Raw genomic sequence first — 72,089 nt, forward strand, 5'->3', positions numbered from 1 at the left:
TTTATTGCATCTTTTATCAATTTGTTTTTTCTCCATTATTTTTTCCCCACTGTAGTCAGGATCATAGTAAATGGGATGGTATTTGAAATCCAAAACTCTAAAAATAACTCTTGGGATTGTATTTAATTTATTACTGTACCAAATAAAAAAGTACAGGAACATCCAGTGCCTTTTAAACTATACTTTTTAAACCTGTCTTCTCCTTGTCCCGTATGGAGAAAGTCAATCTATGTGGTCACTAGCAGTCGAAGACAACTTGATAGCACATTATTAATCAATCAATCGATCAATCGATCGATTGATCGATCTTCTTGTCCCAGAACTGCTGAAGATAATCTGAGATTCTAGCTATCTCAAAATAGGTTTCGGAGCCATACATCCCATCTTAAAGAGACCAGTTGTTTTTTTCAGGGTTGTCAGAGTGTGGATCTGTAAGGATTGCCTATTCTAATGTACATCAGACTCAGGAGCAGGGTTTCAAAGATATCTGATTTATTAAAGAATAGTATGCAGGATCACAAAGAAAGCTGAGAATGATGAAAGTGCAGCAAATCCAAACTAAAAAACCCTCGGTGCAAACGAAATCCCTCCCCCCTTAGAATCTCAAGTCCACAATCCCAGGTGCTCCTTACGGTTTCTGATGGTCTGAGGGAAAAGTCCTTGAACAGAGAAAATAACCCAAACACATTCCATTGTCTTGATTTCACATACAGAGCTTGGTACAAGGTCTCACAGCAGCTCCCTCCCAAACAGAAACGCACATCAGCACCATGGCATGTGAAACGTTACGATGTATGAACTACATTGAAACAGTGAACATGACAGGATCTCTATTCCAAGAAAGGATCAATTTAAAGGACTGCTCTTCCTAAAGGGTCATCCATATATCCTGCTTGCCCTGGGATGAAGGCACTCATTAACCCTTTGTTGAGATGGGAATGCAGGATGACTTTTTTGAGCTGCCTCTGTCCCACCACAAAGGCAATCTCAACTTCTCTTAAAAATGGAGTTTCTGAGCTTGTGGCAGCACAAGCAATGCTCAACAGTCAGTTTTCAGGGAATCATTTCACGGTAAGCTTAGGGGCAGGGGCTTGTGGGCAGGACACCTTGGTCCCTGGCCACTGATTTTCAGGTCATTCCCTTTTTGGCAACAGGTGAGTCATTGTTCTCTCACTGTGCCACAAAGCCCTTTCTCCCACTTACCTCACCAATTCCTGGGTGTAAGGAGAAGTTAGTAGAAAAGAAAGGATAGTGGGCCTTTTGGGTGACTTCTTCTGGCTAGAAAGACACACTTTCTCCCTTAGAGAAAGAAAGACCATTATAGGCACCCTTCTACATCTTTGTGCCGCTGTACCCAACATGTTTCTGTGAAACCACTGGGAATGTGTCACAAATAACCTCCCAGCACTACAGCACTGAAGCCACAGGGGATGCTATAGGTAGTCCTTGAGTTACGATGGCAATAGGGACTGGAATTTCCTTTGCTAAGCAATGTCATAAAATGAAACATTACATGACTGCATTGATTAGCGATGGCAATCCCTGCAGTCCCCATTGCCCTTGTTAAGCGAGGATCATGGTTTGTTAAGTGAGCACCTCCTGCTGGCTTCCAACAACAAAAGTAAGTGGGGAAGCTGGTAGCTGGGAAGTTGCAAGTCCCAAGCAGGTTGCAAGCAGGCTGGCAGACAGGTAAGTGGCTGCTGCTGGGTGGGAGAGAGAGCGAGGAGGTGCACAGGTGGCCTTGAAGGTGTGGCATGAGGCTGGCTGCTGATGGGTGGGAGACGGTGGGGGAAGGGGCATGAGTGGCCAGGGAGGCACATTGTAAGGCAATGAGGCTCAGGGGGGGTGCACAGGTGGCAGGGGAGGCATGGTGCAAGCGCAGCAGGGCTTGGGGTAGCTGCTGCTGAGTGGGACAGTGTGTGCAAGGGTGTGCAAGTGGCTGGGGAGGCATGGTGCAAGTTTAGCGAGGCTCAGGGAGGGTGTACGAGAGTATATGAATGGCCGGTGAGGCATGGCACAAGAGCGGAGGGGCTGGGGTAGGGTGCATGGGTGGGGGAGACTTACCCAAGCAACTTGTGACCTTCCCTGCTGTCTTCCCCATTGACTTTGCTTGTAGAAGCCAGCAGGGAAGGTCACAAATTGTGATCACATGACTGTGGGGATGCTGGGATGGCCAGAACTTCAAGGACCGGTCATAACCAGCACTCGTTTAGTGCCCTCATAACTTCAAATGGTCACTGAACAAGTGACCGTTAACCAAAGACTACCTGTATAAGCAGATGTCTAGTGGTCTACCAAAGAACTGCTGGACCCGGGGATTTGTGGTTTTGTTGCTGTTCCTGCTGTGCTGAAACTTGGAGGGGGGCGTACAGTTGTACCTGTATTGCAAAGGTGCTCTCTGTGGTATGGCACTCCCATGGGGTTTGGGCAACGCAAGCAGAACAAAAACCATGAAACTTCAGTAACTACAGTGTTGGTAAAGGTTGGTAAAGGTCATATCCATGATAAAAATTATGTTGGGAGGAGATGGAAAACCCAATTTTAAATCTGTAAAGCTAAAGATGTTGTTAAGTTTCCTCAGCTGCAGATTGGAGATGAGACCGAGGCAACCTCATGAGGACATGTCATATCAAAAGGTGGAAACAGTGAAAAGAATTATGCTGCTGTTATGCCTCTGTAAGAAAGGTAAAGAGAGAGATGGATATTATTTGCAGTGCTGAGTGTCTCAGATATCATGAATAGCACCTTGTATTAGAAGCTGTGTTTACTTTAGATTTTGCTTTCTTTATATTTCTAGACATTCAGAATGATCATTCAATGACCCAAGAAATTGAGAAAGCAAAATAATAGATGTTAGTGCATTTCAGGAAGCCAAACCATAGATGCCCCTTATGCGCATCTCCCATAGTGTGTGAGTATACAGATACTTAGATTTCAGCTCCACTTGTACTGAATTTGAATGATATCAGCCTCTTTTCCCATAACAATTACTTATGCCAACAAAAGCATTGTTTGTGACAATGGTTGCATTTTGTTTTGTTTTTTTACCTGATTATTAACATCCCTTTCCCTTGGAATACATTCCAACAGAGTCATTATGTTCAGGTAACACAACATTTATCAACTCAGAAATGCTTTTTTTATTGTTTAATTGTGCCAGTCAAGCAGTAGAATAGACGACTCTGAGCAGTTATTTATGCGTAAATAAAATAAAAAATAAAATGTATTTTATTCATGGCAGAGATCCATAAAACAAGTATGCTTTTTTTAAGCTGTACGCTCCACATAATGCATTGTATGGCCCCTCGTACTTTAGAGCTCATCACCTCACTATGTTTTGCCATGATTGTTCTGTGTTGTTTATTTCTTCCTGCATTATGTTTACCTCCTGCTTCCTTCCCTGAAGGAATTTAAGACACTATTCAGAACTTACTTAAGATCTCTCCATCTCTCCAGTCACTGGATATTCCTATATTATAAACAGTAGCATGGTTGCTCCTAGTAATGTCTGAAGAAATTAAATCAAGTGGATGGAACTGACAAAATCCATTACCCAATGGTAAGTTTGGATCTACTTCCTTCAAGCATTGTTTACAGCATGTTGAAGTAGCAAGCACAGGAGGTTTTAAAAAGCCCTTTATTGACATACCACTGAATACTTATCACCTATTCATAGAACTGGAATGTACTTAAAGATCACCTAGTCTAACCCACAGTTCAGTGCAGGCTCAGCAAAAGCATTTTCAACAGATAGCTATCTATCCTCTGCTTGAAGATCTGCAGTGAACGGTAATGTATCTGTTAATGAGGCATCCTATTCTACTGGTTGTTAGCTTTCACCATCAGGAAATGCCTCCTAATATCCAATATGAATCTACTTCTCTGTAGCCTCAGTCCATTGATCCTGGTCCTGATCTCTGAGTCCATTTTCTCCTCTCTGACAACTTTTTAGATATTTGAAGACTCCTCTCATATTTCGAGGGACGCGGTGGCGCTGCGGGTTAAACCGCTGAGCTGTCGATCGGAAGGTCGGCGGTTCGAAACCGCGTGGCGGGGTGAGCTCCCGTTGCTCGTCCCAGCTCCTGCACACCAAGCAGTTCGAAAACATGCAAATGTGAGTAGATTAATTGGTACCGCTTCGGCGGGAAGGTAACGGCGTTCCGTGAGTCATGCTGGCCACATGACCACGGAACTGTCTATGGACAAACGCCGGCTCTTCGGCTTTGAAACGGAGATGAGCACCGCCCCCTAGAGTCGGACACGACTGGACTTTACGTCAAGGGAAACCTTTACCTTTACCTCATATTTCACCTCAAACTTTTTTTTTTCCCTACAAGTTAAACATACCTAGCTTCCTTAGTTATTCTTATGGGACTGTTCCAGTCACTTCACCATCTTGTCTCCCAGGGGTATCCATAAAGGGGAGAGCAAAAAAGTCAAGATGTTGGCTACAATCATGCAATCAAAGTCCCCCACCCTTTTTTATATCACAACACATGCAAAGAAGAGGTTAGGCTTTGATCACATAGTTGTGGCTTCCATCTTGAATTATTTTAACACCTCCCCACCCCTCTGTGGACACCACTACCTCTTCTTAATTTATTCTAGAACAGGAGTGCATAACCTGAAAGAGTCACATTTAGCTTTTGAGTAGACTACTAGGGTGTTTATGGCCAGGATTTAAACAAACATGGTTTAATTTAATACAATTTAATTCATTGGTTAGATTTAATCAGTTTAATTAACAAACTAAGAGAAATATTCCCCATTTTGACACATTAAAGTTACAGTTCAACAGTGACTTTCAGAGGGACTTTGAGGTCACCCTATCCCTTGGAAGATGTATGGGAACTGAGGCTGCAAGCAAAAGTAAATAAATATATAAATCAGAAGGTACTTACATAGTAAGTACCTTATGCAGATTATTCTTAAAACTCATCATAATTCAGCAAGAATTCTTTCAGGAACTAATATAGGATTGGCTATGCCTACTTAGTGACCTTAGTGACAATCTTACTTAATAACATTGTAAGGAACTAGGCCCAGGGATCTATTTATGGTGTCACACTAAATGTGATGATAACTAACTGTTCCAGGTCTCATAATTTGCAGTCTGAGGCTTCTCACGCTGGGCTGGAACTGTAGCAGGCAATCCAAATCTGTCAGCCTTACCAGGTAGACCAGACAGGAAACACGATCAGATTAACAATTCTATTTTATTGTAAAGCTACATTCACAGAATTTTGCAAGTCAGAAAATACAATTCTACCACCATCTCCTTTACAGTCTGAGAAAGTAGGGAGGGTCCCTTCTGAGTTTATTGCTCTGCCCACTATCCAGCTGGGGGCTTTGCTTTCTCTTAACTGATCATTTCCTAGGCAGCGTTTCTTGGTCCAGTCTCCCAAGGTCTTTCCCACTTACCATTACAGCACCCAAGACACTACTGCTGTCCCTTGCCATGGGGAAAAAAAAGCTGCCCCAGGAAAGCTTTTCTCCGAAGAGCAGCTGGTGGGAAGTCTAAACAAGGAGCAAAAATTTAAATCACCTTCGGCCTTTAATCTGAAACACTGTTTTATTTTGATTTGTTTTAGAACACACATATACATAAAACATTACTAGTTGTGGGTTTATGATTACATCTGTTACAGCCCATGGTTGCCACTCATTCACCTGCATTGGGATCTGCATCTTTTTGGAAGATTGTTCATTAGGGAAGGAAATCAAAACTAATCTCATGGTGTGAAGGATAACCTTTCCTTGAAAAAAATTTGAAAGATTTCAAGATTCTTTTTCTGCCTCTGTGCACACAAGCTCAGGCATATCACATGCCCTTCCTTTTCTTGAGGAAAATGACATTCATTTTGGGCTGCCTTCTGAAGCTGTTCATTTTGATGAGGCAAAGTGTAAGAAATGATACAATATGGAGAATGTTATTAATCAGAACTATTCACCAAGGCTTTAACTGTGACCGTTGTTGAAAAGTGGAAAAGTTCAGTCTCAATCTGATTGGTTATTCCTGTCAACCTGGGCTCTGAATATGGACAAGGACTCTTCATTCTGCTATGACAGATAGAATACATACAGGAAAAAATTATTCATGGCTTTTTTTCCCAAAAAAATCCAAGCTATTTATATATTTTTCCCTGCAGCTGTGGTTGTGACAGACCACGTTTATGACTTGAGAAGGCTTTTGGATAGGAGCAAACTGAGTTCTATGGGGGGGGGGATTAATAAATAAACCCTCTACAAAATATTCAATACATCCAATGCTTGTTTGTATTTTAATTCAAGACGACCATGTTCACTGCAAGCTGGATCAGACTAAGAGAAGAACTGTAGCATAGTATTTATCAGAAATGAGAATGCTTGAAAATAAGCCTCTCTAATCTCCCCCTGGGTCCTTCCTTCCTCTCCATCTCTGCTGCCTGGGGTCTCCATTATGTTCCTTCATTGGTTGGCTCCTTGTGAGCTGCAGCATTTGTCATGATTTAATCTTGTATTTTTAAGATCTTTAAAGTGCTTCATAATCTACTCAGGGTACTTCTATAATGGAGCGTGAAATTGTTAATACATTTACAAATTGATTGATAGAGAAGTTAATATGAACTTGGCTAAGTTTGTTTGCGGGCTAATAGGAAAAAAAAAAGTGTCCATCCTCTGTCAGAAAGATGAATATGTATATTGCAAGGACCAATGGCAGCTGTGGAATTTCCTGGTAGCATTGCAAGGCAGATTTTGTCTTCAGGGCACTGGGGTCTCAGGGCAGTGTTCTACTTCCTTCACTGGATGCACCCTTGCCTTGTGAGATACTCTCAATAATGTAAAGTATTCCTATGGCATTTTGCAAGGTATCAATTTATTAATTGAAATTAAGCACAGGTTAGTAACCGAAGGGCGCAGAACACATGTAACCCCTAGTATACTGTGTCATTTGCCCCCCAAATTTAGCAGTGTTTGGACAGCAGACTACTCAGAAGCAGTCTCTGGTTATTTGAAAAGGTTAGGGATAAAAACAGAAGGCTGAGAAATGAAAAAATAATGTCCAAGTTGTTTCAATTTTATGGGTGAATTATATATAAAGATAATTTTATCTTACCCCTTTGCCAAAATGTATTGAGAATATGTGGTCCAGAACAGTAATTTTTATTTTAAAGAAGAAAGTGGGCAATGATGGCAAAAGTGTATAGGAGAATATGTCATTCTGTCTGCTAAAGCTTTTCTATTTTTTTCCCAAACCTTCTAGAAGCATGTTACTAGATGTTGTCAGAGGCTGATGTTTATTTTACACATGCATCTATTTAATGTATCAAATATTAACTTATATTCTTTGTTTCTGAGCTACCCATTTTCTTCTTTTTTTTCTGTCCATTTTTTTAAATGCAATTTTGGATTTGCTACCCAAGACAAAATATGACCTGGGCACCCTTAAAAAAGTTGCCCAGTCTTTTAATGGGGGTGGCAACTACTTTGTTGTTCATTTTGTATAAATTGGGCGCACTTTGCACTGGAAACACAGTCAAGAACAATATTCAATTATTCTGAAATGAACTTGGCTGCCTTTCCAGGGAATGTGCCTCAAGTCTGCAAATCAGTAAGAAAGATATGCAAAAATAATGAAATAAAACAGCAAGCAGGTGGTCTCAAAGTAGCAAAGCGCAAGAATAACATTTTAATTTGTAGCAGGAAAGCTGACATTCGAAGGGTTTTTACTTGTCTCCTGAAATGTTCAGCAGCTCTGGGAAGATTCCATCTGGCCTCCTCCCCCTCACAATTGCACTGGTACTTAAGCTAATTCACACAAACTATTCAACATGGATCATTAAAGATCTAACATTTTATAGAAGTTTGGCACTATCTCAAGGTTTTTCACTGAAATCATGTAGTGGCAATGCAGAAGTCCATTGTATTTTGAGGAGTTTAAGTGACATATTTTGATTTCTCCTTCATATTGAGAAAATGCTACGAGTTCAGAGTTCATTCTGAGCTATGCTTAACCTGTTTGTTTTTCACTTCTGCTTGAAAAGTGGGGAGAAGAGAAAACCCCAAGAGCATTTACGTTAGCACTGGCTTATCTGTATAGCTTCCCAGGCTCATAGATTATGTCATAAACAGGTACCCTAGACCCTGGGAACTATCCAGGCAAGTCCGGATCCTGCAGCCTCGGTACCATGGAAAAAAAGTCATGAGGTTTTAGCCCCAGGCTTTGATAAAAACCTTAGGATTGCCTCTTGAGTTTGGAGCTTGGTCACAGACCCTGGTACAGGGTGCCATGTGCAAAATTAGCTAGGGGACTCTCCACTGTCATTCACTGGATCTCCTGACAGCTGAAGTGAGATTTCTTATCATCTGGCTTGGTATGCTTTCTTGTGTTTCTGTTTAATTTGCCTGCTACAGTTTAAAAAATAAAACTTAAATTTTCCTTACTTACTGGTGTTATCATTGTCTCTGGATCTAAAAGAACCAATTGTCTGGGCACCTGATCACTGTCTGGACACTAGGCAAAACAAATCAATTCATATGTAAGCTGCTGAGCTAATCTGGTGTAGTGGTTAAGGCATCAGGATAGAAACTGGGATATTGTGAGTTCTAGTACAGCTTTAGGCACAAAGCCAGCTGGGTACCCTTGGGCCAGTCACTCTCTCTCGGCCCTAGGAAGGAGGCAGTGGCAAACCACTTCCGAAAAAACCTTGCCAAGAAAACTGCAGGGACATGGCCAGGCAGTCTCTGAGAATCACAGCTATTTAAAAAAAAAAATACTATAGAGCAGGAAGCTCTTGAGGAAGTATGTGTTCCACAAGTAGGTCTGAAATGTATGAACAACAATTCCTGAACCCATTTTTCCCCATAGTATGCTGAAGTCTTAGAATAGTCAGTAATTATTGACTTGGTGATATAATAATGTGATTAATGATGTACCTATTCTTACTAAAATAGCCCGACATATATTGGCCAGTCCAGTTAGAGGCAAAGTGAAGCTATACTTTTTTTTTTTTTTTAAATGTTATGAGATGGCCTTGGCTGTTTGCATTTTCAGGAAAAAAAAAAAAAAAATCCAAGAGTATCTATAGGGGCACTGGGCTGTCTTTAGAGGCTGCTGCTTTTTGTTTGCAGCCCTTCTTGGAATTATCATGTGACTATATGATAATGCGGTATCACATCGTCTTTCTAGGGAGTGGTCAAAGGAGAAATAACCTCTGTAAGACAATTTGTGCTGCTGTGATCACAGAAGGAATGGTTGGGAGGCAACCACTGCTACCTTGTACATTTTCCAAAGTGAATCAGATTCTGCCCCACCACAAAATAATAATAATAATAATAATAATAATAATAATAATAATAATAATAATAATTTCTGGCTAATATTCAACATCGGTCCACTAGAAACAAAATGCTAAATCTTCTCCTGGTATGAACCATATTGAACATTATTTTGCATTTGTATTTATTATGGTAGTCGCCTACATTCTGAACAGATTAAGCAAAGCCCTTATGAAGAAAAAGGCAAAACTACGGAACTAAAGTAAGAAGCTGTAGGCTTGCAGTAGTACCAAGAAATAATTGTTGCTGTGTTAATGCACTTCTTTCAAATATGTGAATTCACTTAGCTTTTTTTCCTTTTGTTGTTGTTGTTGTTTTTTTTCCTAAGTGACTATTTTATTCCCCCTAATAGGTAATAAACCCCCAATAGGAGGGGTTTGCTTTGGGGGGGGGGGGGTTGGTGGGTGGACAGTTATGAAACCAATATATAAAAACCAACAATAGTTGCAGATGAATGGAGAGAGACCATATCCAGAAATGAGTAGGAGGATTCACTTTGACACCTAATATGTTCATGGGAAATCATCACTCGCAGGACCAGATCTATTCTTTCTTTGAGTCAGAGGTATTCTCAGATCCGCTCTGAATTAACCTGTTTCCCTTCTGTGCCCAACCAATCCTCTTCATGGGCAACCAGTTCAAACTCTATATATCTTCTTTGTAGAACACATTGTAATGGTTGCCTACTCCAATATACTCAGTCTCACAAGCCCGGGCTTTAAGATAACTGATTTATTAAAGGAATAGTGTGCAGATACAGACAAAGCTGAGAATAAAGCAAAAGCGCGCGAAATACAAATCAAATACTGTTGCTTCAGTCCAACTCCGCCCCGCGCCCCATCGTAGCAATCACCCCATGCCAGATGCCACCCAGCGTCATAAACCGGCCTGGGAAAGTAACCTTGAAGAAAGACACCAACCCAAACATACATTCCAAAGATTACAGCCTCGCAGGGCTGGAAATTTCCAACAAGGAAACACGGAGCAAGAGAGTGACATGTGAAACATTACGATGTATGCAGAACATAGAAATGGAGAACATGACACACATTTCTGTGCCTTTGCAAACTGTTCAGGAAAGTAAGTAGCCTTCATTTACCCTGCAAATGTTGGGGAATATCATTGTGCAAATACTTCAATGTGCCTGGACACAGTATGATGTCTACATGTTCTGTCTTTCACAATACGCACAAATGAAAGGTCTCTACATTTTTTTCTCTTCAAATGAAATTAGATCTGTTCTTCAGTGGAACTCTGTAATAATCCCACACAATGCACTAGAACAGGGTTTCTCAGGCAGGATTCCATGGAACTCTAGGGTTCAATGAGAGGTCACGAGGGGTTCCCTGGGAGATCACGATTTATTTTAAAAAATATTTCAAATGTGGGCAACCTCACATTAAGGAGGTAAGTTTCATTCTTTGTTTTTAGTTTAACAACTAAACACTGTTTAAAATTTAACACTGTTAATGTATATATACAGGCCTACACATGAAACAAATATAATAATTTTGTACCTGCTGGCCTATATTTGAGCCTGAATCTGCAGGGGTTCCTTGAGGCCTGAAAAAATATTTCAAGGGTTCCTCCAGAGTCAAAAGGTTGAGAAAGGCTGCACTAGAGCAGGGTTCCTCAACCTTGGGAACTCTAAGCTGTGTGGATTTCAACTCCCAGAATTACCCAGCCAGCAAAGGGTTGAGGAACCCTGCACTAGAGGAATAATTCTATTCTTAAAAAAAAAAAGGAAACAAGCTATTTTCTCCTTTTACTTCTCCTTCTGCATCTCTGTCTTTTCTCATACAACATGTAAGCTTGCTGTACAACTTGTAAGGCCAATTTTGATGATGTTGAATAATGTAATTTTAGCTTTTTTAAAAAAAACCTTTTGCTACCACTGGACACATTTCTATACATACACAGGGCCATAGCAGATGCAGAAAATTTTGGCAATATGTTGGCATCAGTTAGAATGCCTTTTCTGGCTTGGCAAAGAGATTGGGGAAAAAAATTCACATCCCATTACCTTTTGTGGAACCAGGAGCTCTATCTATCTATATTCACAAGTAGATCTCATCTTTTTGTGTCATTTCATCCTGTCTGTTTTTGTTTACATAAGCTTATACTATGGTTCACACATATAAAGAGTACTTTGAATATATGTTACATCAAAGTTGAAGACTGACCTTAACCAAGTTCCTGGTGGTATATATACTATCTGTATAATTATTAGTAGACTCTCTTCAGCTCTTTCTTCCCCATCCTAGTGCATTCCAGATTTACTTGGACTACAACTTGTAGAATTCACAGCAGTGCTGTCAACAGACAAATTGTGCCAGATGTTTGAGAATGGGAGACCTATCACATCACATCTGGGTATATCACAATAGATAACGCTGCTTTAGAATATGCTGTAATAATGTGTAGGAGATATAAGAGTTATTCGTATTTAGTGGAAGGCAAATCTATTGCTTTCACATGTGAAGAGTCAGTCTGCAGCCTCTTTGTATGTTTTCAACACTAGGAAAAAAATGTTCCTGTCCAAGACATGGTTCTTCAAACTAAAAATCCTGAGGTTCTTCTTTCAAGCAGACCTCATTCAGGTAACACACTCATTTTGTTCAATGGATAATACTGTTTTGAATGGTTCCACAGAGCTTTATGTAGAGTTGTTAATTTAACAACCATGAAAAACTGATGATTTTTAAATACTTTTAACTGGAAAAGCTGTCTCACTGCAATTTGGCCAGTAAACAGATGTTCCTCAAGTTAATGGGGGCAGCTGTTTTGTCTTCCATAGCATAATCTGCAGAAAAGGTATAAAGAGATGGAAGAAACTGAAGGTTGTCATAGAGACAGAAACTCTGAGGAAAAAAAGAGATAGAATCTGGAAAGACTGAAAGCTGTATTGTTTTGGTGACTGCAGAAGATTGAATGAGCTGTATATGCTTTAAGCAAATAGAATTTATCAAGCAAATTCACGTATTGCCAACCATTGCCACAGAACTTCTAAAAAGTATTGTATGGAGATCAAATTTATTATCACAACTTCTTATTTACATAACACATGTGTGTGCGTGTGTGTGTGTGTGTGTGTGTTTAATCACAAACAAACCCAAAGAGTGAGAGAATCTGCCAATCTTTCCAGTTTTCAAATGGGGAGTGCAGTAAAACATGTAATGTAACTTGATCAGAACATGACCACCAAATGCTATATCGCATCTGAACTTTCACAAACAAATGACAAGACTCCAGTTTTTCAGGAGTTTCAATGAACAGCAACTTTAGTTTAACATGAATATCCAATATAGATAGAATCTTTCTATATATTAATCTCCACTGCCTTACATCATCTCATAAATGTCCCACAAGCATTTTGTTCTCATTTTCAAAGCCTCTCTCAGCCTTCTGCAGGACTACCTGTCACATTTTCTTAGTTGTTGAAGACTTTTAAAAACAAAGCAAGGATTTTTTTAAAATAAACTCTCAGCCACCAATCACCACCTTCTTGATCTTTGGGAAGGTTTTCTTAATTTAAACCCCCAAACCTGTAAAGCTTATCTGCACCAAAAGATTATCACAGTCCTAATGGACAGGTCTACAGTTTCATTATACCAATTTGTGCAAATAAATTATAAGAAATACTTCCAGTACCATATTGGAAATATTAGAGATGGATAAGCATTTCTTTTATTGAAAACTTGCACATATATTTGCTATTTTTGTAAATCCTAAACTCATACTTTTCTGCAGTTGAAAACTTAGATGGAGTGCCACCTCCAGGATCAATGATGAAGATCCCTGGCACCAAACACCCAAAGCCTCGGTTGAGCCCAAGCCTATTGTGCCCCATCCAGGCCCCATCCAGGCCTCTGCAGCCTTCAGACACTGGGACAGGACATCCACAGCATCTCTCAGATGGCCTGGGCTGGAGATGTAAAGTTGGGTATCATCAGCATAGTGGTGATACCTCACCCCAAACCACCAGATGATCTCATCCAGTGGCTTCATGTAGATTTAACAAAACAGGAGGGGTCCTTTGAAGCTGCAGCATGGCCACTTCTCTACAATCTTCCTTAAAAGGGGAAGGTTAGAAACTGGATGAAAATTGTCCAGGCTCATTGGGTTGAATGATGGCCCCTTGAGGAGGGGGAATACCACAACCTTCTCAAAAGCTGGCAGGACCATCCCCTCCCTCAAGGAAGAATTAACCAATGCTCAAACCCAATCACACATCCACTCCTGGTCAGCCTAGTAAGCTCTGCAGGCTTACTAGGAATGACCATGACGGGAAAAACAAATATCTCCCCCAATTCCAGAACACCATGCCACTGTTGTGACAGAAAAACCAGGTCAGGTGTATGACCACTATTATGCCTGGACCTGGGACAGGCCCATGGGTATCATGGTGGCCATGAACTCTTGAGCTACCTCAGACCCCACTCCCAGAGAAGGCAAGATTAAGCCTGTCCTGTCCCAGGCCAGTAACACATAATACACCAGGGAGGTAATCACAAACTTTATTACAGAACTTGTGAAGCAAGCAAATAGAGGGCAAGGGAAATGTGAGTGCAAATACACATGCACACACACTACAAGAAACAAGCCCCCCAAAGTCCAGCAAGCTTGCCCTAAGAGAGTTCCAAGTCCAAAACAAGAATAGTCAAGCAAATTCCAAGGGTCCAGGTTGTAGGTTTGTTACCCAGTGCAGAGTCAAGTCACAAGGTTTCCAGTCATGAGTCAAGGCACATGGAGTCTGGGTAAATGGATGGTTGTTCCCAATGACCAGTCTGGGCTTGAGGCTGCCTTTAAGACTCAGGTGGAGCCTATTTAGGAGGGTGGGGCTGCTTTTTTTGCACCTAACCTTGCTGAACTCCGCTGTTCCTCTCTCCTTTCCACTCTCCTTGATCTCGGGCTGGGAGGGGGTGGCAACTCCGAGCCCTCATCGTCACTGAGCATTGCCACCTGACCCTGCTGCTTATTGGCCAGCCCTGCCTCCTCTGCCTGCCCAGGCGGCCATTTGTCCAGCGGCCCTGTTGCTGCCTGCTCACCCTCCAAGGCTTCCCAGGGCCCAGCTGCCCTTCCTCATCCTCCAACGTGGACTCTGAGCCCCCCATGACAAAGTCCCCCAAAACCTGGGGAATTCCACTGCCCATCTGTCCATGGCTTCAGCAAAGGATTGTTACCTTGTCGTGGTGCTGGAGCTTGAGCACCTCAATGATGCCATGAGCTAAACCGTGAAGGGCCACCCAAGACGGGAAGGTCATGACAGAGAGGTCAGACTAAATGCAATCCCTGGGGAAGGTAATGGCAACCCACCCCAGTATTCTTGCCGTGAAAACTAAATGGATCACTACAACCAGAGATATGTCGGTATACCATCGGAAGATGAGACCCCCAGGTCGGAAGATGGTCAAAATGCTACTGGGGAGGAACAGAGGATGAGCTCAACTAGCCCCAGACGTGATGACGCAGCTAGCTCAAAGCCGAAAGGACGGCTAGCGGCCGACGGTGCTGGTGGTGAACAGCGAATCCAATGTTCTAAGGATCAACACACCATTGGAACCTGGAATGTAAGATCTATGAGCCAGGGCAAATTGGATGTGGTTATTGGTGAGATGTCAAGATTAAAGATAGACATTCCGCGTGTCAGTGAACTGAAATGGACTGGAATGGGCCACTTCACATCAAATGACCAACAGATCTACTACTGTGGACAAGAGGACCACAGAAGAAATGGAGTAGCCTTCATAATTAATAGTAAACTGGCTAAAGCAGTACTTGGATACAACCCAAAAAACGACAGAATGATCTCAATTCGAATTCAGGGCAAGCCATCTAACATCACAGTGATCCAAATATACGCCCCAACCACAAATGCTGAAGAAGCTGAAGTAGAGCAGTTCTATGAGGATCTGCAGCACCTACTGGACAACACGCCTAAAAGAGATGTTATTTTCATCACAGGAGACTGGAATGCTAAGGTGGGCAGTCAAATGACACCTCGAATTACAGGTAAGTATGGCCTGGGAGAACAAAATGAAGCAGGACATAGGCTGATAGAATTTTGCCAAGACAATTCACTCTGCATAACAAACACTCTCTTCCAACAACCTAAGAGACGGCTTTATACATGGACTTCACCAGATGGACAACACCAAAATCAGATTGATTAAATCCTTTGCAGCCAAAGGTGGCGGACATCTGTACAGTCAGTAAAAACAAGGCCTGGAGCTGACTGTGGTTCAGATCACAAACTTCTTCTTGCACAATTTAGGATCAGACTCAAGAGATTAGGGAAGACCCACAGATCAGCTATGAGCTCACTAATATTCCTAAGGAATATGCAGTGGAGGTGAAGAATAGATTTAAGGGACTGGACTTAGTAGATAGGGTCCCGGAAGAACTATGGACAGAAGTTGGCAGCACTGTTCAGGAGGCGGCAACAAAATACATCCCAAGGAAGGCAAAATGGCTGTCTGCTGAGACACTAGAAGTAGCCCAAGAAAGAAGGAAAGCAAAAGGCAACAGTGATAGGGGGAGATATGCCCAATTAAATGCAAAATTCCAGAGGTTAGCCAGAAGAGATAAGGAATTATTTTTAAACAAGCAATGCGCAGAAGTGGAAGAAGACAATAGAATAGGAAGGACAAGAGACATCTTCCAGAAAATTAGAAACATTGGAGGTAAATTCCAGGCAAAAAAGGGTATGATCAAAAACAAAGATGGCAAGGACCTAACAGAAGAAGAAGAGATCAAGAAAAGGTGGCGAGAATATACAGAAGACCTGTATAGGAAGGATAACAATATCAGGGATAGCTTTCACGGTGTGGTCAGTGAGCTAGAGCCAGACATCCTGAAGAGTGAGGTTGAGTGGGCCTTAAGAAGCATTGCTAATAACAAGGCAGCAGGAGACGACGGCATCCCAGCTGAACTGTTCAAAATCTTGCAAGATGATGTTGTCAAGGTAATGCATGCTATATGCCAGCAAATTTGGAAAACACAAGAATGGCCATCAGATTGATTAAAATCAACTTATATCCCCATACCAAAAAAGGGGAACACTAAAGGATGTTCAAACTATCGAACAGTGGCACTCATTTCACATGCCAGTAAGGTAATGCTCAAGATCCTGCAAGGTAGACTTCAGCAGTTCATGGAGCGCGAATTGCCAGATGTACAAGCTGGGTTTAGAAAAGGCAGAGGAACTAGAGACCAAATTGCCAATATCCGCTGGATAATGGAAAAAGCCAGGGAGTTTCAGAAAAACATCTATTTCTGTTTTATTGACTATTCTAAAGCCTTTGACTGTGTGCACCATAACAAATTGTGGCAAGTTCTTAGTGGTATGGGGATACCAAGTCATCTTGTATGCCTCCTGAAGAATCTGTATAACGACCAAGTAGCAACAGTAAGAACAGACCACGGAACAACGGACTGGTTTAAGATTGGGAAAGGAGTACGGCAGGGCTGTATACTCTCACCCTACCTATTCAACTTGTATGCAGAACACATCATGCGACAAGCTGGGCTTGAGGAATCCAAGGCTGGAGTTAAAATCTCTGGAAGAAACATTAACAATCTCAGATATGCAGATGATACCACTTTGATGGCTGAAAGTGAAGAGGAACTGAGGAGCCTTATGATGAAGGTGAAAGAAGAAAGTGCAAAAGCTGGCTTGCAGCTAAACCTCAAAAAAACCAAGATTATGGCAACCAGCTTGATTGATAACTGGCAAATAGAGGGAGAAAATGTAGAAGCAGTGAAAGACTTTGTATTCCTAGGTGCAAAGATTACTGCAGATGCTGACTGCAGTCAGGAAATCAGAAGATGCTTAATCCTTGGGAGAAGAGCAATGATAAATCTCGATAAAATAGTTAAGAGCAGAGACATCACACTGACAACAAAGGTCCGCATAGTTAAAGCAATGGTGTTCCCTGTAGTAACATATGGCTGCGAGAGCTGGACCATAAGGAAGGCTGAGCGAAGGAAGATCGATGCTTTTGAACTGTGGTGTTGGAGGAAAATTCTGAGAGTGCCTTGGACTGCAAGAAGATCCAACCAGTCCATCCTCCAGGAAATAAAGCCAGACTGCTCACTTGAGGGAATGATATTAAAGGCCAAACTGAAATACTTTGGCCACATAATGAGAAGACAGGACACCCTGGAGAAGATGCTGATGCCTGGGAGAGTGGAAGGCAAAAGGAAGAGGGGCCGACCAAGGGCAAGATGGATGGATGATATTCTAGAGGTGACGGACTCGTCCCTGGGGGAGCTGGGGGTGTTGACGACCAACAGGAAGCTCTGGCGTGGGCTGGTCCATGAAGTCACGAAGAGTCGGAAGCGACTAAACGAATAAACAACAATCTGTCCATGGAGGCAAGGAGCTCAGGCAAGGAGGCTGCTATGTAGCAGGGAGGCTGGTACACTAACTACATTCTCAACTGATCTCTAGAGCCCAACCTAATAAATAGGGTCTGACACTCAGCAATCTGTGAGGCAGCACTCTGGATGCCTCCCACATATCTTAGATGACCACTGCCACCCTACTACCCCTAACCTGGGGTCTTGGCTAATGCCACACCTGAAACCTGGCTGGGCACATCTCAGAAAGGGGACCCCTGTCCTTTGGTCCCAGCCAGGTTTCAGTAATACATGCCAGATCAACCCTTTTATTCACAATCAAGTCAGGGATGAGGGTGGCCTTTTAACAGACTGACCTGGCATTCAGCAGCAGCAGTTGACAGTCCAGGGCCTTAATTGTTTGCCATTGTTTGGTGCCCGGGAATGAAATTGGGAGGCTGGAATACTATACAGGAACAATATACCTGTGGTGTGGTCCCCGAAAGTGGCCCACCCAGTCTCCCTTCAAATAACCCCTTACCCATCACCACCAGAATATTATACCCCACCCTCATCCCTTCAGAAACTTTCCCCCTCCCCTGTCCAATTTGGTCCATGCTGAAGCCCATACAAATACCACCTTACTCATATAACCAACAATCAACCACAAGGCCCCCTAAGACCTGAAGTACTCCTGCCAAAGCACTCAGTGCCTCCAGCTGGCCAGGAACACACAAACACACACACACATAGACACACAAACCACCTTTAACTTAATTCCTCACACAGTGCCTTCAGCCAGCCCCCTCTCACCGGACTGGTAGAAATCCAAGTGTCCACAGTCCTGGTGACTTAAAGCCTCTTTCCCTCAGCTCTCAACCAAGAAGAAGGTAGGCAGAATTACCCTCCACAATATCCTTCTTGATAACAAGTCCAATTCTCAAACAAAGTCCTCCCAGGTCATGATGATTCCCAATTTAAAGCAGCACATCCTAAGATGGCTCCTTCAAGGTCCTTTCTGGTTCTCAGCCAGGAAGAAGGCAAGATGCCCTTGCCATTTTTATATGATTGTTCCCTCTCTCCCTTTCCATAGATACCTTCCAGTTTTGTGAGATATATAATTTCCCTAACTCCTTCAGCCCTGCCTCTTTCAGTTCAGATTCATCTTTGTATCCCAGTTGAAACTAAGACTTTCATATTTTTTTCCCAGTATATTTCACTCAGCATTACCAAGATGTCTGAGCCATGCTGTTTTGTTTATTAAAATGGCTACGTTATCCTTTGCTGTATCTATCTTTGGCCTCTTCAACATTTGGGTTCTCACTCTAATGCTCTCTTTGCTTGAGAATGACTACATTGTTCTCTTATACAGTACAATGAGTTTTCTGGGGGTGGCAGCTCTACTGTCCCTTGGCAACCCTGTAAGCAAGAAACCCACAGGATATCTGCTAATTAACAGAAGAAAGATAGATGCTTAGGGGCCATATTCAAATTGCATGCAAGCGTACACACAAACCTCTTTCCTGCTGCAGATACACCCACTTATCATGGAATAAAGAAATTAAAATAGTATTTAAAAAAAAAAATGATGCATACAAAAAATTAAAGTCTTTTATTTCTTCACTGATTAACAGGCAGTGGGATCATAGAGTCGTCCCTTTGAACCCTAGGTATAACCTGAAAACAAGAAATTAATTCCAAAACCTTTGGAATGTATCAACCTTCTCTACCCTGATGTCTGCCATATATGAGAAGCTATAGTTCTAAAATATTCCAGGGGATGTCACAGTGGATATTTTAATTTCCTGCTTCCCACAACATACAACTTGACTTCTCCAGTTGTTTTTCTGTTAGAGAACAAATAACACAGGACATGAAGATCTTTCTCAAGTACCAACTTCTAAACTGTACTCCCCAGGAATCATGGCTTAAAGGCTCAAGTTTCACTTTAGGCTCAGAGTTATAGCACAGATCAGATGGTTCTGTGAGTGAAGCTTCCTCCATATTTTTTTGGAGAAGTTGACTACAGTATATGATAATTCATGACTGGTGCCAACATGAGCATCAAAGGATACAACTTTGCTTCTATCACACATACGAACATATCCCTACACCCATAAAAGATAATCTGAGGAGAGCTAGGTAGACCCTGTTTTGTATTATATACACATCTGCTTAGTGTGTTAAGCACACTTAGTGTATATGCAATAATCTTACTCAAACCAAGTGGTCAATTCATCTTTGGGAGACTACTTATTGGCTGAACTAAGCAGGATGTACATTAGGATTTACAGTATGTGTGCATGCTTGTATATCCATTGTTATTAATAGAAAGTAGGAGGGCTACTTTATTTGTTCATTCTGTTTTTTTTTGTTTATGTCTTTTTAAATATATATTTTATTAAGAATGTTAATTACAATTGTAAAAACTAACACAGACTAAATTTAGAGAAAGAGAAGATAATGGAAAGAAAGAATAAAACATGCAAGGAAAGAGAAAAAGAAAGAAGGGAGAATATAATAAAAAAAGAAAAGAAATATATAAAAAAGTGACTTCCAACCTTCATCACAACAACATTATAAACAAATGTAATAACTTCACACCCTAGTAAGGCTAAACAGATATCGCTTCATCCCATATCCCATCCCTTATCTATAAGCAAATCCATAAAACAACTTTTCAATCCTGGTGTGAGAAAAAGTCCTTAAAGGGTTGTGAGAACATTGCAGAAAAAAGTCTTATTTTAACCTTAATAAGAAAAAAAAAAAAGAACTTTATATTCCTTCCTTTTACTTCTAACAGTCTTAATCATTAATTCAAATATTGTCATAGGATTGATTTCTCTTCAATTCTTCTTTATCCCATTGCACAGATTTCTTCAAGACGTTAACAAGTCTCTTTTGTAGATCCAATAAGAAAACATTTCCAAGTCATTCTCTTGGTTTATCATTTATATTTCCCTTTTAATTTTTAAAACTTCAGCCAGTTTCTTTTGTGTATCCAACAAAGCATCCTTTCCCAAATCATTCTCTTGCCTTATCATTTGTAGTTCCACATTCTGTACTTTCGCTATCATAAGAGATAAAATTTGTTCCACATCCAGGCCCGCAACTAGGGTCTGTGTCACCCGGGGCAAACATAGATGCAACACCCATTTTGGTGCACCCCCAGCACTTATTTTGGCACCTCCCCAGCGTGGTGACCCAGGGCACATGCCCTGCTTGCCCCCCCCCCCCAGTTGCAGCCCTGTCCACATCTGTCATTTTTTTTCATTAACATCGTTTATACATAGTCTATCCATAGAAGCAGACATCATTACTGACAGTGTTAATATTGTAGTTACTAACTTCTGGCTCCATTCTTCAAAGTTCTCCTTTAATATTTCTGATCTTATAATCTTTTGTATTGTTCTGTAAGTCCCAGTATTAATTGACATCAGGCTTTGTATTTTTTTTTTCTTCTGCTTAAAATCTTTAGTCCCCTCTAGTGTCCAGTTTCTAAAATCATCAGTTATCTTTTGTTATGACCTGTAATTGCTAGGATAACCAAAATAAGTCTGTTTCCCATGAGGTTGTTTACTTTTTTTATAGTTAATTCCAAAATTTTATTGTAAAAGTCAATATTCCAAATTTATCTGGGCCCTTAATCCATTGATAACTTTCTTAGATCAAAATCTTATTTAGCTTTTTGCTGTTTATTTCAAATTCTTTAAGTTCTTAAGCCTGTAATTATTTTTTCTTTTGTTCAGAGTTGAAGATTATCTCACCCGATTAAGACTTTCAAACCTGTCATTCTGAAGGTCTCCAATAATTTTAAAATAGTTAATAGGCAATTTCCAAAAGTGATTAGAAAGTGAGGTTTGTGAACTTAGGATCCTTTAAAAGTCTCTGTCATGGCTACAAGCAAGATGGCTGATGCCTTCATCTCCCAGCACTCAACCCTGTAGAAAATTGCTGCCTGAGATCTTGTCATGAGAAGCAAACAACTGGAGCACATGTGGGCAATCTCCTGTCCTCTCCTTATCCAGAGAAGTTCCAAGGAACCAGCCTACTCACTGTTTCCTTGGTCTTTGGTGCGGTCATCAGCTCTGCTTTTGAGCAGCCATCTTCAGCTCACCATACTTCCCCAGAAGTCGCCATATTTTTGTTTATGTCTGAGTAACTGTTGCCTGTGTTATTTATTGGGTATATTAGCAGTGTTTCAGAGTATGAATTCTCAAATAGCATTTTGCTTCTACTTTCCCAAATGGGGGAAAACTCTAAAAAAAAAAATTGCTGAGACCAGAGCATTGGAGCTTTAGGAATGTAACTTTAATACAGTTCAGATGCCAGCAACACTGTTACCAACACTTTGTTATTCAGCATAGCAGCTAAAAGTACTAGCAGGCTTTGGTGCCTGTGAGATACAGTAGTTCATGCCCTATTACTTTCAATGTTAGGGAATACTTCATATGTTCACATCCCATCATATGTATGTTGGAGAACATTGCAAATTAGTAGTATGTTCTTATTTTCCTCTTCTTCTGAAGATTATTATTTCAATGCTATTCAGTTGTTCAGAACCCATGTCATTCTCACAGCCATTCTTCCTTGTTTAATTAGCTTCTCCAGAATGGCTTATCATCACATAGCCACCACAATGGACTATATAATTATGATAACATAAAGTTTTCTCAAGGGCTCTCTTTCTCATGATATAATCATCATGCCTGTTGGATATCATGGCTGGAGAATTTACTACCATAGAGGAATGAGCAACTGGATGAAATATTTCCAATATGATTCAGAATAGTTCACAGTCTCCCATGGCATGTGAACATTGTCTCCATAAGCCAGAGCAGTTTGTGACCAAGTCTGAAAATAGTACAATTTCCAGTGCCAACAAGGAGATTTGTTGTTATTAATGCTACTCATTCATTTCTTACCTCAAACAGAAACAAAGCTCAATTTGCTTTAGATAATGCTCATAATGCAAGACTTATATAGAGAGTGCAAATAATTGTTTTATTCTGAGTCAGACCATTGTCCTCCCTCCTTTCCTACTTTGGACCTTGATTCCCTCAAGTCCTTTTATCAAAGCTGCTGTAACTGGAGCTGCCAACAGCTGAAACTTGGACATAAGTCAGCCTTCTCCAATGTGATGCCATCCAGATGTGATGGACAACAAGTATCTGAATTCCTAGCCATTATGACAATAGTTGCAATGAAGCAGCAAATGGGAGTAAATGAACTTCTGTTGAAAAGAAAAAAAAGTTGAAGTTGAGGAAAGCAGAACAGATTCATCCATTCCTAAATGAGACTATGAAGAAATTCTTGGATTTATTAGCACAATTTTTACATTATCTGAGTCCCTTTTACTAGGTTTCCATTAATCTAACTGCTTGCTTTTTAAAATTTATTCCTAAATAATAATTAGGAACATTTGGGGGCAGCACTCTTTAGCGTACATTATGAAACATCAACCTGCACATAAGTCAACAAAATAAAATTATAGCTCTTATACAGGACTCACTAAAACATACAATTATCCAATGGGAGGAAAAGAATGATCTGAGGATGAAAAGTGTTCATGGCATCAGATTGTGCATCAACCAACAAATAATTCAGTAACAGATCTTGGCATACAAAGTAGCCTATACAGGTGCTTAAGAAATATTCACATATTTAGAATATGTGAGATATCCTAAAAAGCCCTGCCCTTCCTCAAATCACTAACCTCAGCACAGTCCATGGGTTTCTTCATGAGAGAAGCTTTACACATTAGATACATATTAGTTTCCAAACAAACAAGGACTATTATAGTGCAAAATTACCCAGGTGAAGGCTTCTCCCTGTGCACAACTGCCCTAGATGATGGGATATGTTGTGGAGGTCATTTTTTTTTTAGCAGTATTGGCAAGAGGTGGAGCTTATAACAAAGAATGTACTAGTTTCTGAATATCTAAACAGAGAAAATGTTTCATGCACACAAACACAAAAAAACTTTTGGGTCTATTTAATAACTCAGTGCTAACTATTGCAATTTATGAGCAACAACTTGGATTATCTTTGCAGAACTGCACTTCTTCAGATGTATCCCTTATCTTACTTTTATATTCCAACTCAGCAACATCTGAGAGACTTAGAACCTTATTTGGTTAACAACTTGGTTCATTATTATTATTATTATTATTATTATTATTATTATTATTATTATTATTATTATTATTCAGGTTGCCTTTGTTTCCTTTCTGATAAATCAGAATAATAGTTTTTGTGTTCATGGAGGATCAGGGGAACCCAGCTGATAGTACGTTCTATAATACGTTTATCTGCCTTTATCTTCTGTATAGAAAAAAAACTTTGGACATGTTATGTGAAGACCCAGCTCTCTGGAAAAGGCTTTAATGCTGGGAAAGGTGGAAGGAAAGAGAAGAAGAGGATGACCAGCAGCAAGGTGGATGGACTCAGTTACAGTGGTGATCAGTGGGAGACTTGAAAGAACAGGTTAGGGATAGATCATCATGGAGAAAATCTATGTGGTCACTAGGAGTAAAAAATGGCCTGAAGGTAAATATTAATGATGATGATGATGATGAAAAACAGTTGTACACACGCATGTAGGTATATGCACAGAACTTTTAGGAATTTGCATAGTATGGCTTGTAGTCTTAGCCAGAGTGTTTAGTACCTTAGAGTTGATGATGATGATGATGGGGATGATGATGATGATGATGAGTGGATCAGAGCTATTAATTGAAAAGTTAATTTTGCATCATTCCTGAAATTTCATTGGTACCTTCTAGTAACATTCACTTTAAAACAATGCTTCTTCAGGCTCAGCTATCATTATTTGACAGGGCTTGAGCACTGTATGCATAATCAGCCACTCTGCCTATGCTGAAAGCTTGTTCTATACACATTTATATTGCTTGCATTTGGCCTGTTAAAACCTAATTTACAGTTTCTTCCCCAAGAGGATAAGAAGTTATACCTATGTGCTCCACAACATGTCCCTAAGAAACAATTCTCTCTGTAACTGTGATTTTTTTTTTTTTTTAATGGCAAATTGGTTCTGTGATGGGAAAAATAAACACATTTGTTTTCATGAAATGCTGTAGGGAAAGAAAAGTTGTCAATTTCTTTTGCTTTTTTTAAAAAATGTGCCAGAATAAAATTAGTGTCCATAGACTATATTCAAAGTTGTAGATTTTGTTGTTGGTTTTGTTGTATTTTGCACTAGAAATAGGATTTTAACTGAGATGATTGCTTTTCAATTCATGGAATAAACCTCCTGAATTGAAAAAATAAGAAGAGATAACCAGTATTTTATCTTTAATTGATTGTTGTAAACTGCCCAGAGTCCTCCGATGGGAGGAGATGGGTGGGGATAAATTAGATAAATAGATAGATAGATAGATAGATAGATAGATAGATAGATAGATAGATAGATAGATAGATAGATAGATAAATTTTGGAAAAAAGAAAGAAACCTTATAATTAACACAGCAATAGTAACCATGTATGCAGAGTGGGCATGCTACAGACCCCATCGACAAGAGAATTCCATCTGGTGGGGCCCAGGAGGTGGGCCTTCTCTGCAGTAGCACCCACCCTCTGGAACATCTTGGCCCCAGAGGTGAGATTAGCCTCATCACTCCTAGCCTTCTGGAGGAAGTTGAAGACCTGGCTCTGCCACCGGGCTTGGGACAGGGAGGAGAATAGTCATACTTGGGGTTGGCTAGTGCCTTGAAGTACCCTACCTGTGCAATGACTGAATGAGACCACGGCCATCTGGATTTTATTTTATTTGGTAGCTCTGTGAAATTGTTTTATAGTGTGTTTTATATTGAGATTTTATTATATATTTATTGTTTTATATTGTAAACTGCCCAGAGTTCCTCCATTCGGAGGAGATGGGCGGTGACAAATTTGATAAATAAATAAATAAAAACCAACGGGTCAAACAAAAGTTTCAGTCACAAACTTTGGAGCTCTATGGAGACATTATTTTATTTTGTAAGGGTAAGGAAATTGAAAACTAGAAGGCTGCTGATTTACTTCAGTGTCTTAAGTTTTTATTTGTCATCCTAGTCATACCAATTAGAAAAATGTTCAGGCTGTTCTCGTTTATTAAAAAAAAAATGATTTGGTTGATTCCCACCCTGATGATGTTCTGGGAGTCCTTACAAACCTAGCTGTTCTTCCAGGCCTTGAGGTAGGATGCTGTAGAGCCCCATTGGTTCTGTTTTATGTTACAGGGACTGTGGGGTGTCCAGAAGCATTAGATTTTCTTTTTATTGCTTTCTTCTCTGTAGTGTAAGTTGCCCAAAGTTTTTCTGAAGGCAGGAAGCCTCTAAATCTCATAAATGAAACAATCAAACAAACAAACAAATAAATAAATGCAACCTATTCTGTTTTTAGCAAAGCACTAATCAGTACTTCAGCAGGCAAGCAGGGAACATGTAATGTGTCCCCACTGCTGCTCCTCTATGGATGGGCTCAACAAGGCATTTTATGGCTGAAAGGTGCTATGATGTACCTTGTAAATAGAAAGAGCTGAAGAAAAGTGTCCCATTGGGGCCCTTATTATCTCCTGACCAAATCTACTAGCATTCATGATAACTATGGAATGGATTTAAATAGGTGCAGGAAAGTGCAGAAAAAAAGGGCAGAATTCAATTTTATCTATAGCAGTCTATTTACAAGATCTTGGGTTTCATTCAAAATTCAGTATGCAGATCCAAGAAATAAAAATACAGTCTGAAGTGGAGAGTCCAGCTTGGGGAAAATTCAAGAAAATATAGTGCTACTTATTAATATGGACAAAACAACACAACCTAATTTGCATTTGTGCTGCAAAAAAGCAGAGGAAATGGAAATACTGAGAAGATACTCAGAAGCTTTGCACTGATTAAATATGTATACCTTGGTCACCAATATAGTAATCAGTGAAAGTTTTAGTTGATTTATCAAGGGAGACATTTAATTAAGTGAAGCTATCTTTGAATCAACTGAGGCTGAAAATTGAGGGTTGTTGTTGTTGTTGTTGTTATTATTATTTGCTGATTCTGTTCATTTAATAGGAAATGAAAACAGACATTCAAAATAGTGTTTCCCTTTGTTTATTGGTTTTTGTTCATCATGGAAGTTACCTTATACTTCCTTCCCTATTTCAGATTGTTTATACCACAGTTGTGGCAAAATACAAATATATTAATTTAAATGTATTAATAATTTAAAAGAGACAACTTAAATGTATTTCTTTTAATTATTAAGCAGGACTAATATGTATTTCACTCAAAGTACTTCTTTTCTGATTTGTACTAGCAAGAATGTTTTCAGGGCAATATATGCAATGATGATGGCAACAAACCATCATTGGTTGAGATATTTTAGGCAGCTGTAGTCATTTCTTATCTTCTTGGGGAAAAAAGGGAATTACCAGATTTATTTTACATGAAATAAAACAAACAAAAACGGGCAAAGGCCTTTGTTGTTTCTAATCTAAAAATAGATTTGCTGGCTGTTTTACTTGCAGAATTATGGTTCTTAAATATTAAATCCAATAATAAAATTTATTTATAATTTTTATTAAAATATATTTATACAATAAAAAATTCATACTGAAACATCACATACTTTTTACCATACACCTTAGCTAAATAAACAAACTTGTTTTTTTTAAAAAAATAAATAAATTCAACTTGCCTTTATATGATTCTTCATTATTTGAAGAATGAAGCACCCAAGAACTCCCAGGTGGGTTGCATTTTGAATTTTCACATCTGCGATTGGAACACAGATACAGTGTCTTCTGAATTTTAGATCCTAATCCCTCTTAGTCTGCTAATATTCATACCTCACCACATAAAAATCTCTGTTTTGCTCCATTAATTCCTTCTATATTCCACAGCCAACCACGGGGACATTCCAGTGGTTTTATAATCTTACATAATACTTACATATTACTAAAGTATCTGCTGAAAGCATTTAATCTTTGTGAATTCTGATATAAGTTGATCTGATCAGCATCTTCTTAGTAAAATATACTTATTTTGAGCTACAGTGATCAAGTCAACTTTCCCACAACAAAAACAGCTTTCAGAATATAATCAAGAGATGCCTGTATAATATATGGTGTTGAGAAGTATGTCATTGAGATAAAATGCATTTTAAAGGCAACTTTTGTGAGAAAATACTGTACATTAAAATACAAGTACTTAACACATTTAGTTTTCACAGCAAGAATACTGGGGTGGGTTGCCATTGGGAGAAGAGCAATGACAAATCTCGATAAAATAGTTAAGAGCAGAGACATCACACTGACAACAAAGGCCTGCATAGTTAAAGCAATGGTGTACCCCGTAGTAACATATGGCTGTGAGAGCTGGACCATAAGGAAGGCTGAGAGAAGGAAGATCGATGCTTTTGAACTGTGGTGTTGGAGGAAAATTCTGACAGTGCCTCGGACTGCAAGAAGATCAAACCAGTCCATCCTCCTGGAAATAAAGCCAGACTGCTCACTTGAGGGAATGATAGTAAAGGCAAAACTGAAATACTTTGGCCACATAATGAGAAGTCAGGACAGCCTGGAGAAGATGCTGATGCTAGGGAGAGTGGAAGGCAAAAGGATGAGGGGCCGACCAAGGGCAAGGTGGATGGATGATATTCTAGAGGTGATGGACTCGTCCCTGGGGGAGCTGGGGGTGTTGACGACTGACAGGAAGCTCTGGCGTGGGCTGATCCATGAAGTCACAAAGAGTCGGAAGCGACTAAATGAATAAACAACAAGTTAACACATGGAAAACTGACTTAGACAAATAATTGTTTGTCTATCCTTATACTGATTAAGAGTATATACTTATACTCTTGCCAGCTATTCTATAGCAGTTTTATGCTAGACTTAATGGCTGTACAGCATGTGTAGGAATTTGCCTAAATAAAGTCTATCTGAGATCCAATTCTCTGACAATAACTACTAGAGGGCAGTGAAGAAATACAGAAAATGAATTATCTGCTGTGTCAGAGCGTGCTGGAAAGTGTTTGGGCCGAGAGATCAGAAAAATCACACACCAGGCATTTCTATAAAAATAAATGTATTTACAGAAAGCACAAAAAAATATTTTCAAGCTGTGCATTCACAGGCACTCAGAGAGGACTGGCAAGAGAGGCTGGGTAGAAAGGAAACTGAAACTAGTAACAAGCCCAGGCAAGCTGCCCTCCAGGCAAATCAGGAGCTTTTACCTTATATGGTAATGCCTAATCACACCCAAAACTAAGGATACTTAAGTTTGACATTCTGACTCCGCCAGCGTGATTTGTTACCATAGTAACTTAATGGCTTACTCCTTACAAAAAACTAAGAAATGCCAACACTCCCCTTTGTTTTGCTAAGGAGTAAGACACAAACCAAGTTTCTTTGTCAACTCTCTTGTACAGCAAGAGTTTGCTTTCTAGAATACCAGCCTAAGGTTGACCCAGAAAGTTGAATTAAAATCCCAGAAGAGGATTTCCTGTCACTGACATCTGCTCCCCAGTCAGAATCACCAAAAGCCTGCAATTTCTCTATTCCACAAGCATTTAGCTTCAGGCAATAATTCTTTGTTCCTTGCAAATAGCTCATTAACCTCTTCAATAATGCTTTTCCAGTAGATGTAGGCTTCTCTACCTGTCTACTTAAAATGGCTACAGAATTTGAGATATCTGGGCAAGAGTGATTTGCAATGTACAGTAACTTCCAATTGCAGATCTATATTTCTCTGCCTCAGTTAACTGAGTTTCTCCTATTTCTTTCTGAAAATCTGCTATCATAGGAGTAGAGACTGGTTTACAGTCTTGCATGTTAAAATCCTCTAGGAGCTTTTGAATTTTACTACATAGGCTTAACAGAAAGCTACCATACTTCTCTCTCTTTATTTTCAAGCCTAGGAAATTTGTTAGTGTTCCAAGGCTTTTTAATGTGAAATGGTTTTTCATGCAGGCTTCAGAATCAAGCCTTTGTTTTTCTGTTGATGTGAACAGCAGCAAATCATCAACATAAATGCACAGATACATAAAGACTTATTTGTCTTTCTTCACATATACACATGGATCTGCTTTTCCTTTTTCAAAATCAAAATTCTGCAGTTTTTCATTTAACTTTTGGTTCCAGGATCTAGCAGCTTGTTTTAACCCACAGATTGACTTCTGCAGTTCACAGACCAGATTCCCCCCTTTTTCAAAGCCAGGGGGTTGCTGCATGTATAATTTGTGGTCTAAATCACCATAGAGAAATGTCATAGTGGTGAACTGACATTCCTTTGAGTGCAGCAATTTTTAAAAGTAATCTAATTGATTCACCTTTAGTAACTGGTGCAAAAGTCTTGTCAAAGTCTAAATCTTTCCTTTCAGTGAACCCTTTTGCAACTAACCTTGCTTTATATTTTTGGATTTTGCCATCAGCATCTCTTTTCAGTTTGAAAACACACCTACAACCTAGACAGCGTTCATTTGGAGGTAAATTTACTAGTTTCCATGTTTTATTTTCTTTCAAGGATGCTAACTCCTGTTGCATGGCAGAATGCCAATTTTGTGCAATCCCAGGTGGTAAAGCATTCACTTGTTCTAAGGACTCAGGTTCTGTGAATATGTGAAAAGCCTTTACTGTTTCAGCCTGAAAATGTGATGGAGGAATGCCTTTATTACTCCTCTGAGATCTGCGAGGTAATACAGGGCTTAAATTTTGACTCCTATCACTTTCCTGAGAAGCATCTGTCTCATCAGACAGATCTTCAGTTTGCTTTTCTGGCTTAATGTCCTCACTAGGCAAAAGATAACTATCCACAAGTCCTTGCTGTTCTGTTGTGGTTAGATCAACTGGAGAGCTAGAATTTAATCTCCCCCAGTTTTGCTCAGCAAAAGAAGTGCTTTTACTAATTATTAATGTCTCTCCCACTATGAACCTGTAACTCCTTTGGCTTTGTTCATATCCAACAAATGGCTTTCTTTGTTGTGGGGCCTCCTTTCCTTTTCTGCTGTTTTGGTATATGAACCCTGCAGTAGTACCAAACGCTCTAAGATGGTTTACCTTTGGTTTCACACCATAAAACAAATGGAATGGAGTGTCCTGGATTACAGAGTTATACAATCTGTTTTGTACATAACAAGCAGTGGACATTGCCTCTGCCAATATTTAAAAGATAAATTCTGATCTTTAAGCATGCATTCCATTGCATTTTGCAAAGTTCTGCCCTTTCTTTCAGCAACACCATTTTGCTGAGGGGTGTAAGGGTTAGAAAGGATTTGTTCTATCCCTTTTTCTGCTAGGAACCTTTTGAATTTGTGAGAAAGGTACTCTCCTCCTCTATCACATTGGAGTGCAGATACAGGCCTAGGGAATTTTCCATTTGCCCATGTCACAAAACCTTTAAATTTCTCAAATGCCTCATCATGTTGTTTTAAGATGTAGATAAATGTGTATCTTGAGAAATCATCAATGATGGTCATTGCATACCTTGCTTGTCCAAGACTTGGAGCAAAAGGACCAATAATGTCAGAGTGTACAATTTATAAAGGTATAGTTGTAACTCTGTCACTGTGCTTACTCACAGGAGCTGTTTGTGTTTTGTACTCTTTGCAAACTACACAGTCTAAGTATTTGTCACAGGGTTTTATTTTTAGGTCAGCATACAGCTGTGGCATTTGTGCTATATACCTGAAATTAGCATGACCAAATCTTCTGTGCATCAGGTATACACACTGGTCACAATATGGAGTGTTGCCAACTGCAGCCTTGCAGCTTGGCTTCCTAGCATTTTGCACAATGTACACAGAGTCTTTTAACATACCAGTAGCACACAATTTCCCATTTTTATTTATCTCACAACCATCTTTCTTAAATGTTATGACATACCCTGTTGCAGCCAATTGTGCCACAGATAAAATGTCTGACTGTAGATTTGGAACATACAACACACCTTTCACAGTTTCTCCCAAGCAGGATAAATTCAAGTCACCTTGTCCCATAATTTTGGTCACAGACCCATCAGCCAAAGATACACTTTGTCTGTCTGTTTTACATGGTGACACAAAAGAGCTTTTACAATTACACAAATGACAATTGGCCCCAGAATCTAACACCCATACATCAGAATTACCTGTCATGATCGCCGTTGCGATGTTTGCGACATTGTAACGGCTCGCATGACAAAGCATGGATGTGTGTCAATGACTGGAGAGGTGTGGGCGATAAACCGGACAAAGAAGGTAATGGGTTTGGGAGATCTATTGAACAACAAGGTCTCATCGCCCGGTAATCCACCATTGACACCATTGTCAAAGAAATGATCAGGGCGAGGTTTGGAAGGGCGCGTCCAGGCTTTTGAGGAATATCAAGGTCTAATCACCTGGTAATGGACCATTACCTCGCAGGAAGATAAACAGGGCGATGCCCGAGTCTAATGGGGCTGGACGACCTCTCACCTATCAAGTCTTGATGACCTGTCACTCCGTGGAACTCGTGTGGCACACCCGGGGAGTGTGGGGATGGAGCACTGTTTGGCGCGAGACTATTTAATTCAACTTTTGGCGCTCTTCCCTCACTCTCAGCTTTTTACTGGTGTGCATTCTATTCTAAGTAAAAGCCAGAGCTTAAACTTGATTTAGACTCTGAGTCTTTTATTTGGCCTGAGGCATTCCTTACATAAAGCTGAGAGTCTTTTAAGAATGAACCTCGCTAGCCTCTACCAGGATTTTTTTTTTTGTGAGAGAAGCAACTAGCGATGACTGAACCGGGGACAATCCTAGAGTCAGTGCTTCAGAGCGGAGACGCGAAGGACTCAACGCGAGTGGGGGAGGCGACCAGACAGCTTCTGTAATCGGCGCTCCCGAGATGGGACACGAGCCCCCTCCCTACTCACACCGCACCCCAGTTTGGAGCCTGGAGCCCAAGCCCGGAGTGGAGGGCCCCAATGGAAGAGGGAGGTGTGAGTCAACAACACTTCAGGTGGGATGGCGTAGCGGACCCCTGGCCGGGGACATCCCACACCACTTGGAGACTCCAATGCCCCCAGATGACCGAGAGGGAATTCGCAGGATTGCCGATCGGGCAACAACTGGCAGCACCGAGTATGGACGATCCCATCACACCGGACAGGATCAGGGCTCTGGAGTCCAAGGTGCAATCATTAGAACACATGCTGCAATCCATGTCAACTGTGGTGAGTGAGCTCACAAAGAGTGCTGCTGTGCAGGGCGCAGGGAGGGGTCTCAGTATCCCACCCACCCTATCGCCAGCCCCAAGAGGAAGGGGCCAGGTGCGGGACTTTTTCCCAGGGCCCCGTGGATTTATTCTGGTGGGGATTACCCCTACTCACTCACAGGTTGGGGTTTCTCCAGTTGGTGGGATCGCTAAAGACTTTCCAGTAAAATTTGATGGTGACCCCACAAACCTGTCATTCTTTTTAACTAATGCAACAAACTACATCCAGCTATACGGACATTGTTTTGCATCAGAAGGGGCTAAAATCTTGGCTATTGCCACAAAACTTAAGGGCAGAGCCACGGACTGGTACGTACAAATGTCAGAGTCCGGAACCCCAGCCCTGGCTACCTTTCACACCTTCCTGACCACCTTGAAGCAGTACTTTGAAGACCCCCTGGCAAAGGAGAGGGCTAAAGGCACTCTGAAAGAACTTAATCAGGGGCAGAAATCAGTCGCAGATTACGCCCTAGAATTTAAGGTCTTGGCAGGGAAGGTCCTGAATGGTCGGAGGCCACCCTGATTGATATGTTTAAGGATGGCCTCAATCAAGAGGTGTTGCAATGGGTTCTGTACAGAGACGATCCGGGCTCACTGCATGACTGGATCTGTCTTGCCGGGAAGGCTGAACATGCCCAGCACACCTTCATGCTGGCGGCTAAGAGAGACAGGCTTCCTCCCAGTGGGAAAGGGCCAGTGCCACAGTCGGGCCCAACATGGGATGCCGAAAGACAACGTCACTTTGCCCGTGGGCAATGCATCAAGTGCAGTAATGCAGGTCACCGTGCGGCAGAATGCCACAAGGCTAGGATGGCAGATCGCCCACATAGACTGATGCAGAAGGCTCTACAGAAACCATCCAACCCTCCCCGATGGCTGACAGGGGCACTAGCGACCCCAGACGAACAAGAGGATGTCTACCTCATGGGGGATGGGTTGGCCGCCCCGGAGCAGCCGGCGGAAAACACCTTCCACCTGTCCTAAACAGCGCCGCTGGGCAGGTGGTGGAGAATGGGCGTGGACTGTCCCATCCTGGCCATAAAAATTGAACTGAGCTACTGCTCCAAGACCATCGAAGTCAGGGCTTTGGTGGACTCCGGGTGTTTCAGATGCTTGATCCACCCCAACCTAGTCGCTGCGCTAAATTTACCCTGTTTCCCTCTCCCGAAGCCGCTGATCTTCCAGCAACTCGATGGTTCCACGGCGGGGGGGGAGGGGGGCGGCGGCCACCCAGGGTACAGGGAATGTTACCCTACAAATAGGCATGCACAGGGAAACCATAGAATTCGTGGTCACCCCGGTGGGCAAGCCTATAGTGGTTCTGGGAATCCCCTGGCTAACTCGCCATAATCCCTACATTAACTGGAGGACCCGTGCGATAACATTTGAGGATGTGTTCTACCAAGCACCTGCCAAGGGGAAATTCCTCACTTTGACTGTAGGGAGGGCTGAGATTGTTGACCCTCAAGTTCACGCTTCCCCCATGGAGGGGTTGCTGGAACAATACGCAGACTTCACTGACGTCCAAACTTGACCTCTGCGAGGCGTATTACCGCATTTGGATTAGGGAGGGGGATGAATGGAAAACAGCTTTTAACTGTCCCTTGGGCTCCTTCTAGTATAAGGTACTGCCTTTTGGTCTTGCAGGGGCCCCAGGGGTTTTCATGCAACTAATTAATGAGGTTCTGCATGACCATTTGTTTAAAGGAGTACTGGTTTATCTGGACAATGTCCTGATATACTACAAAACTGAGAGAGAACATGAAAGATTGGTTAGACAGGTTCTCACCAAGCTCCAGCATGCTAAACTTTATGCTAAGCTTTCCAAGTGCAAATTCCATAAGTCGTGCCTGGATTACTTAGGCTACAGGATTTCAGATAAGGGCATAGAAATGGATCCTGCAAAGGTTCAGGCTGTTTTGAGCTGGGAGCGCCCGCGAACCCGGCGCCAGCTCCAAAGTTTCCTGGGATTCGCAAATTTCTACAGATCCTTCGCAAAAGGGTTCGCGGAGATTGCCCTGCCCTTGACTGATTTGTTGCGGACCAAAAGCGTCGGGGAAACGTGCAAGGTAAAAAACCCAGGGGCCATGCTCAATTGGACTCCCACCTGTCAGACTGCTTTCGACTGGTTGAAAGCTCTCTTTACAGTGGAGCCAATTTTATCCCATTCCGACCCCGAACGTCTTTTGTCGTTCAGGCTGATGCCTCTGATTTTTCAATTGGGGCTATCCTATTACAAAAGGATTCTGCTGGACTCTTGAAGCCCTGTGCCTATCTCTCCCGGAAATTTTCCAAGATGGAAAGGCGCTGGAATGTCTGGGAAAAAGAGGCATTTGCAGTGAAAGCGGCACTGGAGGCTTGGCCTCACCTTTTAGAAGGGGCGACCTCCCCTTTTGAGGTTTGGACAGACCACCACAACCTCGAGGCGCTCCGCACACCGAGGTGCCTCAGCCCTAAGCAGATGGGCTCAATTTTTCAGCCGTTTTAACTTTCAGCTGAAGTTTATTCCGGGGAAGAAGAATTTTTTGGCAGATGCACTTTCCCGACTGCCCCAGGACGTGGAGCCTGTCTCCGATGTCATGGGGACTGTGCTCTCTGAGTCTCAATTGGGTTTGGCCACTGTCACCCGGAGCCGCACTCGGGAACAGCCTCCACCCCCTTGCAAACGACTCCAGTGCAGCCCTCTCCAGGCTGCAGGCAACCACAGATGCCGGGTGAGTTGCGTGCAGATTTTGCCCTCGCATTAACATCTGATCCCTGGCTCCTTGCTAACCCTTACAAGGTTTCCATGGAACAAGACCTCGCCTGGGTGGAGGGTCATTTATACATCCTTGACTCACAATGATCAACGATCCTCAGCTGGTCTCATGACAGCAAACAGGCTGGTCATTTTGGGTTCCTCAAATCCCTCCACTTGACCCGATGCTGATTTTGGTGGCCCTCACTGAGGAAGGATGTCAAAACATATGTGGCATCCTGCCCTGTTTGCGCAATGTCTAAGCGACCATCTGGTAAACCCCAGGGGCTGCTGCAGCGCGTGGCTAACCCTTCACATCCTTGGGATGAAATCTCTATGGATTTCATTGTGGATTTACCACCCAGTCAAAAGAAAACAGTCATTTGAGTAGTCAAAGACTACTTTTCCAAACAAGCTCATTTTGTCCCCTGTGCCTCTATCCCATCGGCGCAACAGCTGGCGAAGCTTTTTTTGGTGCACGTGTACCGCCTTCACGGCTGCCCCTCTCGCTTGGTGATTGATAGGGGCACACAATTTACCTCACGGTTTTGGCAGGCTTTTTTGAAATTAATTGGCACTGAGCAAGCATTGTCAACCTCCTGGCATCCCCAGACTGACAGATCTACTGAGATCCTCAATGCCACCCTTAAACAATTCCTCCGCTCCTACATCAACTACCACCAGGATGACTTGGTGGATTTGCTTCCTTTCGCGGAGGTTGCATACAATAACACTGTGCATCAAAGCACGGGACAAACCCCCTTTGGGGTGGTGTCGGGTCGGGACTTCGTCCCCATTCCCGAGCTCCCACAGCCCCCATCTCCAGTAGTGGCAGCCTGTGATTGGGGTTCTAAATTTGCAGACTCCTGGCCTGTCATTAAGGACACTCTCAATGAGGCTCAGACCTCATACAAACTTCAGGCTGACAAGCACAGGCACCAACAGCCGCCTTTTCAAGTAGGGGACCTGGTTTATCTCTCCACTAAATTTATCAAGTCACCTCAGCCTTCCATGAAACTGGCCCCCAAATTTATTGGCCCCTTTCAGGTCACACAAATTGTGAACCCGGTCACGGTGCGTTTGTATCTACCTCATAATTTGAAGCGGCTGCACCCTGTGTTCCACTGCAGCTTACTCAAGCCGACCAGTGATCCCTCCTGGTGGCATCCATGAACTCCCCCCCCCCTCCACCCATCATGATCGACGGACAGCAGCACTTCGAAGTCAAGGAGGTTCTCGACTCCCGCAAGCTTTGTGGCTCTCTCCAATACTTAGTGTGCTGGAAACACTTTCCCCACCCTGAATGGGTCGCTGCCCGCGACATTCAGGCCCCCGAGCTAGTCTGCGACTTCCATGTTGCATATCCCTCCAAGCCCTCGGCTTGATTTTCTCCAGGGGGATGGTATGTCATGATCACCGTTGCGATGTTTGTGTCATCGTAACAGCTCGCATGACAAAGAGCGGATGTTTGTCAATGACTGGAGAGGTGTGGGCGATAAACCGGACAAAGAAGGTAATGGGTTTGGGAGATCTATTGAACAACAAGGTCTCATCGCCCGGTAATTGACCATTGACACCATTGTCAAAGAAATGATCAGGGCGAGGTTCGGAAGGGCGTGTCTGGGCTTTCGAGGAATATCGAGGTCTAATCGCCCGGTAATGGACCATCACCTCGCAGGAAGATAAACAGGGCGATGCCCGGGGCGAATGGGGCTTGACAACCTCTCACCTATCAAGTCTTGATGACCTGTCACTCTGTGGAACTCGTGGGGCACACCCGGGGAGTTTGGGGGTGGAGCACTGTTTGGCACAAGACTATTTAATTCAACTTTTGGCGCGCTTCCCTCACTCTTAGCTTTTTACTGGTGTGCATTCTATTCCAAATAAAAGCCAGAGCTTAAACTTGATTTAGACTCTGAGTCTTTTATTTGGCCTGAGGCATTCCTTACATTACCCTTCTCAGCAACCTGTGCAATTTGGGTTGTCAGAAGGGCCTTCTTCTGTGTTGTCCTTCTGTTCTTCTTCTCTGTCTTTCTACTCTTGGGTCTCAAGGCACAGTCTTTCTGTAGATGTCCAGCTGAGCCACAAGTGAAGCATCACTGGCTGGCTAGTGCTGTTGCCGCAGCTTCATTTTCTTTCTTTTCTCTTGTTTTCTGGTGCTGTAGCTTTCCAGAAGAAATGGCGGGGGGGGGGTTCTTTCCTCTCTCTTTTCCCATTCAACGAGTAAGTGCTGTGTGACACATGATGGGGTGAGGTCTGCTTCAGGCATAGCCTCCAGGGTATATATCAGCATGTCCCACATTTCATTCAATGAGGACAGCAGGATATAGGATTTTGTGAGAGGTGTAAATTCCATTCCTCTCTCCTGCAACTCAACAAACAGCTGCTGAATATAATGCAGGTGCTCAGGAAGGCTATCTCCTTCTGCAAGGTAGGCTTTGTACAGCTTTTTTGTCAGAGTAACTTTACTCCCTGCTGTTGCCTTTACATATAAGTCTCTCAAAGTGTCCCAAAGTTGCTTTGCAGACTGCATGCCTCGCACGTGGACTAGCTGATTGTCCTCAACTCCCAGGATAATGGTGGCTCTAGCCTGCTCATCCTGTCTCAGCCATTCAGCACTGGGATTTTGGGGAGTTTGCTCACCAATTGGCAGCCAAAGATTCTGTCTGCGAAGATACATCTCCATCTTCAGGGCCCAATTTAAATAGTTGGTCTCTGATAGGCGCTCCAGAGGCATCGCTGAGGGCTGGGAGGCAGCCATGGCTTCTTCCTACTTTTGCAAGTCACCTCAGCTGGCTTCTTTGTCCTACAGACCAGCAGTAGCTGGAAAAACCTCCAGGAGGTTCCAAGGAAAATCTTCACAGGTTGTTGCTACCTGCCTTTAAAATGTGCATGAGGTGTGGTTCTGATCTCTCTGCTCTCTCTGGTGGCGTACTGGGCTGCTTACTGGGCCCATAACCTGTCAGAGTGTGCTGGAAAGCATTTCACCCAAGAGATCAGAAATGTGTTTATAGAAAGCACAAACACATTCAAGCTGTGCATTCACACATGGTCAGAGAGGACTGGGGGGAGGCTGTGTAGAAAGGAAAATGCAACTAGTAACAAGCCCAGGCAAGCTGCCCTCTAGGCAAATCAGGAGTTTTTACCTTATATGGTAATGCCTTTTCACACCCAAAACTAAGGATACTTAAGTTTGACCTTCTGACTCTGCCAGAACTATTTGTTGCCATAGTAACCTTAATGGCTTGGTCCTTGCAAAAACAAAGAAATACCAACATGCTGCCCTCTAGCAGTCATCCTTATACTTGCTGTCCAGATTTAGAGTAGCTGTCATGTTCACCGTTCCGGTGTGTGTCTACATCATAATGATTCGCTTGCCAAGGTGCTGATATGTGTCCTGGCTGGGAGGGTGATGCTGAGAGGCTTATATAGGAGACGTGCTGGCCTGTGCCAGGGAGGAATGTGTTTAGGCTATCTCTGAAATGTCAAGGTCTTTTTGCCTGTTGATCAGCAGAGCTCGTTAGGAGCACCTGGGAATGTGGGGTGAACTGTATGTGAGGGAGGGGGTGGGCTGCTGTTTGCAAAGATGCTATTTATTTTGAGTTTAGGTGCACTTTTCTCATTCTCAGCTTTTTACCTGTTTGCACTCTTTTCTAAATAAACCCAGAACCTGAATTGCAATTTTGAGTCTGAGAGTTTTATTTAGGATAAGGCAATCATCACATAAAGCTGAGAATCATTTTTTCAAACCAACCTCGCTACTCTTTACCGGAAAATTTTCTTGTGAAAGGGGAATTAGTGATGGCTGAAGGGGGAAAGGATCCCACAGAGTTCGAGGAGCAGGCAGAACAACTCCCTGAGTCGACGTTCCCGAGCAGGGACCCAAGCCCTGTTCCAGCCCAAGCAATACCTCAGTCGGGGGACTCCTACTCTACCGCGGGATTGAAGAAACCCCCACCAGACGACGTGGTGGGACAGGAGCAATTTTTATGGGATGCCCTGGTGGACCCTCGACCCGGCACGTCCCGCTCCACATGGAAGCTCTGCTGGCTCGACACGCCGAGGGGGATGCACCCAGATATATCAAGGAGCCCACTGCCAGAGGGTCCAGCACTGGAGGACTCTGCTACACCTGACAGAATTATGGTCCTGGAATCCAAGATCGAATCCATGGAACACGTCTTGCATTCTATGTCAGCTGCCTTTGGGGACCTGGTAAGAATCGTCCGAGGTCCGGGGGCAATGAGGCCACCTAGCCTCCTGCCTTCCCCCTCACAGGCTACTGGAGGAGGAACCCCACCACGAGACTTTACATCGGGTCTGGGTGGATCCACTCCCATAGGGGTAGCTCTGAGACAGCAATCAGGTGGGGTCCTGCAGGTTGGGGGAACCAGGGGACTTCCCAGTGAAGTTTGATGGTGACCCTGCTAACCTGTCCTTCTTTCTCACCAATGCTGCCAGTTTCATGAGACGGCATGACCACCCCTTTCCTTCAGAAGAAGACAAAATAGCTGCAGTGGCCACGAAGTTAAACGGCAGGGCTACTGACTGGTATGTCCAACTGTCGGAGATTGGGTTACCAGCCCTGGCCACATTTGATGCCTTTTTGGCTGCGCTGAAGCACTACTTTGAAGATCCCTTGGCTAAAGAGAGGGCTAAGGGCGCTCTTAAAGAACTGGTTCAGGGACAGAAGCCTGTGGCTGACTATGCACTTGAATTCAAGGTTCTGGCAGGTAAAGTTCCTGAATGGTCCGAGGCCACCTTAACTGATCGCTTTAAGGATGGACTCAATCGCGAAGTATTGCGCTGGGCACTTGGGCGGGAAGATCCCAACTCATTACATGATTGGATTTGCCTCGCTGGTAAAGCAGAACATGCCCAGCGCACTTTTATGATGGCCACCAAAGAAGACAAGCCTATCACCACTACCCACGCTCCGGTTCTTCCGTCAACCTCTAGATGGGATGCAGAGAAGCAACACCGCTTTGTCCGTGGGGAATGCATCACCTGTGGAAAACCAGGTCACCACGCTGTTGACTGCCCCAAAGCTAAGGCACCGGATCGTTCCGCAAAAGTGCCTCAAAAGACAACCAAGAAACTGATCAACCCTCCTCATTGGTTGACGGGGGCGCTGGCTACTGCCGATGACAATAATATCTACACCCCGGGAGACGAATTAGAGGCTTTGGAACAGCTGGCGGGAAATTATTTCCACCTGTCTTAACTGGCACCACGGGGCAGGTGGTTCGATCCGGGCGCAACTCTAACATGGTGAGTGCTGATTGCCCCAACCTCGCTGTCAAAATTGAATTGGGATTTCAATCCAAATCCGTCGAGGTCTGGGCTTTACTCGACTCAGGCTGTTCTCGATGTTTAATCCATCCTGACTTAGTCAAGGCATTGGATTTACCCTGCTTCCCTCTCCCAAAGCCGCTGCTTTTTCAACAGCTTGCTGGCTCCACAGCGGGGGGGGGGGGGGCTGCTACCCAGTTACTGGGGAAGTCGCTTTGTGTATGGGGTCCCATTTCAAGCTCATTCAGTTCATCGTGGCCCCGGTGGGGAATCCTTTGGTTGTGTTAGGGATTCCCTGGTTCACCGCACATAATCCCTATGTCAATTGGCGATCCCACTCCATAACCTTTGAGGATGGCTTCTATCAAGCTCCTCTTCTGGGGCGTGTCATGCCTCCGACAGCAGGGCAAGCAGAGGTTGTGGGTTCTTTGCCTTCCCCATCCCCCTTGGAGGGTCTTCCAGCCACGTACTTGGACTTTGCTGATGTTTTTGGGGACAAGGAGGCTGACCAGTTACCCCCCCATCGCAAGACAGACTGTTCCATTGAACTTCTTCCGGACGTCCCCTTGCCGAAGCCAAAGATTTACCCTATGACTAAGAAAGAACTTGCCACTTTGCGGGAGTTCATTGACAAGAACCTGGCTCGTGGCTTCATTGGGCCAGCAAACTCACTGGTCGGGGCTCCTGTTTTGTTTAGGGAGAAGAAGGATGGCAGCCTGAGACTCTGCACGGACTACCGCAGATTAGATTCCACCTCACTTTCCAACAAGTACCCTCTGCCTCTTGTCAAAGACATGCTCGCACATCTGTCCACTGGCAGGGTTTTCTCAAAGTTGGATCTCCGCGAAGCCTACTACCGCATTGACATTCGGGAGGGGGGTGAATGGAAAATGACTTTTAATTGCCCACTGGGGTCTTTCCAGTATAAGGTTCTCCCTTTTGGTCTGGCGGGGGTTTCGGGTGTATTTATGCAGCTGATCAATGAAGTTTTGCATGACCACTTGTTTACGGGGGTATTGGTGTATTTGGATGATGTCCTCATTTATACTAAGTCCTTAAAGGAGCATGAACGACTTCTTAAAGAGGTTCTTACCAAGCTTAGGAATGCCAAGCTTTATGCTAAGCTTTCTAAATGTGAGTTCCATAAGTCTTGCTTGGATTACCTTGGTTACAGGATTTCCGATAAGGGCACTGAAATGGATCCTGTTAAGATTCAGGCAGTGCTTATTTGGGAATGACCCAGAACCCAGCGCCAACTTCAAAGTTTCCTGGGGTTTGCCAATTTTTACATATCCTTTGTCAGGGGGTTCACTGAAATTACCCTGCCCCTAACTGATTTGTTATGGACTAAGGGGGTGGGGGAGACCCGCAAGGTTAAGAACCCGGGGGCCGTGCTCAATTGGACTCCTGCATGTCAGGCTGCTTTTGATCGGCTGAAGGGTCTTTTTACTGAAGAGCCCATACTCTCCCACCCTGACCCAGACCTTCTGTTCATAGTTCAGGTTGATGCCTCTGATTTTTCAATTGGAGCTATTTTGTCACAGAAAGATTCTGCTGGGCTTTTGAAGCCCTGTGCGTATCTGTCTCGCAAATTTTCTGAGACGGAGAGGCGCTGGCATGTTTGGGAAAAGGAGGCTTTTGCTGTTAAAGCTGCCTTGGAGGCTTGGAGGCATCTGTTGGAAGGTGCTTGTGCCCCTTTTGAGGTTTGGATGGATCACCACAACCTCGAGGTGCTCCGTACACCCAAGCGCCTCCTCCTGAAGCAGATTCAACGGGCTCAATTTTTCAGCCGTTTTAATTTCCAACTTAAATTTATACCTGGCAAGAGAAACTTTCTGGCTGATGCCCTTTCTAGATTACCACAGGATGAGAGCCTGGTCTCTGATGTAATTGGCACTGTCATATCGGGGCCGCAATTGGGTTTGGTGGCTGTCACGCGTAGCAGCACTCGGAGCCAGCCGCTGCCTCCTTCCTTGCCGGTTCGCAAGCCGCCTCTGTTGTCCACTGCATTGCGCTCTAATTTTGTATCTGTGCTGCATTCTGATCCCTGGCTTCTTGCTAATCCTGACAAGGTGTCCATTGAGCATGACCTCGCTTGGGTTAAGGGGCGTTTATATGTACCTGACTCTCAACATCCTGCTATACTGGCTCGTTCTCATGACAGTAAGCAGGCTGGTCACTTTGGGTTTCTGAAGTCCCTCCATTTGATCCAAAGACAATTCTGGTGGCCCACACTATGTAAGGATGTCAAAGCCTATGTGACTTTGTGTCCTGTCTGTGCAATGTCCAAGTGTTCTGTTGGTAAACCACAGGGGCTCCTACGGCCAGTGGCTGACCCTGCACACCCTTGGGATGTGATTTCCATGGATTTCATTGTGGACCTACCCCCCAGTCAGAAAAAAACAACAACTGTCATTTGGGTGGTCAAAGACTATTTTTCTAAGCAAGCTCATTTTGTGCCCTCCACTTCTATTCCATTGGTGCAACAGCTGGCTAAACTTTTTTTGGTACACGTGTACCGTCCTCACGGCTGCCCCTCTCGTTTGGTGACCGATAGGGGCACACAATTTACCTCAAAGTTTTGGCGGGCTTTTTTGAAATTGGCACTGAGCAGGCTTTGTCGACCTCTTCGCATCCCCAGACAGACGGATCCACTGAGGTCCTTAATGCCACTTTGGAGCAATTCTTTCATTCTTACATAAACTATCATCAAGATGATTGGGTTGACTTGCTCCCTTTCACTGAAGTGGCTTACAATAATGCTGTTCACCAAAGCACGGGGCAAACCCCTTTTCGCATTGTTTCTGGTAGGGATTTTGTTCCCATTCCGGAATTTCCCCAGCCTCCTGCTCCGGCTGTTGCCACCTGTGATTGGGGCTCTAGGCTGGCTGATTCATGGCCCATTATTCGAACCACCCTGCGAGAGGCTCAAGAGTCTTATAAACGGCATGCTGATAGGCACCGCTGCCACCAGCCAGCTTTTTGAGTGGGGGATTTGGCCTATCTTTCTACAAAGTTTATAAAGTCCCCTCAGCCCTCTAAGAAGCTGGCTCCTAAGTTTATTGGACCCTTCCCGATTACTGCGGTGCTCAATCCTGTCACTGTTCATTTGGATTTGCCCCATAATTTGAAGCGTTTGCATCCTGTTTTTCACTGCAGTTTACTCAAGCCTGCTCAGGATTCGTCTCACTGGCATCCCCGCTCGCCTCCCCCTCCACCGGTCATGATTGATGGCCACCAACATTTTGAAGTTAAAGAAGTCCTCGACTCTCACTGGCTGCGTGGGTCTCTACAGTACCTCGTCCGCTGGAAACACTTTCCCCATCCTGAATGGATTGCTGCCCACGATGTTCTTGCCCCTGATTTAACACACACTTTTCATACTGCCTACCCTTCCAAGCCCTCTGCTAAGTGATTTTTTTTTAAGGGGGGCGGTATGTCATGTTCATTGTTCCGGTGTGTGTCTACATCGTAACGGTTCGCTTGCCAAGGTGCTGATACGTGTCCGGGCTGGGAGGGTGCTGCTGAGAGGCTTGTACAGGAGACGTGCTGGACTGTGCCAGGGAGGAATGTGCTTAGGCTATCTCTGAAATGTCAAGGTCTTTTTGCCCGTTGATCAGCAGAGCTCGTTAGGAGCACCTGGGAATGTGGGGTGAACTGTATGTGAGGGAGGGGGTGGGCTGCTGTTTGCAAAGATGCTATTTAGTTTGAGTTTAGGCGCACTTTTCTCATTCTCAGCTTTTTACCTGTTTGCACTCTTTTCTAAATAAACCCAGAACCTGAATTGCAATTTTGAGTCTGAGAGTTTTATTTAGGATAAGGCAATCATCACAGTAGCTATCTTTCCTGTTTATATTATAAGAAGATACTTTGCTGGTGGAGAGCATTCATGTCTACCTGAGGCTTGGCTGTTGCAAGAGTAGGAGGCTAAATAACTTCTAAACCCAATTCCTATAAATTACTTCCAGTATTGGAGAAAAACCTGCCTCTTGTTACTAATTATTGAAGAATAACAGTGGGAAGGTCATACTGTACTTATATTCTGTTAGTGGACTTCCTCAAACATCTGAGTGGCCACTGATTGGGCAGAATGTCAGATTAGATAAAATTTGGTTTGATCCCTTATGTCTATTTCTCATTCTTTTATATTATGAATAAAATATTATGTCCCTAATTTGATATACTTAATTGAACAGTTTCAAAACAGAAAGGGTATGGAATGAAAACAGATGTTTTAGTTATTTACATTACTTTAAATATATATTTATATATTAGATTTGCATGCCACTGAAATTGATGGGGGATTCTCAGCAGTTAACTATGATAACAAACAGCACACTTTGTATTAATTCAAACATTCATAGTTAACAAAATCATTAACATTAAATTATATTTTAAAGACATTGAAAAGATCAACAGCAACATTCAAACTATAAATTCAGATAACAACATCCTAATCTTCAAATGTCTTTAGAAAAAATAGTTTTCAACAGTTCCAGAAGGCAATCAAAGAGGGGGCTAACCTACTCGTAAGGGGAGGCTGTCCCACAAGAAATGCACCATTACTGAAAAATAGTATCTCCGTGCTTCAGCTACTATTAACAGTTTTTCTCCAGGAAGAACAAGGCAGATAGGTTGATTCTGACTAAAAAAGGTGGTTTAGCAGGTGCCTAGATTCCAAGCCATTGAGGGCTTTATAGGTCAAAACCAGCACCTTGAATTGTATTCAGAAATCTACTGGAAGCAAGTGCAAGAACTGTAAAGTGGTTATAACATGCTCATAAATGACAAATACCAGCTACCAAGCAGGCTACTAAATTTTACACCAACTACAGTTTCTCAGTGGTCATCAAATACAGTCATCAAATGTAGGCATGAGTTATCTTTGCAAGGTCCTTCTCCTTCAGGTAGGGCCACAACCTGCATACCAGCCAAAGCTGGGCAAAGGAGCCTGCAACTGTGGTCTTCACTTGCTCATCCATTAGTAGCCACTCTAATGGATTAGTAGCTCCATAGCTTCGAAAAACTATGCTGTGACAGTTACAAAAACATGTTTTAAGTCCAGGAAATGAAGAAAACATTAGAAAGAAATTAAAATTGGCTCCATTTTAATTCCAAGGTATAAGTAGGAATGAAGGGAAAACACAGGCTTTCAAAATTCTGTTACTATAGACTATATCAGTAAAGTAGAGTTCCAGTCATTCTTGAGTCTTTTTCCTGATCTGGACTACCCTGAAGGGCTAACACCATAACAGACTCCACCCATGAAGGGTAAGACTTTGGTAAAACTAAATGATAACATTGGCAAAATGCTGTGCAAAGCTGCCACAGTGCCAGGTTGGAGATACCTGCTCACCCCTCTCCAAAAAGGAGTTGAACATTCTAAGTAGGGCTGTTGGCTGGCAGTCTGCCAGTGTGATAAGACAGGGAAAAAAATGTTGATCTTTCACAGCCTTTACCACCTTGATGAAGGCATGGACTTGAGCTTGCAATCATGCTCAGTCAGGTTCAATTTTGATCTTCTTCCTCCACACCCTAAGCATTACTTATGATGGTTTATGTCTTGGAGCGCTTCTATAAACCTGGGATTAGCCAGTAGAGGCCTTTCAGAAGCAATCATATCAAGAGTCTTTGTCATGTTCTGTCCCTATACCAGGCACTTACATAATTATCTGCCAGGTCCCTGGAAAAGCCCCTGGCTTGCCAGAATCTATCTGAATACATCAGATGCTTCAGTTGGACATTAAGATGTCTCAAGTGGGAGTCAATTTATTCTGGACCAGGAAATGATTTAATCATGGCAAAGGTCTAGGTGTAGTGCCCTCCATATAAAGATCACAACCCAACTGCTCCAAGGCAAAAAACAAAGTCCAGCATGAGGTCTCCTGTGTTGGACCCAAGATTACATGGATACCATGGAGGTGGTGAACTCCTGAGCCCCATCAACCCATCCTGACACAGAGATTAAAGACATCCAAGACCAGGAGCTCATGTAGAATCCTGCAAGATAGCAGGGCAGCTGATGTAACAGCAAGATCCCCAGCATTTCCCAGCATCCCCAAGCAAAGAAGGTGCTGGCAATCTCTGGCCCCTGACTCCTTCTCATGCTCCTCAAGACCAAGGAAGATGCACAGCAGAACCAAAATTCTAACCCTTTCAGCCAGGTAGTGCTGACATATTTTTATGGCAAAATTGTTCTTCTTCCTGCAATGATGCAGCAGACCATGGTGATTACCACCAACTCAGTAGAGGTTCTCATACAAGGGCCAATCTCTCTGCATGTTTCCACAGGTTTCAGCTCCAATCCCAGCTGCCTGGTCCAATGGTGGTTCCCATGTTGTCCAAGCTACTACTTACATTTATCATCTGATAAATGATACAATTCACATGTCTGCTACAGGGCCCACTTTGCTCATCTACTACCTCACTAATGAGCCATTTCAACAGAATAAGAGGCTTCTTCAAAGACTGAGGAATCTACAGAGCAGCAGTCCCCCTGTGGTTAGATATTCTATTTCCCTCCTACAGTTTCTTTAGTCTCTCCTCTACAATTAAGCTCCTTAACCTTATTACTGGGCTGATGGTGGACTTCCCAAGTTTCTCTACTATGAAATGTCAACTTCCTTGGCTGGGGGTTGTGTAAGGAGTGGTTCAGGAGTTCCTGGGTCGGTCCCAAGTCATCATGGTCCCAACCCACATGACGGCCACACACTAGAGAGAAATTGTGTTTGATTTGAGTGTAGAAGTTAACACAACTCTTCATTTTGAGCTGAATCACATCAATACCCATTCTCCAAAAGATTGCCTTGACCATTTCTTAGTAGCTATAGAACATTAAAAAAGTAAAAGGTACCATCCAGTCAATTTTGATTCCTGGTGATGATATCCATGCAGGGCTTTTGGCAATGCCTTTGACCTCTTCCAGGGTTTTTTTCAGTCTAGCTTTCAATCCTGAACTTCATAGATGACTACCCAACAAAGTAATAACCAAGGCTGACCCTGCTGAGTTTCTAAAATTATCCAAGATCAGAAAGCTACTGCCACTTTCTGGAGTTGAGGATACTCTAAGGAAGACACCGGAGAGTTAATATCACAGCATTCTATGACATCCAACAAATCATTATAAACAATCTTTTCTGACTGTCAGAAAATCTTATCACCCATTTTCAATGCCTAAGCTGAGTTGTTTTAATCTCATTAACTCTGCCTTTGCTATAGTTTCCTTCTATAGCAAAGCATGGCAAAGATATGATGAAATGTCTGAAAGTTCCTTCTGTTATATATGTATAATTGGTTTGTTATAAATGTCTAAGTCTTTGTTCTATGTTATAGATTGTTAGCACCATGATTTAGAGTCCACTTGGTTGCTATGCACCCTTGTGCCAACTTGTTTTCTGCTGCTCTTTCTCATACTTTGTGTTGGATAGAGGTTTTGGTTGCTAGGTAACACATCTCTTTTTCCTGGTTACCATAGTGTCCCCTTCAGAGGAAGACAGACCAAGCAGAGATAGATTCTCCTCTAGATGTTGGATGACTCCATGGAGACAAATAAATTTTATTCCAGAACTGAGTTGTGATTTGCTACACAATCCTTTTATTGAACAATAAATGCGTAGCTGTTAGTGGTTTGCACAGCTCTTCCACATCTTCCCCTGAGATTACAATGTTCTGTTTTCCCAACTGACTTTTTCTTTCTTCCCATATGTCACTTAGGAGAGAAAAAGAGACAAAATAAATGTAGCTGTAATGAAATCTATCCAGGCATCACTGTGCACCAGGATCCCAAAGTATCCAGAATATCTCTCCATGCATTCGTCTACATATATGCAAACACCTAATAGATACCCCAGTAGGAAATGTGGTCTCCTCCAATTGGTTTGGTCTTAGCTCCCATTAGTCCGAGGAATGGCAATAGATTCTGGGAGTTAGTACTTACTTTTACATACGTCCATGTGTGTTTGTATTACATAATGGAGGAAAAAACATGTCTAAATAGATGTCATGACAGCAAGATTTCTTTCAGCTCTTTCCCATGATTGTTTTTGGTTTTGTTTTTTAACATCAGTATAATCTACTCAAGGTCATCATAAAAAAAATGTGTTACCTAAAATAAGCAGATTATTCTATTATTCAGTATTCTAGATCAGTCCTATTATTTGCCACGTGAGGTCCCAAAAGCACTAGTTGTTGTCCTGATAAAAGATACCTTACTCAATATTAAGAAACCATTGTCCAAAATATGTTCTTACTTTCTTTGGGGTGATGTCAAGAAGTGTATGAAACTTACTGCCACTGAAAAGAGTTACTTTTGGCAATGGTGCTTTCCTTCAGTAGCTGTGAGTTTTACATTCTTGACTGAGTGGAGAACATATGTGGCTCAGGGTTGATTTGTTGAGTTCTTGGCATCGTCTGGGCTTGCTTTTCTTCTTGCAGACTAAGTAACATCATCAGTGCTCAAGTTTCCTGCCAGGAAGATTCTGCTAGTATTGCAACTGTGTTTTGAAAACTGATAATATGCGGTTGCAATTCTCATGAAGACTTGTAATTATGCTCATTCAAGCAGTTACAACTATATGTCTTGTCAATATGAGTGGTCAAAAATGAAGGAGTGATAGTGAAAAACTCATCCATGTAACTCCCTGACTGCCTGTCTTTCAATGAATGACTGAAGAGGGCTAGTGTTATTCTGGATTATTATTGGGAGGAAGGGATTGGAATGGCAGAACCATTTCATTTATGTATGTTTTTCCCCCTCCCATTCCAAATAACTCTCAGCAGTCATGATTCTAGCTGATGTGGAAACTTTTATGGGTATGCAAATTGCACAGAAATTGCACAGCACATATGAAAACCAGTTTTTCAATGATGGCACAAGCATGGCTTGATATGTCTGTGTTCATAGTTTAACAAATATCTTACCTGAACAAGGCTAATGAAACTGCATTTGGAACACAGTAGAAGAGTACAGTTGGAAGGTAACTCTGCTGTGCCTATTATGATAAAAATAATAAATTGAAATATTGAAGAAATATGCTAACATAATTAAAAATAACACAGTCACAGACTCTGGGAGCTCTGCTGCAAAATAAGCAGAACTCTTCAAGGTCTATTTTATTTTTCCTCTCTTGCAACATCTTGTCATTGTACACAAGATGGGTGGCAGAGAAATTTAATAAATAAAATAAATAAATAAACATACATCTCATGGCCAGAATTTCAAGACAACTTTGACTTTCCGCCTAGCACCCTTTCTCTATAAGCTTTACTTCCTAGAGCCTCTTAGACCTTAAAACACCTGAAACCCAACTAACCACTCACTCATATCCTGAGAATCCTTTTTTATTACCACTTCGTCTTGTCCAGCCACATTTTCAACATGAGATTTAAGAAAATTCCATTCCCTTTCCTATGAATGTCTATCACGTACCTTACATTTATCCATCTGCCAATAATGGAATAAATAACTATTTTGCTGTTCCATTTTTTCATGATATTAGCCTGGCAAATCTCACATTATTTTTTCTTCAGCAACAATCTTTTTCTCCCTACTTAGATTTTTTTTTTAAAATCTAATTGTCTCCTTATACATCTTTTAATTTCTGCCAAATTATATAAAAAAGGACAAATACAGACCTCTTTTATTTCCACTTGTGGTATATATTCCACTGCTGCTATACATTCCATTTTTTCATGGTTTTATGCATTAAACTGATTTCTTCCAAGCAGACACTAAGAGCTACACGGGTTTTAGGAAAATACCAGTATGGCAGCTGCTTCAGTGAAGCTCGTCATAGAATGGAGTTTTTTGCATGCATGTATGCATGAATGCAGGGATGTATGTATGCATGTATGTATGCATGTATTTCTCAAATTTATATAGCCACCCATCTCACAGAAGCAACTCTGGGCAGCTTACAGTATTTATTTATTATTCACATTTGTATAGATAAACACAACTCCCAATCAAGTCTCTGCCTAAGGCACAGAACAGACCAATTAAAAAGAAAGAACATTCCTATGCAGATCACCTTTTTCATTTTAACAAGGTGACTTATTGGCAAAACCAATAGCTGTCAGGCTAAAACCCTTAATTAACAATGAAATTTGGACCAAAAAAAATATGGGTGATATCCATTGATTAAAGAATTATTAGTTGATTAATTACCTGCCATGCAACCAATAAATTGATGAATGAATTATATATGATTATTCTTTCTTCTATCTGGAATACCTAAAGCAGTAAGGTGCAAAAAACAAAATTAATTAAAAGGATTATGTTCTCAGGCTTGTTATTAGAATAAATAAATTCATTTGGCTATAATCACTTCAGAACAGGTTTCATTCTGAGGTTGCCTGATGCAGTTTGGACACTCCAGAAAGGCCTGATCCAATACAGGCCATTCCAGAAGTAGTCCAATCTGACTCGGGCTCCAAGAATTTGAAGTAAAATTGGGGAGAAAAAGACCTCCATTCTTCATCTAGGAATCAGCAGAATGGGAATAAATTTAAAGGCAAAATAGATGGTTATGGGGGGATGAAACATGCCAAGTCTCACAGAAATCAATGGAAATGCATCTTTTGACCTATTGTTCTTTAAAACTTGATTTATCATTATATTTAAGCACCTGTGAATTAACATTTGATGACATTTTCAGTGCAAATGCTTCCATGGCGGGAAGCTCTATTAAAACATGTTAGATACATTGAGAGGAGATTGTGAAGAGGGTGTTTGTAATGAATAGTGATGCCACTTTTGGAATATAGTGGACTTAATTGTCAAAAATTAAGGTAGAGGTTGTTTCCATTAAGTAAGTCCATCACTAAGCCTGGTTGGTTAGCTGATACAGCTCACAAAACAACTGTTCATGACAAGAAACCAAGCACCAGCAAAGTGGAAGATATTAGTTACTATCAAGAACTTTCCACAAGCTAAGATGGTGTGATTGAGATGACCAGTGATGATCTGCTAGCAATTGTCTACCTGTTATGTAGGCAAACCTGTTGACTACTGAATATATTTAAGGAGTGTTATCTGTTTTTTTTTTTTTTTTTCCAGCATACCCACACCCTTTGCAGTACAACAGAGCTTCGGAGAAATAGACATATGGAATGCAGCTTCAAAAAAGACTAGGTTCAGACCTTACTATTTTGCCACAGATAAATGGAAATCTAGTCTGAATTACACTTTTCTATCTTGTTATGTTCAACTGAATCTGATGAAACCCCCTAGTTTGGGCACATAATACTATATTCACTGATTGGTGTTGCTCTTCATCAAGAGATCAATTAAAGCTCTACATAATTTATTGAATGAACTAATTATTTTTTTCAGCCCTATTTTTTTTTTACGATAAAACTTCTTTATGTAAATTTAGCCTCAATAACCTTCTTAACATATACCATTCACCAGTTGCATAGATTTAGCAGATCTTTTGTTACTAATGATGATTTCTATTTTATTCCTCCATTGGACAGAACAGTTCATATCAGCAGAATGGAGAAGATAGTTTTATTTTCCTTTCCTAATGATTCCCAGCATGGAATTCACCTGCTTCTCAGCAGCTGCATATTCAGTTAGTGTTTTCTTTGAGTTTTGCATCACAACACCATATTTTTTTCCAGAGTTTTAGTACAGTTGATGGTATAATGTTGTTCAATATGCAACATAATCTACCTATTGCATCTCTTTCCTTTTGGATTCTACAAAATTGATAACAAGATTGTGCAAAGCTTTGAAGGAGTGCTTCAGTTTGACAAATTTACAGTAAAATCACCCTACTGAAGCAGATTCAGAAATCCAGGTGGAAGACTTGCTTCATGTCAGGAAATCGAGTAAAATGGCTTCAAAGAATTTAAAGGTTTGATGGCTTTTTCTGCTACTTCTGAGGTTGTTACGTGTAATATACAATCATGCAACTTCACTTTAATATGCACACAATGTTAGGGGAGAATTGAGTGATCTTAAGGTCTTTCTGACAGTGAGAAAAGCCAATCAATGAGTCTGATTACTTCATTAAACTCTCTGCTTATCAGAGATTTGTAGTGGCAAGGCCAATATGATGGGCTTCATTCATTTTATTATCCTTCAGGTTATTTTGTGTGGCCATCACAATCAGCAAGCACCAGAAATCACAATGCTGTAGCTGAATTTGGAAGTTGAAAAAAACTGTCCTAGGAAAAGGCAATGACTAATGACTTTCATGATACCAAGAAAACTACATGAATATAATCAGAAAATAACCAGGAGTTTTGCTGAAATAAAGGGTATCTTTAACTTTTTACTTTTCTAAAACCTAACATCCAAACATCTCCAGTTTGGCTTCAAGGCTTTCAGCATTAGAGTTTCAAAGTAGGCTTTCCCCTCTTGAATCATGACAGGTATCTGTAAACCTTTTCTGTGATAGTGGCAGGTTTCTTTTACAGCTACATATCTGGATCAAGAAATGTCAGCTTTTTGATGGCAGGAATGAATGTGCAGAGGAATAAATAAGAGAAGAAAAATAATCAAAGTCTGTGAAGTATATTGAAAGATAAATATACAAGACACCAGGAAGAATAATACATTCAAAAAGCAGCAAGATTTGTCAAATGTAATCCATAATGTAAACAAACAGCAAATCCATGGGGATAAGATGGGGAAAATGAAGAATGTAATAAAAAATAACCAATGAAATGTATGAGCAAGCCATTGCCGAGGGAACAAAGAAATAGATCCAATTCATAGATTAAAGAAACGAGAATAATCACCTAGAGTTATTTTCTTCACAAGTCAAGGTGCTTTCAAATAATGCACAAATGAATATAGCTGCCCTACTCAAAAAGTGAGGGAGTATTCCAAGATCTCTGCATGAAAACGGGGATATAGATCTAACAAATAAATAAGGATGAGTCTATACAAAATAGGAAAGTCTCAAAAGATCTCACAGCTACAGAGGGAGGCAGGGTCAAATCTGGCACGTTTCCCAAACTCTAACAAAGCAAGAATCCCTTTGTTCATGTTCTTGGCCTCTGTCTTTCCACATTGTTTACTGGTGCTTACATGACTCTTTGTAGGTAGTGATATTGCATCTATCCTCTCTATGGCTCTGGGCAATGTGTGTTATCTTAGCAGGAAAAGACAGAGGAAATTCCCTTCTCTAATCCTATTAACTATGCCACAAGAAGTATAAGACAAGAAGATAGCAGAGAAAGCTGTAAATTCATATACAGCTGCAGGGTTTATGGACAAATTACCCCACAGCTGCATTTAATTTCAATCCGAAGAACAAGAGTCAGTATAGAGGAAGAGGATCCTCTTCATCCATCAGGGTTCAGCCTCCACAGAAAATTTATAAGGAGCACGAAAGCCAAGCCAGGTACTCTAGGGTTTTTTACCTGCTGATTAGGAAAGAAGAGATAAACATTTCACAGGAGTAGGCTGGTTATGGCTGAGTTGATAAAAAAAGCTGCCAATCAGATGCTTTTCCTAGCATATCTGAGCAAGATGCCAAAAACCATGGAACGGCTGTTTAAGTCATTCCTTGTAACTCTAAGGTAAGGTCTGCTCCTCCCTTCTTTGAGTTATTTTTATTTAGTTATATTTATTTAGTAACTAGAATGATGACCCTTGTTACTTCCCCTAGGTTTCATCAGGACACAGGAATGGAGATTTTAGTAAAGCCCAGTCCTTTGTGGACAAGGGCTCTTATCTCAAATAATTCCTGACTCCTTCTTTCCTACAGCATCTTTGATAGCAATTACCTCTGAATTGACTATTAGCGTGGGTTCCAACTATCTGAATCATGAGGTGCTGTCTCAGGGCTTCAAACAAAAAGCATAATCAAGTAGACCAAGGTCGAGGACTTACAGCAGATGGAATACAGCAAGGACAAAATCCAGATCACAGTTCAAACTACATTTTAAAAAAAGCAGGCTAAGATTCAAAATCCAGATGTCTGAGTTGAATCAAAATCCTGACTATACCAAACAAGGCTGCAACAGCCATTGTTTCTAATACTGAGTGGGTTCAATTTAGAATTTTGCATACAAGAGTTCTCAAGCCTCCTTTGCAGCTGACTCCAGAACTGATATGAACCCACTCAGGTTGGTGAGGTTCAGTGTTGGCTTCATTTTTTTTACTTAGAGCCTCAATTTCTAGAGATTGGGGCACAGCCATAATTATATCTATTTGGAAAAAAGGAAAAGACATCCTAACCCAATACTGCCTAGCAAGTCTTCTTAGCATAGTTAGTATGATCTATGCTAGACACCTTTCTTGGAGATTTTTAGACTGACTGGAAGAAGGGAACCTCTTAGGAAGAGGAAGGATTTCAGGCAGGCCGCTCTGTTAGATCAAGGACTGATACTCTCCTATTTGATTGAAAAAGAGACTTGGCATTTAACTTGATTCTTTTTGACCTGTCTGTAGGTCTGAAGCAGGTCATTTACTCCATCTCTAAAGAAACTCTTTGAAACAAACTCCAAGTATCTCCAATAGATGGGGGGTTATTCCCCCTATTATATGCACCCCATAAGATCAGTTTGAAGGCGAGATACAGTATAACCAGGCATTTCTGAAATGCAATGCCAGCTAGCAAGGGGGGTGAAACAAGGATTCATTTTGGCTCACTACATTTAAATCATTATATTAATGTAATGGTTGGTGCCTTAAGTAAGGAAAAGTCTAATTCCTCCAAACTTTCTAACAGATCTATATCTATCATGCTGTGTGTAAATGATGCTATCATAATGTCATGGACAGTGGTAAGCCTTAGAAGAGCCATTGGAGCACCGATCCATTTCTGTAAGGAACACTCATTAGAGATTAATTATGAGAAAATAAGGTTATGAATTTTGCAAGGGGGTTCAAAAGATTCAACTGGGTCCTCAAAGGAGATAAAATAGAATGAGTCCCTTGTTTTAAGTAATTGGGTTTCATGCTACAGTCCTTGGGGAAGTGATATGTTCATGTCATGAAGTTACTCCGAACACTCAGAGGAGTTCAGCAACAATCCTCTTTCTTTTTCTCTAGAGACACCCAGTATATACCAGTTAGTTCAAAACTTTTGATACCAAAACACTGACACAGCTTCTACATTGAACTCTAGTATTAATTGTGGGAAACTAAGAGTGGATTCCTTAGGAAACTAAGGAAGTTATTCTAGGCAGAGAAACATGCTCTATGTTTGGAGTCAGGGCTTATAAACATGGCTATGTGTGTTCAGATAGCTGCTAAAAACTCATTTTCAGCATCAAGTCTGATACACCTTATTCGGATAGACAAATATTATCCCTCTTGGAAACACCAAATAAAAGACAAATTACAAAAAAATGGGATTCTCAGGTGAGATGCTGACGCTCCCTGGGACTAAATCAGGCAATGATATTTTTCAAACAAAGGATTCTCAACACAGAATTACAGACATAATTTGATAAGACATCACTTAGAACTCAGTTGGTTAGAATAATTTATATTTTAAATCAGCATTATATCTTGACCAAGCTAGAAACAACAAATTTACCTTCAGCAGTGTTGGAATGTTAAATACCACAAAATTCCATATGCTGAAAGACTCTGACCCTGTAAAGACAGGAACATTGAATAATGGTGCATGCTTTGCTTTATTGTAATTTTTACTATGGTATTTGTAATGAGCTACTAACACCTCTTCTTAGCCCAGTTCCAAGTTGGACAGAACTACTCCAGGTTCTTCAGCAGATAAAATCCCAAAATGGCCCTTGCTGTTGCAAAGTTTCTATTTGAAGCTTTTGGAATTTGTGAGTTCCTGAAAGAAAGGAGTGTCCCAGGCATTGCAAGCTAAAATGTAGCCATGAGTAACTGAAATCATATTAATTTTAACAAGTCTAATTAAATATGACTATGACCAAGCCATCGGACTAAAAATAGAGAGAAGTTCTGTCTGATTGCATAAATATTGTGGGTGAAAGCATCAAACTTTAAGAAGAGTGGCTGAAGGTAGTTCTTTTCAATTAAATGAATTAAATCCTTTTGTTTCTGATCTCCAAGAATTTTTTGTAACCCTCTTCCTTCCATAAATGTATTTTTAAGATGCAAAATGAAAGCCGTTCTATTGTTTAAGTTATTTAACAAAATGAGAGAGTCCTCAAATACAGTATATAAAAGAAATTATGTTTATTGTAGCAAATTGTTTAAATAACATGTGACTTGTCCCAGAATCTGTATTATAGGACTTCTCATTGATGCCATCTAGAACAAATTCAGTTAAGATTTATCCATTGTGCCAGATTTATATGACACTGTAGAATCATGTCAAACAGGTAGAACCCTTTTCACTGTTCCTGGCTTAATATGGCTCATGATTGGTCTATTGAGACAACCTGGACCTAATTAAGCTGTCAGTGAAATGACAAAGGAAAAGATGCCTAGTTAGCACTAAGTATAAGTGTTTACCTTCACTTCAAGGTAAAAAAAAACACAGATCTCCTACCCAACTCCTCAGGTAAACAAAGAACATCAAAACCAATAGTTAACTGGGTCAGGGCACAATCATTCTTCTTTTTTTTTTAATATGTCAGTACAACTATATATCAATTCACCTTTGACAAAAAGTCAATGTTCATAGTTTATTTCCCACTCAACCATTGTAGCAGTTGCATTTAGAGAGTAATATGCTAGTATGGGTGAACAAACTGAAGTGTATGAACCAAAGCATGAATCTGGAGAGAGAAGGGGGAGGAAAGCAGGATATTTGGCAGATGAAGTTCATTAGGGTTATGATCGAACCATTCTGCCACTTCCTGTGCTATCTTCTCTGATTCTCCAAGCAAAATGTGTAGTGGACAACTTACTACATATTTTCTACACCTTTAAAAATGATTGATCTGTTCAAAAGGCAGGAGTCCTATGGATTCCAAGATCCATATCCTCCCCTATCCTTGTTTCACTGTGCATTAGGACACACTGCAAAGAACCTTTGACAAGTATACAGTATATTGTAGGACTCATGCCTATGTGTCATATTCTGCAGAAATACAGTTTCAAAAGAAGTCAACATTTTCGATGCAAAATTTCACTGAACTGACCTCCGTCATTAGGAATGCTAACATCAACATCTTTGGAAACATAATGGTCAGGTGAAATCCTGAACAAGTATGGTACATTTTAGACTGTAGATGGGAGAAATGGGTTTGTTTCCTAATTAAAACAAATGGAAACCTTCATTTTTATTTTGTTTTTTTTTAAATCAGAGCAAGCATACTTCTAACCTAAGCAATTACTGATACAGGCAGTAATTTTGAGACCCTGTTGTAATTTCTTAACAGCTCCTTACTCAAATCAGTGGCTTGTGTACTTGCACTTTTAAGACTGGTTCTTAGAAGAGGGTCATGGCCTAATAATAATTAATGGCATGTAGTTATTACACTACATCCCATTCTTAAAGTAATTATTTTTCATCAAGAACATATAAAATAGCAATAATTAGGGTACTATAAGCATGCAAAATTATCTTGAGAATCTGGAGTTGGGAAAAATAACTTTAAGTGATACATGGAGAAACTGTCCTAACAGTGAGACACACGGTGAGATGAGGAGTAGTACTCTAATGTTTATTACTGCTACATAAACAGAATCCTAACAAACTGAATAAGCGTGGGGAAAACCCAGACATATAAACCCCAAAGGCTAAGGCGGGCCTGATGTGTGTCTCTTTGAATGGTTGCTTAATTCCCCAGTACTACGCATGTGCTTTACAGCCTGGATGGGAGCCCCCTGCTCGCCATCCTTACTCATGACAGAAACAATGAATTAGATGCCAGCTGTAACGCTTTGTGGGAAAAACCTTGGGAGACTGGTGAAGAGACATTGCCAAGTCAGGTAAGTCAGATAAGAGACGGCATATCCCACAGCTAGATAGTGGTGGGGCAAGAGACTCAGAAGATATTCTTCCTAGTTTCTTGGGCTGAAAAGGAGATGGTGGGGGATTGTACTTTCAGATTTGCAAGATTCTGTTAATGTAGCTTTACAATAAAGTAGAATTATTGTGTGCTATCTTGTTTACTCCACAAGGCTGACATCAGCTGAGGCAGAAATTTAGAAGTTTGTTCCCCTCTGCCACCTTTCCCCTTTTTTTCTTCTAGGCCTTTCCCAACTGCTGAATTAAAGTGCAATCTACTCATCTTTGAGTCAGCAGAAATATACCAGTAAGCAATTCTAGCAGACCTCCAACTGGCATTTCTCCTCTACTCAGTGCCATTCTGTATTGAAGTTAATATTATAGATATTATTATAGCTATGTTAAGATCCTTCTAGTCCATATAGGTCTTTTCCATACTTCTTTTCCCCCAAGACTTTTCTTTTGAGCATTTGTTTGTTTGCATTTCTTTTTTTAAACTAGAGATTTCAAAGAAACAAGAAAAAGAGAAAAATACAAGGAACAAACAAGGAATTAAAATGTCATAGGGATTATACAACCAGTATATCACTGGTTAATTATGCATAATTGAATATATTATTTCAAAAGATTAAAAATTGCTCTTAAACTCTAAACTAAACATGAATATTCCATACCATGGTCAACTCAATAAAAATCACCAAACAAATAAATTATATGCTACACTAAATTAAATGCATGCTACTGTTTTAATTTAGATATCTTGTAAAATTGAAATTTGGACTTTAGAGAAACCCAAAATTTTGGATGTGGTACAAATCCATGTATTAAGTTGTAGCTGAAGAATGGGTTCCATTTTGCACTGTGTTCTATATCAGATTTATTTTTATGATATAAAGTTATTCTAGTCATCAAAGCATACTCCTACAACAGGACTTTCCTTACTTTGGAAGTGGTCTTTGATCATTCTTATGTAGCAGAAAATTCTACCAGTATGAAGTTTCCTGTCCCCTTTGTTGATTCCTATCCTGTCTTTACTGGGTCTGTTCTGATTCACTATCAAATGGTGCTGTCCTAATTATCTGGGTCCAGCATGTGATAGTCAAAGGAACTCGCTAATTTCTCCAGCTTTCCACCCTCACTGAATATCATGCACCACCTAATGAGGAAATATTCCCAAGTCATGAAATTGCAGCAACAATAGGACAAATCTGATCGTCCACCATTCCTGTCCCCCATTCTGTCATAATTTAACTTTAATGAAGTTAAACACAGCCACAATAGATTGAAGTGACAAAGGGAACTGAGTCACAAGCAACACATTTATTGAAGATTTATCTTCCCTTCCCTTATTTTCTTTATGTAAGCAACAAATGTCAACTTTCATTTTTTTGTTTGAGAGGAAATTGGGAGTTGTTGGTCCCATCATTCCACTATCTCAGCTTTGTGCTAAATTAGTAAAGACCATGGAGTTAAAATACATATGGTATTACTAACTGAGTAGTCTAGAATTGTGCAATTCTGATAAAGCACCACTTAAATTTACTGGCTGATAATAGCTTCCACATTGAATGGAATGGGTAAACTTGTGCTTTTAATAGGAAACTATTTGTATGCAAATGGAACAGAACTGCCAGAGGAATTCAAAGGGAATCCTCATGCTAAAAATAATAGATCTGTAATACAAATCAAAGGACCACCAGCACAATGTCTCTGATCCCACCCACCACTGACTTCACCTTAACTGAAATGGGTGTTTTGTGTGTGTGTGTGTGAGTGTTCCTGAAATAGAGAGTAACTTCAACAATGATCACTGGAGCAGGTTTTATAACTGTAACTGAAAGGAGATATATTTACAAGAAATGGATAAGCCTAGCACTTAGTTAGCTCATCCTACTAGGAGGAAGATCAAAGAGAATGTGCTCTTTGTAGTCTGGGAAGAAAGGCCGGAGAAAGTGAATTCAACTTAGCAATCCCTTGGGGAAGGAGCTGGCAGAATGGTCTACAAAGAGGGGGCACAGAGTAAATCTTTAACTCTGTCTATATCCTATAGGGTTTGTGCCCTAGGGCCTACATCTCCAACTGATTGTACATACCTCATGGATGTGACTAGGCAGCTGACTTAAGGGGGGAAATATTACTTTAACAATGAAATGCTAGGAATGGCTTATCATGGGCTGGGGATGAGATGAAGGCAGCAACATAGGAATTTTCCTGCCATCAGAAGAGAAGGGGATCTCCATATATCAGCTCCAGTATTGGGGTAAGTGATAAAAACATTTGGGGGAATGGATCAGCTTTGGATACAGTGGATCCAAACTTGGCTTTTTTCAGACATGTTCATGGGGGGAGGGGGGCATCTTCTAGTGAGAGAACTGATAACAGCAGCTGCTAGGGTGCAGGACTACAGCATTTGGAACAGCACAGAAATGTCCTTAGCTGTTTCTAGACTGCAACTTTTCTCTTTTTCAGTTATATTAATTGGCTCCAGGAAGTTCTATGGAACAAAAGAAACTGATATCCTGAAAACTATTTGATCAGGAAGGTAGGATAATTCTGCATCTGCTTACAGGTCTCTAAGCTTTTTGTTGAATATCACTGAGTCCTTATTCTTATGGACAGCATCTCAAAGTGCAGCATGCTGTACCTGGATTCCATAATGTCTATGACATTCATTGAGAGAAAAGGGATCTCTTTTCATCGCTGTTAAAATCTACTGTAAATTATCCCTGAGGCATCCTCTCATAATTTTAAGAATACAGATGGCAATATCCATTTGAAACTGATAGTACAATCTCAACATATTTATGATCTCCTCTATTATTTAAAGATTTAATTTGGCTAATGTCTTAAGTAGGCATATATCAGAGGCTGTATATATTCATCATTTATTTTGACACATTACCTGGTAGAAATAAGAGCACAATGAAGTTCTATTAGCAACATTTAATTGATGTGACTTTACAAAACTCAGAGTGCTTTCGGAAAATAATTTAGGGACAAAATTTGCTGTTTGATCTCCAGGACACACTTAGCCCAAGACAAAAGTAAACCCATCTTTATGATTAGAAATACTGGAAATCTATATGGAAGTAAATTATTGAACAGAATCTAGTCCAGAAGTATCCTCATAAAAGATCAGTGGTTCTGGATGCCACTAGCATTTCTCATTTCTTGGAAATAAATGTTGGGAATTTTATTTTGTTTTTTAGGTAATACTCCATTAAATGCAACTGACCCCAAAACACTTGGATTTCCTCTAATTTCCAACAATCCATCTCTTTATTTCTTTGTTCTACTCTAGCCTGGCTGTACTTCATACTGTTGCTCCTTTATGCTCCCAACCTCAAATCTGTAATTGCACTTAGTCCCAGGAACCCACTACATCTATTTCAGAGATAGTAAATCTTTGGCCTAGATGTGGGCCTGGTCCCTTTTTTTGCAGCCTCTAGAGTCTCTAAATTCATATGAACAAATTTGAGTGGCATATTTTCATTTTAAAAAATGAAATAATAAGAAAAAATCAACATTACTACATTATTTTTTTAAAAAACACCCCACAGCACTTTATCTGCAGAGTTGTCACAGCATCACTGTCATATCCAATCACCCAGACTTGACTTTAATGAATGCCTAATAAACCTTCAGGTTTATTTATGATGTGTGGTTGCAATGTAATTTGCCACAATGTTAATTTCCTCTCCAGGTTTCATGCAACAAAGCCCAGATGGTCATACCAATGCAGGCATCTTGCAGAATCGCATCAGACCCAAAGCAAAAAGCTACTCCCTTTGCATAATCCAGTACATTTATTTATTTATTTCAATTTATATGTCCCCCCCTCATCTCAAATTCATGACTCTGGGCAGCTACCAACAGGTAAAAACACCATGAAACACTTCTTAACACTGAAAGGAAAACAGAGGTGTTCAGCAGCTGAGGTAAAAAATAGAACAAATAAAAACAAATCAGCATAACCACTGCACAGGCAGTTCCACACTGCTGGACCTAATGGGATAGGTAGACATAATCAAGAGGCCCTTGCTGTATGCCATGGAGGGCTTAATAGGTCACTACCAGCAACCAGTGCAGCTAGTCGCATGACAGAAATTCCAGTCCCAATTGCAATTGTTAACTGGGGACTACCTGTACTATGTATGTTTTAACACTTGTTTGCATCTGGCAGGCAATTTCAGAGACATTCCCTTTAGCGCTTGAAATTGTTTCCTTGACCCAAGGAATGAGGATGAAACTTTGCCATGAGCAAATTGTAGGCCATAATAATTACACTGATAGAGCAACTGAAGATAATAAGCTAGACATGGCAAGGTACCATCAGTATGCTGATACCAAGCTCAGCATCTCCACTCCTGCCCCCACCCCCAAGTGATGCCATGGGGGTTCTGACTCAGTGACTGGAGACTTTGATGATTTGGATGGGAAATAACTCTTTTTTACCAACATTATTAACTCTGTGGTATTGCGTGGCAGATAATTGTCTGTTTGAATTCTAAAGTCCCAGAGCACTTTAGCTTCTTCATTTTCTATTATTTTGTCTATTTTGTAGTCCCGCAGTTTTTGCTTGCAGGCAAGAGGTATTTCCTGCAGATATTCCAATGCACCATTGTAGCTTCTTTGCATGCCATTGTTTGTAATCAGTCTGTGAGATCTTCTTGCAGCAGCTTATTAGGTGGTCCATTGTTTCTTCAGCTTCATTTCAGAGGCAACATTTGCTGTTTGCTGCTGTCTTCTAAATTCTGGCTTTATAATGCATTTGTTCTTAAGGCTTGGTCTTGTGTAGCCAGAATTAGCCCCTCTGCCTCTTTCTTCAACTTTCCTGCTTTTAACCATTGCCAGATATTGTTGTCATCTTCTTTGCCTGCTTGTTGTTGCTGTTGCTGTTGCTCTTCTTCTTCTTCTTCTTCTTCTTCTTATTATTATTATTTATTATTGAGAGCCAGTTTGGTGTAGTGGTTAAGGCATCCACCTAGAGATTGTGAGTTCCAGTCCTGCCTTAGGCACAAAGCCAGCTGGGTGACCTTGGGCCAGTCACTTTCTCTCAGCCCTAGGAAAGAGGCAATGGCAAACCACTTCTGAAAAACCTTGCCAAGAAAACTGCAGGGATTTGTTCAGGCAGTCACTAGGTATCAAAACTATATGCACAAGATAGATAGATAGATAGATAGATAGATAAGAGAGAGAGAAAGAGAGAGAGAAAGAGAGAGAGAGAGAGATTTTATCCCACCTTTTTATATATAACTCCAGGCAGTGAACATACCTAATAGTCCTGCCTCCTATTTTCCCCAGGACAACAACCCTGTCAGGTGGGTTGGGTTGGGTTGGGTTGGGTTGGGCTGAGAGAGAGCAACTGGCCCAATGTCACCCAGCCATGGTATGCCAAGTTGGAAACCATTGTGGAACACATGTATCAATCAAGCAAGAACAAAAGGAGGTAGTTATTTCTACACTTAATATCTAGATCTTTTATCCTTTCAGAGTCCAGAGTCTGAAAAGAGTCCTGATATCCTTCCCATGGTTTTGGCAAAGATTGATTCTGTTTTTCAATCACCTCAGACTTTTCATCAGTGAGGACTGGGCAGCCATCCAATATCTGAGTATAGACATTCATTGGTTCATAGAGCAGCATCCCTCCTTAGTTGGGATTCCAGGAAAACGGATGGCAAATGCATCAGAAGCCCCATCACAGCCCTCCCCAACAATTGTTTGTTTTCTAACCTGAGCTGCATCTTCCTTTATATTTTTGTAGAATCTGTACCTCAATTTATACAGCCTTTAGTTTGTGTCCTGTGAACATGCTCATGCAATACAAGATTTTTAAATGAGAAGGTATAGAAGCAAAGGACAAGTAAACCTATGTTTTACTATGAAAATGCAGCTTAATATATCAGAGTTCAACAAACCTCTTTACAGAATACAAGAGAAGCAAATCCAGTCTACTTCAAACATCCACTTGACTCTCAGCCCATAACTAATCATCCATCCCATAATGTTCTCTGTGGTGGTCTCTCATGAAGGATACACAGGCTGCAAGTTTTCTCGGGATGAGAGCTTGTGGTCTCTCATGAAGAATGTAGGAAGAATGCACAGACACAACTTCCTCGGGATGAGAGCCCCGATTCAAGCCGTAAGCTCTCTTTTATTATTCCCCCAGTTAAGCAAGTGCACTAAAACCGTAATTCACATAGCAGAAGGCTGATTGGTCTAAATAGCAATGCATACCTCATGTAACCCCCCTGATAGCCTCCTGGCACAGCTCAGGTTACAGCTCCTGTTGCCTTGTGAGGAAAGTTTTTGCTACAACCTTATCCACTATGGAAGTTCAAGGAAGGTTCAATGTAAATAAGCATCTCGCACAGCTGTTGTGGTTTGCCAACCAACAACATAGCATACAATGCTCTCTACAGTTCTCTCTCTCTTCTATTCTGATATCTGGTCAATATTTGAACCACCTCACTGACTTATATGCCAAGATAACCATATGGACAGAGTTTCTCAACCTTCACACCTTGTCATGCAGTGTGTTGGCCATGGCAATTTCCATAAAGTTTCCTACTCAAATTTAGATCCAAGTCACTTGTTACAATACACTGTAAAAATGATCTCCACTTGGTATTCATAGCTATAATTGCAGATTGTGAACCTGAGCAGTTTGTCTTCTAGAATCCATGAAACAATCCCATAATATTACAGTGAGGTAGGGGATATGGCAGTTGGCTTGTGGATTCTGAGCACTTCAGGCATTTCAATGGATAACCAAAAAGACTTAAAAAGAGGTTTCAGCCACTTCTGCCTAGATAATGGTTTCTGCATATTTCCATCAAGGTCACCTTCCTTACTCTCTACAGTTGCAATTACTAGTCATATACCTTTCCAGCCATCTTGCCCTGTCCTTTGTCTGTGACAGCCTCCAAAGTTAACAGTTAAATTGTGGTATTGTTTAATTTTCTCAATAACCTTAAGTTTCTAGAAATATTTTTTTCCTGGTCTGTGTTGTTGTTCTGTGGTGGTTTGTTCTGATCTGTGTTGCTATTCTCTCCTGCTCAGACTCAAGCACTCCAGATGATCTTTAAGTGAAGGAAGGCTGAGGGTGTCCAACTTTGGGGGTGGGGAGTAGGAGGAAACATGCCTTCTTATTGGATGATTCCACCATTGAAAAAATCTCCCACCCTCCCCAAAAGCAAGGAACACCCACTTAAAGAAGATCTAGTTGGTTTAGGCTGGACTGTTGTCTGTTTTTAAAAATAAAGTATTATTTTTATTATTATCATCATCATTATTGTCATTGTTGAGTTCTTGGAAAGTGGGCAGTCAACAAATCAATGAACAAATGAATGAGTTAATGAATACAGGATATTCTATTATCCAGCTTTTAATTAATGGTATTTTCACTGAGGGACTCCAAGCTAGTTTGAAAGCACTTCTGGATCTACATGACCCCATGACAACAGCAGTAGTATTCAGAAGCCTGAGTTTGTTTATTTCTGGCTTGGCTCTCATAGAAACTACTGGCACATGAGAAAACTCAACATGAAATTAAAGTAAGTACATTGATATCCAGTGGGAGTTACATTTTTTTTTTAAATCCCTTTTGTATAAAATGGGGATGAAGAGATTTTTGATACAGCAGGATCCATGGCTGCTTAGGATAGAGCTCCTCGTTCTTTGTGCTGAAAAGTTAGCAGGTGTGAAGACAACACGGATCATATTCAAAATGCTTTTGAAGGACTTGAGAATAGAAACAGTGATAATGTGGAAGTGAGTGAGCTACTCAAGCTGTGATCCTGCAGTCTGTGAGTTTCTGGGACCATTCTACAGACATCGTCTTGGACAGATATCATCCTATCCTCCAGCACAAAGAATTTTTATTTATGTATTTATTTATTTATTTATTTAAGACTTCAGGCATTCTACTTCCTATAACAAAAATAAAAACCCTTGAAGATGTCAAGCTACCCTCTGTTCCTCATATTTTCAAATATACCCCCTCACAAAAGAAATACCTTTCCTTCCTTGAACATTCAACTGTGGTTCTACCCTCTTGTTTTCTCTTTTGCTTCTCCCAGAGGTGACTTAATTACATTTTCTCTTTAGTCCAGTTCTATGGCCAGAACACTATCCCACACAACCACTTGGCTCCCTCTCAAATGCACCCTCTGCATTGATGGCATTGCTGGATTCACCCTGTCAGACACAGCAAAACAGGAAATAGATTGGTGTAGTGGTTAAGGTTCCAGGCTAGAAACTAGGGGATTGTGAGTTCTAGTCCCTCCTTAGGCATGAAAGCTGGCTGAGTGACTTTGGGCCAGTCACTCTCTCTCAGCCCCCAACTTCAGGCTTGGGCAACAAGCTGGTCAGTCAACTCCTGTCACAATCAACATTCAGTTGATCCAAAAAAAGTGGACCCTGCACATGTGGGAAAATACTAGGAAGGGAAAACAAAAACAAAAACCTAAAGCAAGCTAGCTAGCAAGAAAATATATTGGTTATAATTCAACACTTATCCATTCATTTTGCCATAATGAAACAAGAGTCTGCATTTAAGGAGGAAGTGTTTCTCTGTTGTCTCTAGATTCTGTACCACTTATGTCTGATTCTCATTACACATTCTTAATTTAATTTTCACAGAGAAAAAAGATCCTCATGTGTTACTCTCAAGAGTGCAATATTAATAAATCATTTTGATAATTTTAAACTGATGGAGTACCCTATTATAAGCTCTCTATTAATTTGGTATTAAAAATTAATTTGCTTGCTGTTTAATTTGGAATGCAGAGTAAATAAACAGATGTGTTTTTTTTCATAGAGTGGCTTTTCAAAATTTCTAGTGAGCATATTTTGGTTTATCCATTCAAGGACTAATTGTGGCATGCTGGGAGATGATTACTTGGAGGAGTGAGGAAAGTTGTAGCATGCATGAAAGGGAAGATTGGTACTTTCTTCCTGATCTGTGACCCTCCCATCCCTCCAAAATCACTGTAATAAGTCTTAAATTAAAGGAATCTTGTTTGAGATCAAGGGAAGCTTGTTTAATCAACATGGCAAAGGAGGGAAAGCCTTGAGAAAGATGGAGCAGCCAATGAACAACATCTAGGTAAGAGGTGCTAGTTCCCTCCCCCTTACATAAAATATAGATTTGTACAATTTGTATAATCAATACATATCTATTCCCTCCATTTGATTCAATTTTGAAGCAAACTCTAAAGAGAATTAAGCATTTTTATTTTTAAAAAAAGTATTGGGGAAAATCTGTCATACCTTCTGACAAATAGAGTTCATTTCAGGAAGTGAGATGAAAGCTGTGAAATTTTAGGTACATTTAAATCAAAGAATTTAAGGGGTAAATTGAACATGAAATGAGAAGAAATTTTGGAAAGTATATTGTATCCCATAATATCCCAACATGAATGAGTGTTGAAACATTTCAAGAAGGAGAATTGTTTTATGTTCAGCTGATTTAGATATGCTTCAGATGTTTAAAATTATTTTTTTCAGGGTAAATCCAGGCAGTTTAATCTCAGGTGCCAAAGTCTACACAGAAGATTTGCCATCATGTTTTCAGAATTATTTGCCTGAAAATATCCTGTCTGAAAACAGCTTCAGTTGCCAGGACAGAGAATTTGTTGGCATCAAACAGTAACCTCTGACATGGTATCTTTGCTCATTTTCACATGAGGGAAATTTCAACACACACACACACACACGCACACACACATTGTGAACATGAAATGATAAAGACCAGTGTAGTCCAGTTCATGCGCTGAATCCTGCAGTAGGCCATTAGGGGAAGTGTAATTGCTCATGGCTTCTCCTTACATCTGCAATATGAAACTGACCTCTGGGCACAGATAATCCACATAAGGTTTTCTCTCCATTTGAAATCAGTCATGCATATGGCCTCATGGTAGAAGTATTCTATAAATGTCCAAATCCCATCAATTTCAGGATGACTTGAAAGGTACAGTACCTCTGTTTCTGTATTTGTGTTCAACTGTGATCATGTGTGAGCATGAAAAGAATTTTGTACATTTGCACAAGGGCTATGCAGCCCTGTGGATGTGAAGACAAAAAAGTGTTTTGGAGCATGTAGGATAACTCATTTTGTTATTCTCTGGCAGTGGTAGTAGATTTCATCTCCTAGGTAATAAAGAAACTTAAAAGGAACACCATATGATAAATCTGGGATAATTTTGTAAGAAAGGCTTCAAGTAAGGATGTTCGAAAGTTGTCACTTTATATTTATATTTATATCCGCATACATCTGAGTATATTGTGACATAGTTCTTCACTCAGAAAATATGCACATGACTGTGTACATGTTGTAGAGATTACATGCATAAAAGTAAGGAAAGTATATTTCCAAGAAGAAGAAGAAGGAAAAAAAAAAGTGTTCATCAAAAGTATATACAGAAGGAAAAAAAGTCTACAAAGCTGTAACCCATCAGTAAAATATGTATAAAAACGGGTAAGAAATTTTGGTGCATACTATTTTGTCATTCCTGGCAAATAATGCACCATAACTTTTTGTGCTTGAATAATCAACAAAACTAGAAATATGGAATTATCCATTCCTAGGTTCAGGACACTTACTCTTCATCAGTAAAGTCCCCCTTGAAACAAACTCAACTCCTTGGTGACTTAATGGACACATCCATGTCATTTTCCTGGAATTCTTAGAAAATTGATATTGCTTTCTTTGGGATTTCCTAATGATCTCCCATCTACTTACCAGTCAAATACAACCCCACTTAGTTTTTTTTTTCTCAAGGGCTATGTAGGTGCTACCAATCAATCCAGATTTTCTCATAGAAAAACACTCAAGCATGTTTTAATGTCCTCCTTTGGTACATCTGTATGGAATATTCCAACACACTCTGTACGGGTCTAGGTGCCCATATAATACCAAATGAGAAACAATGTGTTGCTCAAGTGTGTTTGGTTGGCTTATTATAGAGACCTAATCCTTAGAGAACCAGTTTGGTGTAGTGGTTAAGGAACCAGGATAGAAACTGGGAGACCATGAGTTCTAGTCCCACCTTAAGCATGAAGCCATCTGGGTGAACTTGGGCCAGTCCCCCTCTCTCAGCCCTAGGAAAGAAGCAATGGCAAACCACTTTTGAAATCTTCCCAAGAAAACTGCAGGGACTTTTCCAGGAAGTCACCAGGAGTCAACACTGACTCAAAGGCACCCCCCACTGCAAAAAACAAAAACAAAACCCTCCTTAAGAGTGTATTTTTATTTTTTTATTATTATTATTATTATTATTATTATTATTATTATTATTATTATTTAGTTTAGGCTCCAGGAAGGATTGAGGAATGTTATGTACATGTACATTTTATTTCAGGGTATCAATAGCGAGAGACAATGGAGAAAGTGATAAAATTTTGTACAAGAGCCCAGTCAATTCATAAGAGTCATACAGCTATGAACAGTATAGTTATTTCAGACTGAGGAATAACAGCAGTTGAATTTTGTTCTGGTTACTCTTTTAGCTGTTTTATTTTTTCCTCCTGCTCTTTTTTTGTGCATGCTGATCAGTAATGATAAATAAAGCTATCCATCTGTATTCTGATTCTTAGATCTGCTGTTTTTGAATCACAGTGGAAGTTGTTCAAAGACAACATAGCTAACTATTCAGAATGTTCCAATAAGCTTTCTACTGAAGAAGTCAGATGTCCAGCTACAGTTGGTGTGTTAGAGACTATACACTGCAATTGTTTGGGACCATACACTGTAATTGTTCTCTGGAAAGTAATTCTATAAAGCCTCATTGTGGGGGAATCAGGGTATGAAAACAGCCACATGAAGAGTTCCAGCTGTTCCCCTGCTTTTGTAATCATCCATAAAGCTCTACAATGCTGCTAGTAGCTACACAATCTCATATATGAGAATTGATCCTCTTTCTCCAAAAGAAACCAGTTGTGCTTCCTCCCACTGCAAGATTCTGCTGCCTCCAGATTACCTATTTTATGCCATTGCTACCGAATACGAAGTACTGTGTACTTTGTATGCAATACCTAATGAATGGAGTGTTACCCTCACCCAGTGCCTTCTTTTTTGTGTTACTTAGGGCAAACCCAAGTACTTATACAACAAGAGTTGGCATGCTTTTGATTGATGGGGCTACCTTGAACAGTTTTTGAGAGCCTGGATATTGCTGTTGCAATGATGCAAAGTACATGGGCCCCATGGGATTCAGATAAATGAGACTGTTGTGTTGCTTTCATTTTCCTTGTGGTTTGTGTGGAGGCTCTTTTTCTTTTTTAAACCATGTTAAGACTAGGGCCAAAAAGTTATTTAATAAATATTCATGTTCCATTAAAGCAGAAAGAAAGTGGAAAATTGGAGCCCGCTGTAAGTTAGAACATAAGGAACGCCAAGCAGTGATTTAAGGTGTGCATCACCATTTAATGTGGATCAGAAAGGAACCTCAAGGTCACTTTCCAAATCCTAAAAAAAGAGCAGGTGTATTCCAGGTGATAGCTCTGACTTCAAAGGGCTTCTGTGAGATGCGTACTTACTGATTTCAACACCCCTAAGTCTCTTTTCCTGCTGTTTTGTTCTGGTTACAATTCATCTATGCCCTTCTAAACTTTCAGCTTGATCAGCCATCAGATATCCACAGCCAAGAACTAGTTTCCACTACTTAATTATTGTTGAAATAATACATTTCAGATAAGAACTCTCACAATCAAATATTCTGCCATCCATCCATTGATATGCAAAACTCAATTGTAAGAATATCCATTCTAGTTAAGCCTTCTCACTGACATATAGAGACTTTGGTGTGCTTTTTAAAAAGTGGGGGAGGTTTGTATGTGTATATAATATAAAATTCTACATTCTAGATATGAGTTTATCATTTCAGGGAAGATTATGGTAAGTTCCCATGAACGCAACAAATAGGGATTCAGTCATAGTATGATGGAAGGACCCTAATTTCAGAGCATCTATGAACGCTTTTGTTGAAAGGCAGCCTATAAAAATGAATGAATGAATGAATGAGAATGAATGAATGAATGAATGAATGAATGAATGAATCTGATGAATTTCCTGGAAAGCATAAACACTGCTTTTTTAATCTACCCAAGTGACCTGATTTGTGTATTTATATCCCTGTGCTGACTTAAGAAAGGAAAACATTGGTCATGGTACATGATCATTCAATTTTAGCAGCACTTAGGTTATTTCGTGGAAGTTAACTCTTATCTATTCTGGACTCTTACTGATAAAAACGCTCCTCCTCCTCCTCTTCCTCTTTTGCAGACTGACACCTGTACACCTACGCTGAGCAATAAATACCATGGA

The sequence above is a fragment of the Candoia aspera genome, chromosome 3 (assembly GCF_035149785.1).
Source record: "Candoia aspera isolate rCanAsp1 chromosome 3, rCanAsp1.hap2, whole genome shotgun sequence".
Taxonomy (NCBI): domain Eukaryota; kingdom Metazoa; phylum Chordata; class Lepidosauria; order Squamata; family Boidae; genus Candoia; species Candoia aspera.